Source organism: Lissotriton vulgaris, unplaced genomic scaffold, assembly GCF_964263255.1.
Source record: "Lissotriton vulgaris unplaced genomic scaffold, aLisVul1.2 SCAFFOLD_8810, whole genome shotgun sequence".
NCBI lineage: Eukaryota > Metazoa > Chordata > Amphibia > Caudata > Salamandridae > Lissotriton > Lissotriton vulgaris.
Genome location: NW_028248195.1, coordinates 1 through 66,821, shown reverse-complemented (window position 1 = coordinate 66,821; position 66,821 = coordinate 1). Strand labels below are relative to the sequence as shown.

General features: G+C 41.6%; 1 protein-coding gene across 1 annotated transcript; it reads left to right on the top strand.

Annotated features, from left to right (window-relative positions):
• Window positions 1–9,940: 9,940 nt before the first annotated feature.
• LOC147664890 (RUN domain-containing protein 3B-like) lies at window positions 9,941–46,260 on the top strand (the record flags this gene model as incomplete). Its single annotated transcript, XM_086949917.1, has 4 exons — window positions 9,941–9,963; window positions 10,941–11,030; window positions 22,921–23,001; window positions 46,092–46,260. Coding segments are annotated over exons 1-4 (363 nt in total), but the record flags the coding sequence as incomplete, so codon positions are not given.
• Between the last annotated feature and the right edge of the window lie 20,561 nt (window positions 46,261–66,821).

Genomic DNA, 66,821 nt, shown 5'->3' with positions numbered 1-66,821 from the left:
CAAACAAACGGGATGACTGTGGGAATCTAGCGGCTAAATGGTCGACTAGACTAGGAGTCAACATTAACCCTAAACAGATCTCAGCCTCATTATGTCAAATAAACCGGGTTGTTCAATCCTCAAATTTAAGGCTCCAGCAATATCGAACAGTAACCCAGCTATATTATACTCCACAGAGAATAGCTAGTTGGACATGTGGTAACCAGACTAACGATCGTACTAAATGTCCGAAATGCGATATGGATGCAGCTGGCATCGAACATATGCTGGTTTTATGTCCGAAGCTATCTATATTTTGGAAAGGAATAACTGATGCTCTGCTGAAGAAAAAAATTAATACTCCGCCGATATCGCCACAACTGATCTTACTTGATATTCAAGACAACCATAGTCAATGTAGGGATTTATTAACAATTGTATATGCTTGTGCAAGGCTAGTCATAGCCAGATCTTGGATCTTAAAAGATCCTCCAAGCGTAATGGAATGGTGGAGCTTGATAAACGAAATTAATGTTATGGAACTTTCCTTAGCAAGACTTAGAGGACCGAATGCCTTGAAAAAGAAAGAAAAAATTTGGGGAACCTTCTTTTGCTTTGAACTATAATCATGTTTACAGGCCAGTGTTAAATCTATTGTTCTAACTATGGTTTCCTGAAAAGCATTTTTGAAACTATATTGGTTTATCCCCTGCTTTAGCTGTTAAATGAAAGATTGTATATCATTTTTTTGTTTTGTATGATGATGTTCTTCCTGCAATAATAAAAAAATTAAAATAAAAAAAAAAGTAATTATAGTCCACGGGGAACCTGAATCTGCCATGAGATCAATTTTGAGTCCCAACACAAACATTTCACAAATAGGTTTTTTTATAGAGTCATCCTCCAAAGATCCATTAAGGCTATACACATCTTCAGAAAGATAAACAACAAATCCTTTTTTCTCCTCAGTACAAGAAGATCCATTAGCACAAGTGCAATTACATGCTTTTGTACTATCTTCAGAAACATAAGCTATTTTGTTCCTGGGATTTTGAACAAACTTCCTGACATCTCTACATACAGTAGAAAAATGACCTAATCTTCCACATTTCCTGCACTCCTTGTTAACAGCAGGACACGCAGCATATGAAGCAACATGTCCCTTACTACCACACTTACAACATGTAACCTTTTTGTCAAATCTTTTAAACTGCCCTGAATTGTTAACTTTGGAATAATTCTGCGAAGAGTGTGAATTTTCAGTAACTTGGCCATCTGTTTGCTTAACCAAACAAACTTCATCAAGTGAGTTAGACTTCTGCTCAGTATGTTTTTTAACAGTTAACGTCCATTTTTTTGATTGTTCTAGCGATTTAGCTATAGCAATGGCTTCTGACAATTTTGGATCCCCCAACTCCCACAAGCGTTCCTGGATTTTCTTATTCTTAACATGAACAATAATTTGGTCTCAACATTTCATCGCACATATTACCAAAATTACAATGTATGGATAATGACCTTAAGGCAGTAATAAAATCATCAAATGATTCTAAATCATGTTGTGCACGTGTATAAAACTTATACCTATTTAAGGCAATATTTGATACAGGTTTGAATCTTTTCTCTATTCTAAGTAACGCTTCCTTATACACATTTGAACCATCACCCTCACCCTCTGCAGGTGGAATGGGTGGTAATGCTCTAAAAACCATTTGCCCCTCTGAACCTAAGCAATGTAACAGAATACTCTTCTTCCTCGCCGACCCCATACATTCACCATCAATGGCTTTCATGTAATTGAAGAATTCCTCCTTCCATCGTGTCCAAGGAATGGGAGGATCGCCTTTATTTTGAAAAAAAAATTCTGGTGGATCGAATTGCATATTCGAACGATGAAAAAAAAAATAACAATAAATGAAATGCAAGAGAAAATAAAATAAAGACTCAGCCGTGTTTTTTTTGTAATGTAATAAAACAAAAATAAATAACTAAATAAATAAACAAAACTGTCACAAATGTTAACCAGATTTCCAACAAAAAATTAGATGTGCTGCGATGAATATCAATGTTCCTCAACACTCATGTTGGAAGTTGCATCCAAAAGTATATAATAGTGCCAAAATGAATCACACTGTTTCTCCACAGGATGGACAGCACTTACTTCGCGTTTCCGCGGTTCCAAATTAAGGTTAATGTCACCTCAACCTTAAAATTATTCTTTCCGCCTTTGTAGCCTTTATTTCCGAAGTAAACTCGCGCTCGCGATTGATATTGCAACCATGGAAATGAAATAAGTAAAATAGCTGTCACGTAACGCGATGACGTGATGCGTGTTTGCGTGTAATACGTGATGATGCAATGCGCGTTCCTCCCTTTCCGCCTCCACGTCACTTGGAAGTATCGGTGCGAGGAATGAAGGGTGCTCCCGCTCCGGATGAATGCAAGGTACTCACGCTCCATGTGAAGAATGTCCACGAGTCTTCACAAGTCCCAGCGGCCGGTAATGAAAAATCAAATCTAAACAAAGTCTGAAAACTTTCTAAAATGTTTAAAATAGCTTTACTCAGTGTTGGCTGGAACTAATTTTCCGCGGATTTCAAAGCAAAGGATGAATAAAGGTGGTGATAACTAATTTCAAGTCAGCTTCCGTCCTTTTCCTTATAGTACACATCCAGACGCAGAAAGTAAGTCAAAATAATATTAGTTCCACACCTGTGCCGCTTAATTGGTTCTTCTACCTCGTCGCCAAAATTTGTAGGAAATAATCAAAAAGCATGCTTGAAGTTAGTGATTTATTCGTAAGCAGCACAGCAACAGATGAAGACAGCCAGCACAGAGCAGGAAGGTCAAAGCAACTCACTCTGATGGCTTGCTGCTCACTAAGGTTCCAAATAGAACAGTAAGCATGCAAAACATAACAAGGCAATTTAAAGATACAGAGATAAAAATACAAGGTCATGAAGAATGTAACAAATGCTCTCAGCGGTTTGTGTTCATTGATTCTAAAGGTCTCGGCCTTTGCAGATGTGCTAATCCACACTGCAGATATCCCTCTTAGCATATGCATGAGATACGGCTATTTCTTTATATGTTGACCGACATTCCAGATGTAAATTCAATGTCCATAAAACCTACTTATTGACAAGCCAATACATTCCTGCTCTGTACCATGGACTAGAAAATCTCCATTGAGATAGTTTACTCACCCTATATTTGCTTTAATCTTTTTAATGTGGGTGACCCCTCAGACAGACCTTCTTTTAGTTAAACTGCAATACGCTGTTATCTGCTGTTATTGGATGAAATGTATATATTTTCTTTCTTACTCAGAAAATTGTCTTAATGTAATCAGAAAAAAACAGGGGAATGGACCAATCTCTCTACTTAGAGTTAGAACATTGGCATGTTGGGAGCTCCATTGAAAACAAAGGAGTGCTCCGGGCTTATAATGGCTGGCATAAGCCTAGAGCTCCAACATTCCAATGTTTCTTTGTTCACAGCTCTGGCTGTGAACAAAGGCTTCAGGGAGCCTGAAGGGATTCCAATCCCCTCACACTCCCATAAGGCTTTGTTCTTTTTTGTTAGAACATTCTGCCCTCTAGTGGCAGAATGTTCTAATAGCCTTATAGCCCTTCGTAGTTGGGCTATACTGGCTATTAAAGCCCTCTCCCTTGTTAAAGGCCCTCGCCTTCAGCTTGGGGCCTTGAACGCTGGAGAGGGCCTTTAATAGCCGGTATAGCCCTCTACGGCGGGCTATAAAGCTATATTATATAACTCCCTTGGCGGCACCACCGCACATATTTAGTAATCCCAATTTACCAATTGGAACCACTTTGACTAAATTGCATAAATTAGTATAATGGATGCACTTTTGCCACTGCTAATGACTGGTGGGAGAGGCGAAGAGGGGTGATGTGAGGGAGAGGCACGGTTATGTTTTTTTCCTTCCTCTCAGCATTTTCTTTTTCAGAAACAAACACTAAAGTGGGGTTCTCTTTCTGAAGAAAGTAAAGTTAATGCCTCAGGCGCTTTGAAATTTCCCTTTGTGTGCTGATATTGTGACTTTTCGCCGACCAGAGCCACCAATCAACCCATGGCAGACCCAGACAGGGAAGATTTGCATCAGGAAGGACGGGTCTCCTGATCTATGAAAAGAAGCATCCATGTGGTGGATGTGATTGCCCCTTGTGAACCCTTGCCTCAGGGTTGGAAAAATCGGTGCTAAGAACACGGGTGGCTCGCATTACAGCGCCCGGCTCAAACCTCCTTTTCTGCTAAACTTTATTACATTTATTATTTAATATCATTGTAATAAAAAGTGGAGCAGCGGGATCTGTAACAGCACCTTGTAAAGAAGGTCCAGGCGAGGTTGTAGAAAAGGTACTTTAATTAAGTAATAAGCAAATACAGGTGAGCGCCAGGGAGCATCCACAATCTACGCCACAGCTCTCCAACTGCCCTAGCCATATCACCAAAGATCTACACACATACATTCCAAACATCCTACATTCCAACTAACACACACGAGCCTTAAAGGAAAAGTACAACATAACACATCCCCCTCTCCTCAATGAAAGAAAAGGAAAAAACAAGAAGGCAATAAAAAAAAACAAAAGGAACCACACAAAGAAAACAATAAATAACATTAAAACTCAGTAAGGTAATCCTTTAGCCAAGTGGGAGAAGTACGTGTTCTCTTACCCAATAACTCACCACTGACATTGTTTGAAAGACCACCAGCATTTGAAAGACCACCAGTACAGTGAGTCCCAACACTTCCCCCCCCTCCTCACAAACAGGCTGGTCAGTAATAACAGAGTCAACCAGCAACTCATTGTTGTTCCCAGCCACCCCAGCAAGTTGTGCTTGTAAGAAGCCATCTTCAAAATTATCCTCCATCCAATCATACATGTTCTGACAAGAGGGCGCTTTATCTCTTAATTCTTCATGCTGGTCATGGCTAATAGCTATACTTTTTAAATTCCAAACTTTTCCGTCACTCAGTCTGACCGCATTTCTCAAAACCTCAACCACTTGTTTTTGTGGCTCGAAACGGCTCTCACCTTTAGGTACTTTATAAGGCTTCTTCACATGCACCCATTCACCGACTTTGACTTCCACATCCTTTGTTCCATGGTGACTGTCACAAAACTTTTTACTTTTTGAATGGAGTAATTCTAAATTATTCTTCACCGCAACGGGTGACCATTGCATAACCTTGCCATCCATCAACCAGCCAGGATTGATTTTACTTCTTGGCATCCTCCCCCGCATCATTACAAAAGGGGACAACCCTGAACTAGTTTGTACCGTGGTTCTGTAGGACCAGACTGCCTTCTGCACTTGAACCTTCCAATCCAATTTTTTACTGACAGCTGCTTGGATAACGCCTTTGATTACCCTGTTGAACATTTCCACGGTACCATTGCCGCTAGGGTTGTACAAAGCGGTTGTCTTATGTTTCACGCCACATTTCTCAAAATAGGTGCCGGCTATGTGTGATAAACACTGTACACCATTGTCGGTGAGTATACATACTGGTAAACCTTCCATAATAAAGATTTTGTCAAAAACTTTAAAACATTGGAAGTGTCCGCTTTGTCCACAAATCTCACTATAGGCCATTTAGAGAATAAGTCGATAGCCACCAACCCAAACTCCTTGGACTCCCCAATAGGCCCAATGATGTCCATTGCAATAGTTTCCCACGGAAGCTCAGGAATCAACCCCTCACTCATACTAGGTTTTAGGGTTTTGAGAGTTTTGTCTGCAGAACTGCAAACGCTACAACTCCTTACAAAAACTTCTGTGTCCTTGTCCACACCAGGCCACCAAAACATACCTTTCACCATGATCTTGTTCCTTCCAATACCAAAATGCCCTTCGTGACATAGCTCTAAAATCTTTTTCCTTAAGGAAGTTGGAGGGATAACCCTGTCACCTCTGAATAATAAATCTTTCTCTAGCGATAACTCCATTCTTACCTCCCAAAACGCTCTAAAATTCCCTTCCAAAGAACTTTGTTTTGGCCAACCAGAACAGATGTACTCCTTAATTTTTTTGAGTTCGATATCCTTGTCTTGTTCTTCCATCCATACCTTATTGCTAATGGCAGGGGCACCAGAATCCTGAATTAAGGCAATGCTAACGTTCCCCCATGGGTCATCAGCACACTTCTAACGGAGACGGCAATCTAGATAGGCAATCAGCAATTATGTTATCTCTTCCAGGTAAATAAACCATTTTATAAATGAATTCACACATGCGCATCGACAACCTTGCCATTCTAGCTGAGGCCCCAGAAATGCCCTCCGACGACAAAATCTTAACCAAAGGACGATGATCCGTTCTAATGGTTACAAGTTCCCCCCACACAAAGGCCCTAAAATGCTCAAGAGCCCATGCACAGGCCAACGCCTCTCTTTCAATGATTGGGTATCTAGTTTCAGATGGGGAAAGTGCTCTGGACGCAAACAGGATTATAGTCTCCTTACCTCTTTCATTTACTTGGGATAACACAGCACCAATCCCTTTGTCACTAGCATCTGTAGTTAACAAACACTCAGCGTTGGGGTCAAAACTAGATAAGGCATTGACATTTTGTAACTCAACTTTGATCCTATCAAACTCATCCTGACACTCTTTCGTCCAGACAAACTTGACATTCTTTTTTAAAAGACTACGAATATTAAACACTTTGGATGCAAAATCTTTTACAAATTTGGCACAATACTCCGCCATCCCCAGAAAGGTTCTTTTCTCCTCTTTTGTGCTAGGTGTACATGAATTTACAATGTTCTCTATCAAGGCTGGTTTGGGTTTTACTCCCTCCTCACTAATATGTCCCAAATATGACACACTCCTTTTGCAAAATTTGCACTTTGACAACTCCCCAGTAAGTCCAGCCTCTTCCAATACTTTTAAGACCTGTCTCAACTTACTATCATGCTCTACTTTGTCTTTTGCAGCTACCAAAATATCATCCTGGAAGAAAGCAATCATGTCTAAATCGCCTAGAAGTTTATACATTAACTTCTGAAATACAGCCGCAGCTGATGCCAACCCAAAAGGCATCCGTCTAAATTGATAACACCCAAAAGGTGTGACAAAAGCCGTTAGATACCTTGATTTACTTTCCAACACAATCTGATGATATGCAGCAGATAAATCTATGGTTGAAAACCATGTAGCACCTTTAAAAGAGGCAACCATCTTGTTTATTTTAGGTAAAGGGAATTTCTCAACAATGATGTTATTATTGAGATGGCGCAGGTCGATGCATAAACGGATTTTTCCGTTGGGTTTCCGTGCCACGACGATAGGACTGATCCATTCCGAGGCTTCAACCTCCTCGATTATCCCCTTAGCAAGCAGTCTTTGTAATTCACTTTTTACCTCATCCCTTATCAACATTGGAATAGGTCTAACCTTATGAACCTTTGGCTCAGCATTTGCCTTAAGTAGTATCCTATGTTCAAACCCCTTCAATTTACCTAAAACCGTACCAAAAACTCCTGGAAATTCCTTACTCAATATATCACTCAACTTGCTCTCATCATCTACTACCAACACCTTTTCTTCACTATTTGGGTCTAAAATTATGCTTAAACTCTTCTGGTCCCACCATCCCAAAACTGATGGTCCAGTTTTGGATATGTACAATTTGCCTCTTGTGGTTCTTCCTTTAAACACAAATGTGAGCCATCTGTAACCGAGCATCTCAATTTTTTTTCCGGTGTAACCTACAGGACAAATGTCTGAGCCTTTCAGTTTATCACCAATCTTTCCCACAAAGTATTTCTTCCAAACATCTTCATTTACAATTGTATAAGGTGATCCTGAGTCTGCGTAAACTTCTACCACCACACCCCCTAAGGATACCTTACACAAGGGTTTCCCGTCCAACCCTTCATCAGAAATATTGATGACATAATTACCTCTCACATTCTTTACCCATTCCAAATTTTCATCCTCATCCTCCACCACTGTCTCCTCTTCATCCCAAACATACTACACATTACTGCGTTTGCAGCACATTTTAGAGAAATGGCCTAACATTCCACAAATACCACATTTCTTATTAATGGCCGGGCAAGTTCTGCTAAATGTTCTTTGCTATCACACCGATAACACCTTCTTTCTTCTCCTTTAATGTCTTTTTTCTGAAACCTGGTAGGTTGAGCGTTCCATCTGCCCTGCGAACCCGGCTGAAATCTTGTTTGGGTCTTATTGTGTGGTAAAATCTTACAAACCGCACTAGATGTTTTGTCTTGCTCAGTCTCTTTTACCACAGAAGAACATCTTCCCGACATTTCCGCCTTTCTCATAATAGCCAACACATCTTCCAATGGTGCATCGCCATTTACCCAAAGTCTGTCTTGTAACGTAGAGTTGTTATTATGCATCACCAGTTGATCCCGAATTAGTTCATTTAAAGTTCCGAATTTACAGTCAATTGCTAGCTTCTTCAATTCGTCCACCCATTCATCAACTGTCTGTTTTATTTTGTTTCCTTTGGAAGAATTTGTGTCTCATTACCCCCATACACACTTTGGGTGCGAAATATTTGTCCATGTTTTTTATACAATTCTCAAAAACATCTAGGTTTGCATCCTTAACTTTATTCATGCGAGAATGTGTTTTTAAACCTATAGCTCCTAAAGAATGTAACAAGATTCTTTTCTTCTGTTCAGGTTTCATCTTCTTTTCTTCATCAATTGCCTCAACGTAATTGATAAAGTATTCCTTCCACTCAATCCACTTTATTTCTCGTTTGGTACCAGTGGCCCAAAATGGTTGTGGTGCACTAATTGTAAAATTTTGTTGTGCCATCCTGTGTTCAGTATGTGTGCTGTTTCCACTGTTATCACTAGTGCTGTTCTCCCCTGAATCACCACTCTCCATATATCATGTATCAATATTATTTTGACAGTTCAAACTATTTAATTAACTTATTCCTTATATTGTGTTCCCCGACCTTCTCACCTGTATTTTTCTTTATGCCAGTAAAATGCTCCACGGTGCACACTTTGGTGCTTTTATTCCTCTTTATGCCTGTATTTCTTTTATATCCGTGTGGTTTAATTACCCACTGCGAAGTACTCGATTTCCAACTGCGAAGTACTAGATTTCTACTTAACTAAGATGGCCGCCATGTAGGGTTACGCTGCGTGACCAGCGTGATTACGTCACTTCCTGCACAATTCTCGTGGACTTCCTGACGGTGGCTGCTGCGCGCGTCTTCAACTCGCGCCCTCACCGAACTTCGGGGAAATTTGAAAGATGCACCGCGTCTAACAACGAGTAATGTAACTTTTGACTGCTTTGCGATAATATAAGTTTATCAAACAGCTCTTTGACGAGTCGCTTACCCCAGGGGTCAGAGCTTCATCACGGAGTGCGAAATCCAATGCCAAAGTCCATTAACTGATATTGAATCAGCGTAAAAGTTTTCCAAGGTCCCCCAAGAGTTCGAGATTTTACTTGCACGGGTTCTTTAATAGTCCAATCGTCGCCAATTGTAAAGAAGGTCCAGGCGAGGTTGTAGAAAAGGTACTTTAATTAAGTAATAAGCAAATACAGGTGAGCGCCAGGGAGCATCCACAATCTACGCCACAGCTCTCCAACTGCCCTAGCCATATCACCAAAGATCTACACACATACATTCTAAACATCCTACATTCCAACTAACACACACGAGCCTTAAAGGAAAAGTACAACATAACACACCTTCACTGGCATCTTGGGTAAGTAAAATAAAATGTGTTTTGAGTCTGAGAGCATGTGTGTATGTGAGAACATGTTCGTTAGTATGGGGATAGCGTGTGTGTATGAAAAAGTAAGTTATAACGTATAGGTGAGTAATAGTGAGCAAGAGTTGAGTGAGTGAGTCAGGGGAAAAGTGAGTACAATTGTGATGTCATAAGAGTTAAGGTCATGTGATATCACTTCCTGTGCCGTCATGAAGGTCAAGGGATGTATGATGTTAGTTCCACCAATCCTTGCATATTGATGAATCGACCCTCCCAAGCTCCTCCACAAACAAAAAGATTCAACAGAAAACATTGTAAAGGACTTCTGTATGTTAATTGTTAAGCATATCGTGTCTGGTCTATCACTCTCCAATAATCTCACCTAATTGTCTATGTAGCTGTCTAGGTAAACTGCATCTTTGTGCTGTGTCCCATTGACCGATCGGTGGTAAAGCATTTCCTTTAGAAGTGCTAGCAGAATTTAAATTCATAAATAAATACATAAATATGTTTATACAAAGATGTATCTAAATAAATAAAAATGTGTTAAAACGGGTGTCGTTATCTTTATTTTTGTCAAGTATTTGGTTCGAAGTGTTACAGGATACGACCTCTACGATGTAATCCCATTAAACCACGTGGGAAACTAGCAGTATATTTCTTTTTTTTAAAATCATCCGATTATAGCATTAAAAACACAAACGTTAGTCCAGTAGCTGAAAATCTATTAGCAGCAAATGTCTGGGAATTTAGAAAAATCAAAGACATCGTGTCTTTGATACGATGTTTTTCTTTTTACATTACAGTACGTAGAATCTGACAAAATTAGCAACTCTGTAATAGAGAATTATTTGTTGTCGTATAGATCATTCCTCAGTTCTGCTTGTATGCTTTTCCCCCTGGAGAACTAATAAGGCACAGTTATAGTTATTCCACTCTGGCGGATGGAGTTAATCATTTTTTCGTGTTTTAAAAAAAAATGGCTGCTCAGTGTTCCTCCTGTATCTGTTGGTTATGTTATTTTCAGCCGTCTTGTGCACCAGAAATAAAGTAGTTGGGAGAAGGCTGCGAATTCGCTGCTAAAACATTTTCTGCATGGACACAGTTTTAAGCGCAAAGCAGTCGTAACCTGTCATCTAAATCTCTGCAGAATATCGGACGCACATTCACTGTGTTTCCGTGGGCTGAAATCTCCTTTATTCCCAACAGGAGGTTTTATGAAGATGGTGCAATTGTCCTGGGTGAAGAAGCCAACATGCTCGCTGGTATGCTGCTAGGACTGAACGCAATCGATTTCAGGTATCGACTTTGTCCAAATCGTATTGATAGTAGCCATTTTTAGGTCAGGCTTGACAACACAGACTATATTTATCAAGTTTTCAAAGCAGAGGGATCTGTGGATCCTCGCAAAGAAGTATTTAGCACTCACTTCATGTTATTGCTGTCTGGTGCATCATTACCCTCCTAGGGAGCGCCTGCTTTTATACATCCCAAAAGGAAGCCAAAACATCACTCATTAAATTCTATATGTTGTATATGCACAATATATGCATTGTATAAATCAACCTCTTTTTATTTTTCCCCGCTACAGCTGGATTTTTAAAAATGTTTAAGTGGGGACTCAAATTCAAGGCAGGCCTATAGGCTTTGCCAATGCTTGTTACTTTTTAAAGCTTCGTTTTCAGCTTGCATGTACTTCTTTTAGTATGCAGCCATGAGTCAGTGAACGGCTGTGTTGAATGAGTTTGCTTTCAGAATGATTCGGAGACATGAGTAAAAGATGTTCATATCTAAACCTTTGACTATGTCCATGTTGTTGTTTAATATGTTTGTTAGATATTTGGGCCAGGACTTCTGTGCTATCAATATAGTAATATATATACAAAGGGATCCTTTCTATACTCCAGGCATGGTTCAGGTCTGGCACATCTACCCTAGACCAGATATTTCACCTGCAGGTCCTGTACTGGAAAACAGCAAAGGTAGAGGGTGGCAGCCTCTACCTTGTGTTTGTAGACCTGCGGGCGGCATTTGATCTGGTTCCGCGTGACAAATTGTGGAAGGTGTTGGCAGACTTGGGACTCCCTCCATACCTATTAAATGTACTATCTAGGCTACATATAAACAACTTTGCCCAGGTCAGGTGCGGTAGGCATGGCGAACTCGGAGACCAATTCCCAGTCCAAAAAGGAGTTCGCCGAGGGTGCGTGTTGGCACCCACACTATTCAGCCTTTACATTAATGGCCTTGTGGAACATTTGAATGGTGTGGTTAACAATGATGCCCCTAAACTGGTCACGGGTAGAGTGACCGCTCTGATGTTCGTAGACGACACACTGTTGTCTAGAACATCGGGCATTCAAAAAATAATCGATGAATTTGTTGAGTTCTGTGAGCTTCGGGGACTGGAAATTAATCTGGAAAAAACTAAGTTTATGATTTTTAATCCCCCTAAGCGGGTACGCCCAAATCCGGTTTTACATGGTACCCCCTTGAAAGGGTCAAAACATTTGTCTATCTGGGTGTTACTTTAACTGACAACTTTGATTGGAACACCCAGATTGCTAAGTCCACACTCAAGCTATCCCAGCTTGCTGGGGGTATAAGTAACGTTTTTAGGGAGTCAACATTTAGGCCGGTGTCCCTAGCTCTGGAAATATATTGCCGCCAGGCTAGCATTGCAGCAATCTATGGGGCTGAACTTTGGGGGCACAAGCAGATAATGAGCCTCAAAAAGGTAGAACAGTCCTTTGTGAGAAACTTAGCTGGGTTACCGCCTAGTACGCCTTCGATTCCTCTTAGGCTTGATCTTGGCATGGTCCCAATAGAAGAGATCATCAGTGCAAGGCCAATTATGTACTGGAAGAGGCTGTGGTCAGTCTCCGAACTGGCTGCGTATAGAGCAGAATTTTCTGAGATTTTGTCTATTCTTATACACAAAAAGATCCCTTGGCTTCAGCACATTCGTACGGTTAGTACCCGGTTAGGTCTTTCGGAGCTGTGGGAAAACCCTGAGACTTATTGCCTAGGGATATCCAAGAAGGAACTTCTTTCTCATATACGCACGCAGAGCGCTCAGATGCTATCGAGCTCTACATCACTGAGTAGGTTAACATCTGAATTCCTCCTAGTGAAATCTGAACCCAAAATTGAGGAATTTTTGGATATGATTGAACCCCCACTTGCTCGAAAGCTACATCTTCAGTTGAGGCATGGCACTCTACCTATTGGGTCTTTTACATCTAAATGGGTAAAATCTAATACTGAAGCTTGCCCTGCATGTAATTATAAAAATGAGAATGTAACCCATGTATTGTTTTTTTGCCCTGCCTATTCTGCAATTAGAAAATGTTGGCTGATCCCTATTTGTAAGAACTTGGGATTCTTGAATTTTACACAGGCTTGCAGGATATTGACCTATGATACCCATCCTCCCATTGTGTTTGCGGTTTCACGCTATCTTTTTAGCATGTGGCGCAGGAGACAAACCTTTTTAAATTAATTGTTGTATCTACCGTCTTATCTTTGTATTCTGATAACTTCTAATTTAATTCTGTTTTAACATTTTATGACTATAGTTTTATTGATCGTGCTGATGTATTTTATGTGCACTTTTAAGGTCATCTGACCGAAATAAAGTTATCAATGATGATGATGATGATGATGATGGTAATGACACTTGTGTATGTAAGCATGCATTGGAGCCTACGTTGCATATACTTAGTAGTAATGTAAACTAACCTTTGCAACTTCTTACTTTCTATACAGTTTCATCACTTATTTCAGGGCCCAGAAAAAAATTAATCTGGTATTTCACATTTTCATTGACAATAATTATTAAAAAGTTTATAAAAATGAAGACAAATGGAATATTGTTTTGTAACTGCGCATGTAGACATTACAACAGAAAACTTTGATACAGGCTTCATTCCAGTGATACGATTCCTACAATGACTGCAGAAGATGTCTAACTAATAAACGTACTTCCATTATAATTCATTTATTGATGTTATGAATATAAATAAAACAATGTTTTTATTCAGTGTCTGTACAATAAACTTATTTGAGGAGATGCTCTTTATAGATATACCAACAGTGGCTTATATTCATAATCGTCCTGTGTCATCTAGCTACGCACGTTTCGGTGACTCAGTGCCTGCATCAGGACAGGCATGTCCACTGGAAAATCTGATAGGTTTCCTATTAAAAATTCTCAGGACCGAAAGGAGAATGGCATGGACTATTGGTTGACCGCATACTGGGCACAACTGCAGTAATACTAGATCACACTGGTATGTGTAAGTTCAATGAAGAGGCTTATACAGGTGTGCAAATCACATGGGCTCGGGGCGCCAAAAAGGAATTCCTCTGGGTGCGTCATCTGCCCGGGCACGAAGATTTAAGATCCGCCTCAGAAAATGGTGGCCTCCTTCAATCAGTTGAAAAAGAGGGGGGGGGGGTCTATCATTTACGTAGTGTTATTCATAAACACGTCATCCACAGCTACCTGGCACGCTAGTCTATAGTCGGTCAGAAAATCCGCGACCACCTAATATTAAGTCATAACATCAATTAGTAAATAATAAGGCTGCATGGTAGAAAAATAATCCCTCGTAACTTTTTTGCTGGCACTTCTGGTCTGTGGTCAACATTCCTTGCCTTGCTCGTCCTGCTGCACAGTCCCAGGGGGACTGCATCGATCTATTTTCTGCCATTCCAGTGACGGGTACTACATCTCCCAGCGTCCTGTAGCGGCGCCTACCACCGCGTCAAGGCTAAGCTCCAGGAGGCGCTTTAAAAACACCAGAGTGCTCCTGCAGCGCGGGACTCGCCCGGGGGAAGCCCGGGTCCGTCCATGCCCGTCCTAGCCAGGAGGAGGCAGTGCAGGGCCACCCCCTTTTCATTGGACTACTAGTCTTCCTAAGGACTTGGTTAGTGACATTGCGTTTAATCTTAACAATTGATTGCTCTATATCCCTTTAGTATTTGTTTACACTGGTTGCTGCCAATTATGAGTAAGGGCAATCGTAAGTGGGCTGGGGGTCCAGGGGTTGTGGGAACTCTTGATGCTTTTCTTACAAGGGCAGAATCTGTTCTTAATCATGAAATTGAGCTCACTCAAAGGAGACTCTCTCTGGATCCCCGTCGAGTCTAATCTGAAACTCCCTTAGCTGGCCCCTTACTAATTCCGTATTCACCTGTTGAATATACGTCAACAGGTTTCCATGCCTTTAGTAGCATTACCTGAAGATTCACTCTCTACAGTCAGCGTTCCTTCTCCCACACATTCACCCCCACCCAAGATTTCAACCCAACTGCAATGGCAAACTCAGGCAAGGGAAAGGGAGCGCACTGTCACCGTTACATCGAAAAAAATGAAGGTGGGTGGTTTACCTCTTACTACACACCAAGATAGCAAAGTGGCCAAAACCAGAGGAACGGTTCGTGGCAAGAAAGGCTGTACGCAGGATGTCGCTGTTACAAGCATATCTAGCCCTAGAGATACCAGTTCACAGGCTTGCTGTAAGCAGGTCTTAGGCGATCTGGAAGATCGTATTTTAGTTTAACAGCTGTAAGATCCGACTATAGGGCTTCCACTCAAGTTCAGGGGATATATGAGTACAATGTGCCGACCTACAACTGATTTGAGTCATTCACAAATCTGGAGGATATTGACTGACTGAGCTCTTCACTACTATCTGAGAAGTCTATCTCTCCAATGGTCGACTTAGGTTTGGATGACCAAGTACTAGGTTCCCCACGTAGCCATGGGCTATCACTCTACGCAACATATGGGTCACCGCAGAGTAGAATTTCAGACTCCACGGAAAGCACCAGGGCACTTGAACACGGTTTGGTTCCAAAAGGAAACCACTGTATCAAATGTACTAGTTTACAGGGGTCAGGGTGTGGTTCATGTCCACATCCGAGAACTATTGCCCCTAATGATGATGGAGCAGGCCTTAAATTAGCATCATGGAACATTGCAGGGGTCACAAATAAAACCGCCTCTATGGAATGGTCCGCTTTTATCGAGGAACAAGATATATTTTTCCCAGGTTATATTAACTTTGCTAAAATCGCTGGAAAGGGTGTCCGGGGTAGACCCAAAGGGGGATTGATTATATGGGTCAGGCAGCATCAACAATATAAGCTTGAGGAGATCTATATCGATACCAGGGATATTCTCATTGTTAATGTTATCTCTGGGTAATATCCCAGACCTTCTACTTGTCAATGTTTATTCTAGGGGCTTGCAAGGAGGGAAGGCCTCCAACATAGTAGCTCTTCTTGAAGACTTTTTAATAACCCAAAGAGGCCTGAACAATATATTAATAGCTTGAGATTTTAATTGTACGTATGAACCCCTGGATTTCCAGGATATTAATTTTAGTTCTGAGGAGGACAAGCAGTGGTCTATTCCCCCCCCTCCCCCCCCCAGACCTTCCTCCAATAAAAAAGTGGACTAGCGCAGCATTACAACTAAAAGTATTCTACCTGGCACACGGGTTGAGAGCAGCCAATGGGCGCTCGAGATCCGAGAAGACTCGGAAGCCGACATTTAGTAGTAGGCAACGCTCCTGTCGCATTAACTATTTTATTATCAACAAGGAGTTCTGGCCCAATCTACTAGACATGCTGGTCTATGAGCACCCTGAAAGTGATCACAACCCTTTGCTCCTTTCTCTGCGGCACATGTATTCAAACTCTGCAGACGGGCCCACATCATGGGTAGACTTCGTAGAAGTCCAATTATCGAATGACACAACGTTTAAAATGGGCTAAAGTGGCCACCAATGCAGAGAAGATGAATCAAATGAACTGGTAGACAATGCTCTAGCCACTCTCCAGGGTGATGTTCAGCATGAGGCATATCTAGATAGTGTCGGTCTGGCACATGAGCATCTTTTTAACGGGCTTAAAAGTTTTTTTGTTGCTAGGCACAAAAAAGTGCACACACCCCCATGTCATAAGGCTGCAGTTTGGTACAACTCATGTTGTGCGGCCTATAGAACCCTTGCGGCAGCAATCGGGTCCAAAGATCAGGTTATGATAAGAGAAGAGGGCTGCTTATAAGGCAGCACAATCCCAGGCCAAAAGGGACTGGGATGAAGGCCACTGGACAGATCTACTCAGCACATGCTCTGGGAGAGACATGACTGATTTGTGGCATTTGGTGAAGTGGAGGAGCGGGGATATCAGGGAAGTTCCCATCAACTATGTGGAACCTGAATAGTGGGTTGATCACTATAAAAGTCAGTTCTCCTGCGATCCAGTTGCCCAAGATATCTTTATAATGCAGCCATCCATCCCAGCTTTGTGCATAACCAAGCAAGAAGTGGAAAATGCCCTACTCCAGGTCTCTAAATGCAGGGCTCCCGGACTTGACTGTATCCCTGCAGATCGGTTCCTCCACAAGCTTGATTCCTGGGGCACTGTATATCCAGCTCCTCACCAATGCAATTGCTAATGGAGCAGTGATACCCAATACTTGGGCTGGAGCAGTAATTATTCCCATATTTAAAAAAGTGGATTGTACCAAGCCGGTAAACTACAGGCCAATTAGCCTGATTGACTGCATAAAAAAGGTATCGGCTAGGGTGGTGTTAGGCAGAATGCAAGCATGGATGGAGGAATGTCACATTTTTTCTGACTTACAGGCAGGGTTTCGGCAATATATTAGCTTGGTTGACCAGGTGCTAAGGTTTATCCTCATTTACTGGCGTACTGTAACCCTGGGGAGAGGTACTATTTACGCTGCCTTCGTGGACCTGAAGTCAGCTTTTGACTTGGTCCCGAGACCCAAGTTGTGGCACACTTTCCTAAAGTTGGGTATGCTGCTGGAAATCCTGGCTCTTGTTGTAAAACTGCATTCGACGAATTATGCACAGGTCAGATGGGATATGGAGGGTGGTATCACAGAAAAGTTTGCGGTCAAAAGGGGAGTAAGGCAGGGGTGCATCTTGGCACCCACCCTCTTCTCATTGTATATCAATGGGGGAGTGAAATACTTTTAGGATTTCCATATGGATGCCCTGACCCTAGTAGGGACCAAGATCCCATTACTAATGTTTGCTGATGACACTCTTATTTTATCAAGAACGAGACAGGGCCTCCAGTGTGAGCTCTCTAGATTTGAGGAGTTCTGTGTGGACCACGACCTTACCATCAACGTTGATAAAACTAAGTATATGGTCCTGCAAACTCCAACAACGTCATCAGTGAGGTTAGAATGAAGGACGGGGCTTTGGAACAAACCAGGAATTTCTCCTATCTGGGGGTAACTATAGATAGAAAATTAAGCTGGAAGCCACAATTAGACTGCCTCACTGCTAGACACGCTCAACTCTCAGGTGCTTTGCTTAAGGAGCATAGGTGTTCTTACACTAAACCCATAGCTCCTGTGCTACAAATCTACAATACTAAAATTGGTGCCTCAATCCTGTATGGGGTCACGCCAATTTGGATTCTCTAGTGGTGGGCCAGAATGCATTTTGAAGATCCTTAATTGGCCTTCCCCAATCCACCCCAATGGCGCCCCAGTGTCTGGACCTGGGATGCAACCCCATTAGGGACGTGGCACAATATAGGTCAGTAGCATATTGGAGGAGACTCTAGGTGACTCCTGAATTTGCACACTATGCCTTGGCTCTATTAGAAGTCAGAGACTTAGGTTTTAACAGGCATATTGTTTGGTTTAGACATGTTAAAAATATACTCTACGAGCTGGGAATGAGCCACTTATGGACCTTCCCATCCGGAAGTATATTTCCAAGCAAACTTGAGCTCAAGGCAGCCGATTGGAAAATGATTAACACAAGTCTGCTTGCAGCTTCTTCCAGCTGCACTCTGTCTAGAGTTTTTTTCGATATAAAACATGAACCCAAATATGAGATGTACTGGAATTTAATTACCATAGTACATGACGGGAAATTATTTCACCAGTACAGGGTGGGAACTTTACCGACTAATGTTTTCATCTCTAAGTGGTGTAACTCCAATGCAAATTCGAGTAACTCCACTTTTGTCCAGAAAGGTCCGAAACCCTTGAACATATTTTCTTTGGTTGCCCAGCATACGGTAAACCTAGGCTTTGCTGGTTGAAATCCATTTGTGGTAGTGAGGGTACTAGGTCCAGTAGCAAGGCCTTCAGAATACTTAAAACATCATTGGAAGGCCCCACTGAGATTGCAATAGCAAAGTTCCTGGACTGGGTTTGGGCTATCCGCTGGATCGAAAAGAGGCAGAGGCCACTGTCCCTCTCACCTTGATATTACTATCTTTATAACCAAGTACGATGCACTTTATTGTATAGTTTTGATGCTTTTGTAAAAACTAATATTGTATGTTGGTTGCTAGTCTAGGCCGTATATTCTGGGTATGCTTTAGAGTCCTCATATTGTATTTATTGTTTTAACAAGTTCACATTTTTTTAACTGTGATGATCCATAAGATTTTGTGTCTAAAATTATGAAGTATTCTTATGGCCTCTCATATTTTATGTTTCAACTTTTGTGATTTTCTTAAATCGAAATAAAGTTTATGAACTGAACTGAATATAAATAAGAAATTAAAATAAAGTACCGTTATTGTTGGGTATCTTCTGTCATTGTAAGGCTGATATGAATGTATGATTGTATGACTGGAGTGAAGACTGTACCATTGTTTTCTGTAGTAATGTCTAAATGCACAGTTGCAATACAACGATATTCCATTTGTCTCTGTTTTTATAAACTTTTTAATGTTGATATTCATTACAAAAGTAAACTAATACCAGATTCATGTTTTCTGGGCCCTAAAATGAGTGAAGAAAGTGTATAGAAAGTAAGAAGTTGCCACATTTTTCTGTACATTACTGTTATTTTCGCTGCTCTAGGATCTTGTACACATAGCAGGGGGTCCCCTTCTTTCCACTTCATATACGTAGGATGCCACAGAGCACTGTAGGAAAAGATTCAGTGTGCTGAATCTTGTGTGGAAGAGTTTCCTTATACTTCAATCCCAGTGGTGTAGGGGTCTGGGAGTTTTCAAAACTCCTGTTTATTTCTCATGCACGGCATGGCTGGGTGTGCTAACTCCTTTCTGTCTCCCACTGGATTCACTGTCCAAACAAGATCAGGATAAGAGAACTTGGAACAGAGCAGAATTACTCCTGGTCATAGTGAAACCTTACACAGATATTGTGTCTTTATCAATTACAGGAAAAAATAAGTACTCTTTTCCTAATATCAGTATTGCTTGGGTACTGATACAGAAAGTTTCCTCTTGTATGAGCGAACAGACCTCCGTAGATGCAGAGCGTGAACAGCATCACCCTGAAGAATACGAAGTCCACATGACTCCTCTAATGTGTTCTTACTCCAACTTTGACACCCTGTTTCAACTCATGAAAACCCGAATATGTACTCTGGGGGACATCTTTGACCTTACTTTAACCTAGCTGCGACATGAAGTGCTCGCAGATCTTATCCATTGAGAGGAAACGTCAGTGTCTTCTGATAATGGGGCAATCCTATTTTAACCTCCTCATTCATGTAATATTTCGGTTTGTCTCCTTTCATGCCCATACTTTAAATGGGCTACTTTTTGGATGTACAATACCCTAATTTCCTCCACATTTATTTTGGGAGTTCGTGTCTACTAATTCATTGTTATAGGCAAGGGAGCATACAATAAGGCCTTTCAAAAGATTAGATCACTCTAGCAAAGTTTGAGGAACTGTAACCCAAAGACTGAATATTTACTTCAAGAATGTTTTGGCCTTTTCCTTCACAGATCTCCTACTAATGATAGTAAGAAATTCTGTAGAATATTACTTTATCCAGGTCCCAAAGATACCTGTTGCTTCTTCATGGTGGGTAATTGTGGCATACACAATATGACCCCAACATTTCAGCTCTTTGTAGGAACCTTTTGTGCTGCTCCTAAATTGATAAAGTACACATTCCAAGATGACTTCCTAGATCTGAGGAGTCTTGGTGCTAGGACTTACCCTCCAGCAATGTATGGGATCTTTTGCAACCTAGTGAAAAAGCGGGTTGAACTCTCCCGTCCCTCTCAACCAGTAGACTCCTATGGCAACCTTTCCTTTTAGAAAGCATGCTCCATGGAAGAGTAGGCCATTTGGTCTTTGGATTATGATTGAGCCCTTCGAGAGCACCATCTGAAGTTCATTTACATTAAAATATTGCAGGACTGGTAGTGGGCACCACAAAAGCTCCATAAAGCCCAGCTCTTACCCCTGGACTTGTGCTGGTGGTGCTCCACCGCCCTCTGTGATCTTTTTTCAGGTACTGTGGCCTTGTCCTGCTCTAGCCCCATACTGGTCTCACATCTGGAAGCGCCTCCAACAGTACAGCCCGTCCCAATAATTCCTTTGCCACACAGGACCTTGTCCATGATTTCTCGGACCTCCCCAGCACGGCCTCACAAGACCACCGATGGCTAGACGCATCCCTTGTGACAGCCAAATTCTGTATCTTATACCACTGGAACGCGCTCTCTCTCCCCCTGTTGACTTCATGGCTCCTGGAATTATATTGTATAGCAGGATATGAGAAAATTGCATATACTATGAATGACCAATTTCATATCTTTGAGATAACATGTGTATTTGTAAAGCGCACATTCACCCAGAGGTATCTTGGCGCTGAATAACAGATGTTTATTGTTACCCAACTCAATGGTACTCATTTTATCGACCTCAGATGGATGAACGGCTGAGTGAACCTGCTGGGATTTGAACCTGTGACCATGAGGTCGAACACAGGCCCCTGAAGTGTACGCATTCGTCCACTGAGCCACCAGACCCGGCCTGGTGCCCTTTCATGTCTGGCGTTTTGGGTTCACTTCCCTAAGCCCCACCCCAACCTGGGGCACACTGGCACTGTATGCTGAGCTCCACACCGGGCATCGTACCCCGGATGGCATCTACCGGTTCCTGGACACTCGTTGCATCTCTGCTGTTCTGACACATTTAACCCCTATTCCGCCCTCTTTCTCCCTTCCCACCCTCTGCCATACCCCACACTGTCCCATCACTACTAGTGCCGCCCTATCTGCCCGATAGGGTCTACGCATGGTAATCAGTTTCCACCCCCTGAGGATATGGCCCTGCTTCACCTATGAAGCCTATGCGCCCATTCTACGCTGTGTATTTTCATCATCTTTTCAATGCGACCCTACTCTTGATTACTGCTGGGTTTCCCCTGTTCCCCTCCCTTTTTTCTCCCTCTTTATTCTGCATAATGAAGGGTTGCACTGTGTGCCACATGTGACATCCTCATGCCTATTCTGGTTGCATACTTGTTTTTGTACTTTGCTAGACTTTCGATAAATGAATTGCACAAAAAAAATAAAAAGCTATCTGAAAGTGATAGTTGAAGGGAATGGACTGACACTGCACAAGGGAAAATGAAATATCCAACCAATTCTAAGAATATTTGATATAAAAGTCAACTTTTCATTATGTAATCTACTCCCGTAGTAGTTGCTAGTCGGGGACCAATGTTCCTGTGCATTGCTGAGGCATGTTTGTTAACATGAATACGCCACTTTGTAAGTGGCGAGCATTCTGATTCGAATTAATGATGTGATCACTTGTGACTTCACTTCCATGACAATAATTTAACCCATATTGTTGACATGGGTCGCTTTTGCATTTTGTGGTCTCTAATTGTCAGTTCAATTTCTGGAGTTTTATTTTTTTTGTAGGTCTACTTTTGACTGTTTGTACTTTTTTATTGATTGTCCTTTTTTCCCTCGTGTTCAGCCATTCCTTGATTTTGTTATGTTCCATATCCTATCGCTGCCACTCATTTGCCCTCTCTTCATTCATTGTTTGGCTTTAGTTGGCACATTTACTTATTTGATCTTTCTTTCCCTTTCATATATCATTTCTTTACATATCGCAGTCCTTTCTCATTTTGAGCACCCTTTTGGTCCGAGTATCTCTTTGGCTTTGTTCTTTTTCATTTACATTCTTTCTTTAATGATGCATTTATATTGGACCTCAGACCTTACCTTTTTCCTTCTTCTAAACTTCTCTGCTTCCTCTTTTCCCCATACTCTTCCTCGTACTTGATGGCAGTAAGCAAGCCATGGCTCTACTACGTTCTATTAGTTACTTATTCATACTGCGTTTCACTGTTTCTTCTTTTTCTTTTAATTTATGATTTTTCTATGCTAGTTTCTGCCTGAAAGGAGAAGGTTTGGATGGAAGCCATCCCGCTGTGATAGACTACACGCCTTATTTGAAGTTTACTCAAAGGTAATTTGTTTCAGTGACTCGGAAATTGTGATTTTATGGTAATAGCCTGCTTTATGTGTTACATGTCCTAATATTTTCAAAGAACTTCAATTTTTAAAACCTCAGTGACTGGGAACAATGTTATGTTTTCATCTTTGATTTCATTGTGTGATTCATACATTGAAATTTAAGAATACTTTGAGTTGTGGACAAAGTTGATTGGCATATCAATTTATTCACATTCCAGATAAACCAAAAGGAAACATCATCAAAGTATTGGGCTTAAAATAGCCCCACAACATTATTATACGTAATGTAAATGTTTGATAGTGATACAACAAAGAACTAGTGAAAATGCCCAATCTGAAGATTTCTAAAGGCAAATCTGCGAATTATTTTAATGTGTAAACAAAAAGTGTACCAATGCCAACTTTGCATTTAATGACTATGTTAAGGTGTTCATGCATACATGCATAATGCATCTCACCCTACCTATTCAACTAACATCAGCTCATTCACATGGGCTCTGCAGGTCCCTGAAGATTGTTACAGCTGTGGCACCTATAAGGATTCCAGTGCGTGCCCTGGTCATCTCCAATCCCTACATAAAGCCCCTGGGAAATCTGCTTACTGGCAACACTATCAAAACTCACCAATTCAAGAACACACAGCTCCACTTGAGTTTCCTCCATTCCAAAAAATCTACTCCGGGCTCAGTCACAAGCGCTTCTAAAGGTAGTGGCTATCAAACTGCTACCTACCTTCCCTTATGCCTTAAGTCATTAAAAAGATGAGAAACCTAACGTTATATATAGTCTGATAGAATGAGGTTATGAAACTGCATGGGATCTAAAGTCTTCCCTCCATCCTTTGACTAATCCCAAACCTCATTTTTACTACTATGAAATCCCCTAATAACCCTTTCTATACTCGTCCCTTCTCTATACCTCCTTTGGCACATTCCAATCCACTTTTACTCTTATAATCTTCCAAATAACACTTTCTAGACTCTTCTCTCTACTATCCTGTTAAATCCAACCAACAGACTCGCATGTCCAGTGCTCAAATTAACAACCTATATTGCCCTATACTAATCCACCACTAATCCATTTTGGGGCCGAAGTTGCAGGATACTTTCTGAAAAGCACTTAAACGCCTTGTCTGGGGTAGTAAATACAATCACAAATCTGTTTCTAGGGTGAAAGAAAGCCCAATAGACTCCAAGGATGGACTAATTAAAAAATAAAATAAAAGGAAAGAGGTGGTGGTCCACCAACTCCTGGCTTCAAGCCATCCCACTATTCCCAGGCTCAGGAAATATCTACTTCTCCCCTGGAGGGGGCAGATGGGGGGTTTCCGCATTCTTCCAACACTAGAGTGGCAGAAAGCCAACTAGCCACCAGTGCAAGGCTTTTAGAATAAAGGAATGGGGTGGGGTGTTTTACCACTCCAGCATCAGTCCCACCCCTCCAGCATCAGTCCCACCCTGTATTCTTTATGGCCTAATGCAGATTTTCTGCTCCACATCTCTTGAAACCCAGAGCCTTAAGACAGCTGCTTTCTCCCATGGCAGGAGAGAATGAATTTGGAAATCTTTGGGTGTTTTTACATAAATATAGGCAGAGAGGGGACAGGGGCCTGATTCCAATACTATTAGGCACCTTACACATTCCTTTTTTGGATACCAAACCCTGGTGCCTAGTGGGCTTTCTGCCCCTTGGTGTAGAAATATGTGAGGTGAACCTTCCAGGCAGAAAGGCTATCTGTAGTTGGTGGTGGGGTGGGGGGGTGCTAAGAGTTCTCCTTTTCACAACTGTGTGTTGCTGAGAAGAGTGTCATTAGCACAGCAAAACCATTTGTTGGGATCATGTTTAGAAAACAAACACCAGTTTTCTTGCACTTCCCCTTTTCCAATTTGTTATAAAAAGCAAGATTTTGACAAGTTATGGTTATTTTCTGAGTTCACTCTGAGGAAAAACACAAACCCTACATGCCTTTACATCATTAACGGTGTGCCACATGGATACGTTTGTCAAGAGTGCCCATTGCCTCTCCCAACCTGTATGTAATCACAGCCTGAATCATTTCTGTATTAGTTCTTTGTCGAATAGTGCTCGGTTGCTGTCATGTTTGGAGACAGTCTGCTCTAAACAGAGCCTGGTACCCTCCATTTTGTGCTTGCGTTACACTCTAATGACCACATTCAACCCTTCCCACTCAGTTGCCCTTTGTACCTCCGCACTTCGACTGTTTAGATCATGTATTTTAAGTCTAGAGCCCATAATTTCGTCTTCATATATTCAAAGAATTTATGTAACTTGATAGGTTTGGTTCTGGGGGCCTATATAGAATGAGGGTGCATTTATTTACCTTAGTTTTGTCCCAGATGGGGCTCAGATGCATGAAAGATGCTTGTTGATCTGGTTCACTGCTTGTAGATCTGGTACAAAGTATTTACTATTGATGCATCCCCCTCCCCTCTTTGATCTATTCTGACCATGTTCTTAGCAGTACCATTCTTTTTGTTTGTGAACAGTGTTAATCTCTTCTAGCTTGAGCAGAGCTTTTTTGTATCTCTCAGATGGAAGGTTGTCCAGTTCCTACAGAATTTGTAGGCAGCAAGGTCACTTCCTTTCTCGTTTTTTACATTGGGCTTCACGGTGCCGTTCTCTTGAGCAGTCTTCTCCCATCAGAGGTCCCTGGTGCGTAGGCCACACGCAGCCTTGTTCCCAGTTGTAGGCCCTCTTATTCTGCGCAACAGAATGAAGACCAATCTGAAGCTTCCTCATGCTTCTCCATGCAAGCAGCCTCAGATCTCGGGATCTAGGCAGCACCCTCTTTTTCCACTGACCCAAGGCATAGCTTCTGGTTCCAGTATGATCCTGGAAGCACTGAGTCTGATCTCTCCGATCCACCTCTTTGTTCAGTCCCTGTTTGCTTGGTCCCTGGAGCTCACAGATAATGGTTTCTGCGGACAAGTATCCAGAGTACCCTGTTTAAGCCTTTTTATGATGGGGACATGGCAACCCATTCAGCCTCTACTTCTATGAGCGCCATTGGCCACCATGTTGTTATTTTGGGTCTAGGCCTTTTGATTGGATCCTCAGTGGCCAAGTATGCTTCGCTATTTGCAGTGCTTTCAATTATCAGGCTAAGTCCCTGGTCCATTTCGTATCTATTGGGGGTCCGGTTCCTCTTGTTTGAAGGCCACACTGAGGAAGTCATCGAGGGTCCTGCAGCAGCTGCCTCAAGGTCCCTCTTCCCCACCACGTTGCGAAGTCACTTCCCTCGCTTTGGCAACTTTACTGCAATCATATATTCAATCCAATATTTGCTGCCTTTCATATTATTCACTTCAACTCTGTTTAAAGTAGAAGCGATAATTTATACTTAATAAATGCACAGTTTCTAAGTCAAAAGAATACATTATTAGGAAATGCCTTTTGAAGTACATTAATCAGAAAGGATTGAACTGAACATAATAATTTCTAGTTCCATCTGAAAATTACGCAAACCATACCAGTATGTGCTGACAGTAATTCTTCCACAACACAGAAATAAATGTATGTAAATCCTATAATTCTAATAACTGCCTGTTCCATGTTGGTAATCCGGCTGCTATAGAATTGATTGTTGGCGGGATGCTTCGGTGAGTTGAAACCTTGTTGCTAAGATATACAGTGTTCTGCAGGTTACAAGTCTGAATACCATTAAGGAGGACTCGGTCCCACATCCTTTCAAGCAGCTTTAACTTGAAATGAATGTTCACACATTAGATGCAGAATGACGGCCACTGATGCTTTCCTTTAATCGGCTCTGCGGGGAGACCACAGGAGTCGGCAAGATTCCTCTGACAATATACAGGTTACAGCTATAGGACCCTGTCCTTCGTTAGACTGAAACTGGTCAGGCACTCCTTTTCTTGCTCCTTTCTCTGCTTCGAGTCTCTTAAAGTCAGGCAGATTTTTACCAAATCAGTCATTAGCTTGTCTTAAGTTAGGCGGATTTTACGATTTCGCAAGCTGCAGTCCCCATATCTACCCTGCTCTACGTTTTCACACTTCATTCCACTTGGTCTCCACGTGGTCTCTGCATACCATGCTCATTGGGCCAAGTACTCCACTTTCCCCTTACTGATCTGCCTGTTTTCTTAAATTATCTTTAGGTCTGGGGAAGGCATGTGACTTTAGTTCATTTAATGCCAGAAGAAGGGTCTGTCCCTCCATGACAGTGGGTTTTACCCGGTAATCACGGAGGTCTGCGTCATGCACGTTAATGCTTAAATATTTGGTTCATTGCTAGGAAGAGAGGTTAAATGTATCTTGACAGAAAAGTGAGAAATAATTCATCTTGGCAAGAAAGTTGGTGAGTATAACTATCAAGCTGTCTGGTGTTAGACCCCAGATCCTGTTAAGCACACTTCCTACAAGTCATCAACCATACCCTTGGTGCTGATACTTAATACAAATGTATTAAGATGTCAATCCAAAAAAATGACCATGAAGGCAAGAAGCGAAGTTGCCTTAAGTTTGGCTCTGATGGGCTAACAGGACGTGACATCACTAAAGTTTAAACACAAACTAGAATACGTGTAAGGCTAATAAAAAAAAATAAACATGACACTAGATCAGAGAAACGTATACAGAGACAAAAGCACCACCTTCATCATATGACAGACATCTGCCAAATTGTAGCCTCAAATGTCCAGACACAACCATTCAACAGCCAGGGCACTGTCTCAAATACCTACCTACAGCCTCAAATAAAGATAAAATGCCCAAGCACAGTACCTAATGTCTGGCTCCGACCCCACATTTCCATTCGCCATTTCACATGCCGAGATGCAACCGCAAACGCATACTGGCGCCAAGTACCAAAATCTCCACACAGCCTCAAACGCCGAAGCATACACAAAATGCTGCCCAGACGCATCCTGAAATGCCAAGCCACGTCCATCATATTGTAGTGTAGTTCCTATATTCCCAATAGACTTTGCGCATTGGAATAATATATTCTATAGATTGACGTAGGACTGAGGTCTACTAGGTCTCTATCAAATATACTAAACCTAATTGTGTGTGCCAGCTAACTCAGAGGTCCCTAGAAACTTTCTTGAATACACAAGAAGGGATTAGTTTCTGACAACCGCATAAACATGACAACTTTGTTTCCCAAGAATAAGAAAATATTTCTGAGTGGTGGAAACAATAGATAAGTATTTCACTCAGTCAATTGTGCATGCTTCGTTTCTACAGAGTTCCAGAGAAATAGAGAGAAGGGCGTTTTCAATAAAAAGGTTTATTGAACAGTCTTCTTTCTCATGCAAGAGAAGTGAACTGCTACAATCGTTATGCAGACTGCAAAGTATAATGCGAACAGCGAGAATAGTATTATAAAATAATACTGTAAGAGCAAGCATTGTATGGTTTCTAGGCCATATAAAAATACATACATAAATACATTGACTAAAATACTCAACTGGTGTTTCTAAAATACGCCTACCCCAATGTACCTAACCTATGTCTAGTACGAGGGAAGAAGTAAGTATTGTGTAGCATAGGTTTTAGTTTTCTTTGCTAAGAATCTACCAAAGGTTTCTCTAGGTTCTAATCAGAGAAGTGTGGCTCAATGATTAGAGAGGCAGACCCTGATGCCGAGGTTTAGCCCGGGACCAGGGTTCAATCCCCCGCCTCGGCGGGTCTTGGGCTCAAAATTCCACGGACCTGATAATTCTCGCCTCGGTGCCTATTCCAATCATGGAGTCCCACTCTGCAACTCTTGGCAATAGCTTGCTTAATCTCCACAACGGCCCCCACAACGCTAAGGATGCCTGGCCTCCACCTTGGGGGTGCCCAGGAGTGGACGCCTCACAGGGAAAGCCAGGATGGGTTCCACAGCGGTATTCGTACAAGCACCTTGAGACCCTTGCGGGTGAGTAGTGCGCTATACAAGTAACAATTTACATTTACATTTAATCAGCTCCATACCTTGGTTTAGAATGAAGGAGGTCTGGTATCTCTGTCTCGGGACTCGTTTTCCCAACACCTCGCAAGGGGAGCGTGGAAACACTGGAGCATGATTCTCGGCAGGAGAAGGGCAGCCTCTTGATCAGTGCGTCAGCTGGAGAGTCTGCTGCCTTCGGCACTTGCTGTAGAGAGCTGTGTCCGGCAAGTAGATAGTCAAACTGCTCCGAACCACTGTAGTTTGCTATAGCAAGTGAAGGTAAATTTATACCTTGAAGGTGTTTAGGAATGCCATAGTTTGACGTAAAGTCGGGCATATGAACGGCATAATGAACCCCTTGGGAATAGTTGTTCATTGTAAAACTAACAAAGTTCTTGGAGAAATCAATATTCAAGCAAGGGGCAAGTCCCTGACTGGCTAAGCCGATTTTCCAAGAAATCATTGTGACGTTTGGTACGGGTGGAAGTAGCCATGCCTGTATTTGGGTAGCATGGGCTATGCCTAAATAAAGGCTTGATTTCTATGCTTATATAAGGGCAATGTGAATTGTACCTATATAAGGGCATGAATTGGGAAAATTCACTTGGAGCTTAAAACGCCACACAACAATATGTTTAGACACAGCCTGAAATGCCCAGCGACTTGCTCCTCAATGCATGAGCACAGTCTACTTCTGCTCGGGTACACCCACAAATGTGCATTGCTTTCTCCTACTTCCCCTTTGTTTAGAACCAAATACACAATACAGTTTTACCTTACACAGCTATGATTTCAAACCAGACCAACCTGTGCAGCCTTCCTGTATAGACTTATAGGACCAGATACTCAATGAGGCCCCTTGTGCAATGCAACCTTAAATGCAGGCTTGGTGTTGTAATGTACTTGTCCAGTGCCCCTTGCATTCCTATAGGTATTTCACCAGCTGTCAATATAACCTTCTAAGACCTTCTTTTTCCTGAAGAAACCCATTTGCTGCTTCTCTCATTCGCTACTCGCAAACCTCCATATGAGGAGTATATTCCCCCTATTGTGCAATATATATTACTTCAATCACCAGTTTTTCCCTCCCCGTGTGAAGATGCGAGACATATGCCCAGTGTTGGCCTGCTCAAAGCATAAATATGGCTTTAAATACTCTTTGATAACTTTCAATGCAAGGTTTGGCATCAAACACCCAGTGCAACTCTCCTGACTTCGAATTTCTGCTGCTGGTCCCATGCAGTGTGGTTTCAGGCCCCAACCTAGTTTTCCATTGTAAATGACCAGGCCTGAGTTGGCACAGCATATAGGGCGAGGCCGTGTCAGCGGTGAGCCTCTACTGAGTTTTAAGGAAGAGCCAGAGCCTATTGATTATGAACAAGGACTGATTTAGGGCGGTGTGACTGGTGCAGCCGCACCTGGTGCTGAGCTTGGTTGTTTAGAATTAACTGATGGGTTTAAAAGCAACTGCTGCAAAGTTCCTTGTGTGCCTTGCAGTTTTCAGGCAAGAATAAAAATGTCAATATAACTCAGATTCATTTTCCTGCTGGAGAGAGATTGGAGTTTTGTCTAATGGCAGTTTTGATGAGCTATAAAGCAGCGCAGACGGTTAATATACCTGCTGCAAAGAATAAGCACATCTGAATTTTATGTGGATAGCTCAGTAGGTTACTCTTACTGTTAGTTCTAGTTCATAAGTTGCAATAGTAATATAGCACAGTGACCTATGAGCTGCCATTAAAGAACTTTACACAAACTGTATGGTATAGGTTAGAACATTGTTTTCCCCCCAGTCTTTCATTATCCTAATATTGCTAATAAGGGTTTGTTTTGGTAAAAATAAATTCTTCGTAAAGCCAACCCCAACCACTGTGGTTGGTTTTGAATCCTTGGCTTGTGCTTCTCCAAACCAGACATTCTTGAAATATACTGCTTACCAGTATAGATGACCATGGCCTCCTATACCATGTAATCCTAATCGTTTTATGTAACAGTTCCTATATACTGAAATACACACACGATTCCTTGTTTCTGTATAACGTCCGTGTTACGTAAAGTGCTCTGGCACCATACACTGGTATAAGTAGTGCTATAAAGCAGATTAAATACCTGTGAGATGAGGGGTACTTCTGGAGAGTGAAAGTCAGGGAATGCATGGAGATTGGTCAGTGGGCGGGGTGCAAAAAAAGATTGTTGCACCGGGCTCTCCCAGTGCTAAAGCCGGCCTTAATTATGGGACAAAGGTGAAACAGTACTAATTGACCTGCTAGCCATTTTCTAGAAGCTATTAAAATATGGCGATTGCACTTTATTTTTGTAAAAACATATTTTGAACCTACCATTATAAAGAAGTCAGGTTTGTGATTTTACACCTCTTATGGCATTACATAAGATGTCCCAATTTCTGTCTTCATTCCCCCTTTCTCAAACTATCATTCCACGGTGTCAAAAGAATAGTCTGAGCAATGCATTTGTGGAGAAGTACCAAGATTTAAATTCAGTTTTGTGTTGAATTGTGTGTCAGGTCATCCAAAAGAGCTGCTGTTTGAAGGTGTCAATCCCCTACGAACTTTAGTCGCCTTCATTTCAGTAATACATACCTACCTATATGCAGGCCTAGGGGGGCAGCAGTTGCGTTTTGCTCCTACAGTGTGGGAGCAATTCAAAACACATCCATGCCCAAGGACGTGGGACAGGAAGTGTTTTGTTAACCCACCAGAAAGGAGCAGCTTTGTCCTCCCACGTGATGGGAGAGCATTTTCACTTGCTTGCCCGCAGCTGTGGGTAGGAAATAGACTATATTACAGGGGTTGTGGAGTAAGGCAAACAATCAATGAGCCGGCCCTAATGAATGGGGTCCCCTGGGCCATTGTATGACTCTGGGCAGGGCCGGACTGGGAACAGCAACTAGCCCTGTCAGATTGCTGCTTGACCGGCCCTGGGAGCGTGCTAGCAAGAAGCACCTCTTCCCGCTTTTGTTACACGGGCTGATATTGCAGTAGCACTGCAACCTCGGCCCCCACAAGCACGAATACGGACCCCACCCCTCAGCCCACCGGGGAAATGCCCCGTGCCTGCAACGGGCAGTCTGGCTCTGGATGGGGGCCACAGGCCCCTACCTTTTACTTAAACGATGGCTATTGTGAATGTGGTCCCAGAGGCCCTTTCCTGGTTTCGGGAAGGGAGGCCATAAAACCCCTTCTCATTATTAAATGTATTGGTCCCATGAAAAGGGTCCACCCCAAGGTCCTTTTTAGGTTCCAGTAGATGGGCCGCCACTATGTAAATAATAAAGAAAAGTACCTCACTCTTTGGATGAGGTCATCAATGATGTCATAAATTATGTAATAGAACATATGAGTGATGTAATATGTACGGTCATAAGCAATGCATGGTGCAAAATATAGTTAGCTCTACTTACTAGAATTAGTGATTTATATGGCTTTTTGTGGTAAAATCCTGAATGGTATCAAAGACCTATTCACCTAACAGGTCTTTTTTATTGCACCTAACTAAAACATTACTACGTTACTTTAACCTTATTTTTTTTCTTCGAATTTCAAGTTTTTTGTTAAAATAAAGTAATATTTTATTACCATACATAAAACTAACCTCTGGCGCTCATGGCCTTCGACCATGCAAAGCAGGAGGTTGGCTAAAGGACCTAGCTGTGACCAACCCCTCAGAGGCAACCAACCCCCCCACTGCACACAGCCAGCACCACGCTGCACGCTGCCTTTTGTCATGCATGGTGTGGTGTTAGCTACAGGACCAGCCTTGAGCTTGGCCCTTCTCTCAACTCCCTGCGGGCAACCAATCCCACGCTGCAAACAGCCTTCAGCTGTGCGCAACAGAGTTTGGCCTCAGCTTTCGCTGCTGCATGTCTCTGTGGCTAAACCCCCAGCGCGCTGTCAATACAACACCTTGCATGGTCTTTGGCATGTGCAGGGTTAAGTTAGCCTTTGGGCCTGGGGTGAACTCATCCCCTGGGGCTGAAATTTGTAAAAGCAGGGGCATGCAGCCCTACTTCTTTACCCTTGGTTGCCCCCAAAGACCCATTGTCAGGGCGAGTTCTAATAAAACGGAGGAGGGGCTGCATGGGCCCCCTAGCCAACCCTTAAAAGGTTTCAGGGACTCTATTCCCCTGGGGCCAAGTACGATTAAACATGGAAGGAGAAGGGCATATAGCCACCCTCCCTGAGCCTTCTTAGGCTCCATGGACCCCATCCCCAGTGCCAAAATGTACGGGGAGTTGGGTGTGCAGCCCCCCAATCCGAACCCTAATAGGCCTCAGGGAGCCCACCCACTGAGGCCAACCATAATAGAAAAGGGGGATCCAATCCCTCAGGGCCAAACCCAATACAAATGGGGAAGGGGAAGCATGGACCCCCTTCAATATAGCTGGTCCCGGGTATGGGGGTCCCCGGGCTATTAAAGGGCTGGGAGAGAAGCCCTATTGAGCCCCCTCCCCAGATATATTTATAGCAAAATGGTGGCCACCATTTGTTTTCAGTGTTTGCTGTGATCTTGATGAAAACCACCTATTTTTTATTTTGGCCCTGGGGGTTCTCAGAGTCCCCCGCATGAGGCTTAGGGGCAACACAAGGGGCTAAGTACCAGAGTCCTGTAATGGCTGGCTGCCAGCAAAATTATTCTCATGTTGCTGACATCCAATAAGAATACTCGCTTCTTAGAGAGTCTGACTTATGCAGGGGCGAATTGGCCCAAGGGAAAAAAGCCCCTTGGGCCAATCGGAACACTCTATTTTTAAACTGTGCTAGACTTTCAAGAGTCTCTCACGGACTCAACCTTCCAGATATACATATATGTTTTACCCTTCATGTCTCAATAACTACTGAATGGATTTTCACCAAGTCACAGAAAGCACAATCTGTGGACCAGGATCTAGCTTCCTGCCAAATTTGGTGCAATGCTCTTCCACAGTTTTTGCGGTATCACTTCTTAAAGACGTCTATGGAAAATGCCTCCCCTTTTTTCTCGACCCCTGCTTGATGGATCACCCTGAAACCTTCCATGCACAAACTAGGCAAAGACAGCACTTTTTGGGAAAGTTTTGTGGACATTCCTCAAATGGTGAAAAAGGTACTAGCAACACAGAAAAAAACATTTCCTATAGAATTGCGGACTTAATTAAAACTGTACGCAGCTCTACTCTACTGTTCTACTGTATGCCATTCCATTTTACGCTACTCCATGCAACCCACCACTTTACTACACTCCACTATTGCACTGTATGCCACTCCACACTATTTTACTGTAGGAAACTCCAGTATACACACTCTACACCAATTCACTATACGTTACTCCAGTAAACTCTGTTCCACTGTACACCACTCCACTGTACTCTATTCCAATGTTTACCGCTCACCTCTATGCCGCTCCACTCTACTGTACTTCACTACATGCTATTGCACTGTGTGCCACTCCACTATACACTGTTTGTCTGTCACTCCATTCTATGCTATTCCATTGCATGCCACTCCACTCAACTGTATGCTGTTTTACTGTACCCTACTCCATTGTATGCCACTACACTCTACGCCACTGTAAAATTCTCCACTCTGTAACTCCAGTGTACTCCACTTCAACTGTACGCCACTCCATTCTACACAATTAGATTGGATGTCACTTAACTCTATGCCTCTCCATTGTATTATATTTCACTCTTTCACACTCCTCTGTACACCACTTCAGTCTATTCCACTCCCCTGTATGCCACTCCACTGTACTCCATTCAATCTATGCTATTTTACTGTATGCTACTCCACGCCACTCCAGTGTACCCCACTCCACGACACTTGTCTACTTTACACAACTCCACTCTAAAAAGTCAACTCTGCTACTCTATGCTACTCTACCACACTGTACTCCTCTCCATCCCTGTACACTCTACTGTCCAACCCATACTCTAAATTGCACAACTCTACTGCACTCCGCTAGACTTTCCAAAACCATATGACACAACACTCCAATTTATGACAGTTTACTCAACACTGTGCCACAAAACTTTTCCATTCTAGTATACGCTAAAACACTATTATACTTCACTCCACACAATGTTGATTCTATTCTATGTGAATTTGTAGAGGGCATGGCGATCCGTAGGCATCCCAGCGCTAACAACGCGACAGTTCACCGAAGTGATTGGGGTATATTAGTTCTCAAATAGCCATATTTTTTAAATGCTTCAGGAAATTGAGTTCATTGTCAGTGAGTCTCATAATGAGAGGGAGGGTGTTCCATAATTTGGGTACTGTGTGGCTATAGGACCACTCTCCATTTCTTTCTCTTTTTATAAGAAAGAACGCTGACCAGGTGAGTGTTGGTAGAGCAGAGGGCTCTATTCATATAATGGGATACCAGGGGTCTGAGGATAAAGGGGCCTTTTGTTTGGAGTACCCAGCACACTATAAATACGGTTTTGGATTATACCCTTCGTTTGCCAGGTAGCCAATGCAGGGTGACCAGGGCCTGCTGGGCAGAGTTGTGTTCAGGGATATTCAACAGAACTTGGGCTGATGCATTCTGCACCACTTGAAGATTTTTGATGACCTACTTTGGGGCTGCAAGGTAAAGTGAATTCCTGTAATCAAGGCGTGAGAGGATAAGTGCCTAGACCAGGAGCCTTCTGGAATGGAGGGGGAGTAGAAGTAGTATTTTGTGGAGTATGTAGAGATCTGGGCCTCTGTGTAATGATTTATCCAACCATACACCCAGGCTTTCAGTAACCACCTTGGCAGCAGGGGCTGTGCCTAAGCAATCAGGCCAGCGCAAGTTGTGTTGGTAAGTGAGGTTCTTGTCCAGTATAGTCTGCTCAGTTTTCTCTCCATTTAGTTTAAGGCAGGAATCTGCCATCCAGTTCGCTACTCTCTCTAAACAAGGTGCTAGTGTTTGAGAATGGATGTCACCACCCTGGGATAGAGAGAACACCAACTGGGTGTCATCTGCGTATGAGACCAGGGATATCCCAAATGACCGTATGATGTCTGTTAATGGCTGCATTTACAAGTTAAAAAGTGTTAAGCTCAGGGACTAGCCCTGCTGTAAGACGTCCAATGAAAAGTAACTATCAAAGACTTTGAAGGTCCCATCTTTCAGGAAGGAGGTGATCCAGTTAAGTGTAGGACCCATGACATCTGCACTTTGAATTTGCTTCATAAAGATGGTTCACTGTGTCAACTGCTGCACTGGGATCGAGGAGAATATGGCTGCTGTACCGCCTTGGTCAAGCAGCATTTTTTACTTCTCTGCTACTGCCAGAAGGGCAATCTCTGTTCTGTCCATAGGGTAAATCCCTTCTGAGTGGGTTGCAGGATATAGTTTGTTTCAAGAAAGACCTAGAGATGCCTTCTTACATGTATCTCTACCACTTTGCTCAGACCAGGTACCAAAGGGAAGGATATGTAATTGCTTGTTTTCATGTGGAGGGTGGGGGCAGGAGGGGCACTATTCCTGTTGCTAAAGATTGGTTGGCCATTTTCTACAACACTTGGAAGGTGAGCTCAGCTGCTTTAAAGAGAATGTGCGGAGGTGCAGGGTCTAGTGGGGACCTGGATTTAACTTTATTAAATAGAAGTGTGAAACTATCAGGGTAAAACTGGGAACTTCATTAGGACATTTTTCTCTGCAGTTAAATTGTTTTTGATTGGACTGAGACTAGGGTTCTTGCTAGGCTCGGAAGTGTACGATAGATATCCAGTGTCCTACAGAGGGATCAGGCATGGTGCTGTAAGATTTAGGTTCAATCAGTGTTTTTGACACCTGGAACATTTCACGTGGAGCATTGAAGGCAAAGTTGATCCTTGTCCCTCAGTACACAGTACTGTCCCCTCATTCGCCACACTACGTTAACTCACCACTCTACCATGCACTGTTGTGACCAGTGATTGCATTTGAGATGTCATAAGTGTTCTGAATTCTACAATTACACACAGTATGTGATGTAATATGCAAGGGTATAACCAGTGCACAGAGATTGGTATCCAATCTAATTTTGTGGAATGGAGTAGCGTACACTGGAGTGACTTAGCGTGGAGTACCATGCAGTGGAATGGCATACAGTGGAATAGCATAGTGCAGAACAGTGGAGTGGCGTAGAGTAGTGCACAGTAGCGTGGCATAGACTGGAGTGGCATACAGTAGATTAGGGTAGATGCTGTAGCATACAATTGAGTGTTGTGGAGTAGTGTTCAATAAAATTACGTAGAATGGAGTGCTGTAGAGTACTTGTATGGATTTGTGAATGGGTATGTAAGCGGTTGTGTAGGGGATGTGAATGATTGTATGGGTCAGTGAGTGACTGGGTTGAGAGGCTGTATGGGTGAGTGAGTGGTTATGTGAATGGCTGTGTGGTGAATAAGTAGCTGTATAGGTGAGTGGTTGTGTGAGTGGGTGTATGACCACACTACCCCCTACAAGAGCACCTTGGTATTGCTAGAGCATGCCCTGCCTACTCATAAGGGAACCCATGGACTCTCTGCATGACATACCTCATTTTGGTATAGCATATAAAAAGCCAGCTTCCTAAACTCACTCAGTCACTCATTTACCCATGCAGCCACTCACCGATACAGACACACCCATTCACTCAACAATATACTCACATACCTACAAAGCCACTCACTCAGCCACGCACACACCCATATACACACCCATACAGCCACTTACACACCCATACAGCCACTTGCTAGAACTTGAATCCTCCTAAAGAGAATACAGCAAGACTTCAAAGAGGTGAATCTCCACTAAACACAGATACTGCCTTTTAACTATATGAACCAAGTGCTTCTTTCTTTAGTGGAGATATCTTCATTTTCTACTGTATCAAGAACAAGTCTCAAAAATCGGCAAGAAACCTACTGGGGGCCTTTTGTTATGTTACGTGGTGTTATTTTAATTTATTATGTGCACGAATCACCCCGCGATGGGTATCTGTGCGAGTTCCAGGATAACATGCAAGAAGTAACAGTTGGAATAGGCTAGTCTTAAGCAATTTCCTGAATTAAAGATGATCCTTTCACATTTTCATTTGAAGAGTCAACCTATTTGAGTAAAAAGAGGCTAGGAAAGAAAGACCTACCCCCTGACCGGGACTTTCTGATCCTAGGAACAGAGAACAGAGCTTTGCGCGCAAGATCTTAAGTCTTGTCATGAGGGGGAGTATATATGTGTGTGTGTGTGTATGTATGTGTATATATATATATATATATATATATCAAGAATTCTCCTCCTTTTGGATTCGAATGGGCAGGACGCAGCGGGGCTTCGTATATCAAAAATGTATTAAAACTGGTTCGCATGACCGGTTTCGGCTGAACGCCTTTTTCAAATGCTTTCAGTCCAACTTCTTTTCTCTCACTTTTTATCTTTGTTAGCTCCGCCTTGCCTCGTGGTGAATGACTCCCTGCACCTGTGGTGGTTGGCTCACTGCACTTCCTCATCCTTCGCGAATAACAGGGGACTACCAGTCCCATAATGCCGCAGAGTGATGTTTCTATATATATATATATATATATATATATATATATATATATATATATACATTAGCTACTGGTGGTCACTAGTAGGTAGTTGTAGTTAGGACCTAGTTTCCATAGGTAAAGCACATTTTGTTTTGCCAATAACTTTAGTTCCGTTGACAAATCTTCACAACATTTTCAAAATTAGTAAGACAGTCAGTTCAGCTGCTGTGTTGGTTAAAAGTCTCTGGGTGATTCGTCAAGCAGGGGCCAAGAAAAGGGGGGGATCCCAAGACTTATTTCCCCATGCAATTTCTCAAAGGGATTTTAGGCACGACTACAGCCCAAACTTCAGAACGGAATTGGACCAAATTTTGCAGAAAGGTAGCTCTTGGTCCAGAAAGCATCCTTTTTCTGAAAATGGTGTAAATCCTTTCAGTGGTTTTCGAGATATGATGGGAAAACCAAATTTGTATATCTAGTAACGGGGATCCTCCGAGGATCCACCAGTCCTTGTGCTCCAATCTGATTGGCTGCGTACACTTCAAGCAGGAAGTGTTGGCAGCCATCTTGGTATTTTGCTTCAGCCGAATCCCCCCCAAAAAATATTTAAAAAAAGGAGTGCAGGGTAGCAATACCCTTACCCATGTTGCCCTGGTTCTGGGGTCCCCCTAATACCTTGGCAGGGAAAAAAAAAATCTCACCAAAAATCGCAGCAAATTCGTGACTTTGGTTATAACATAAATGAATAAATACATGGAGGCTCCCTCGGTTGTTTTGGGGTAAAAAAGTTGGGCCAGGTTAGAGGGGCCTTTATTAAAAAAAGGAGGGGGGGTTCAAGTGACCCCCCTCCTAGTGCTCTTTGAGTACCAGGGACCACCACCTTCCTAGGGCATAGCCATTTTTAGAAAGAGAGGGAGGGCACATGGCCCCCCTCCCGGGCCGTTATCGATTTTCAAACTGTGTGCCCTTCTTTTTCCCAGAGTCCAGTACTGTGACTATTTCCCAGAGTGTAAAATTAGGGCCATCCTTCCTAGCACATTAATAACCAATTAATTACAAGAACTGCTATATTCTTGCTGCAGCTTTTACCAATCGAGGATGGTGTCAAAAAAGGCCTAGCAGGAAGTGAGTTCACAAGTGTACTCCTGGGCTGCCTTCTCGCTTGAAGCACCCTGGCTATGGCAAGAAGGAAAGTCTCTTTCTGCACTTAAATTGTTGAGATTAAAAAAAGACTCCGCAGCCAGTCGGAGCGAAGACTTCAAGCTGTGTCGGGTTCAGTCCGGGATAACAAAGGCTGTCATTTTCCCCACCAGGAGAAATTATGTTGTCCAGATAGAAGTCTAATGTGGCTGTGCATTAGATGTGAATTCAGCTGCCCTGGAAGTGTTTGAGGCGCACCTTGTTATTGTGGTGTGCACTTGTGCAGTCATGAGCCAGCTAATTACAAATTAGAGACCAACATGGAACTTCAACATGAGCAATCAAGGCAACCAAAAATAAAGCATGGGTTATTCAGGAAAATCGTCGTCATAATTGCAAATGAACTGGTCTGTATTCAGTCTGTGAAATAAAGATAACGTTGTTTCTATCAAAGCATGTCTTAAACACGCGTAAATCCATAATGTGAAGCATTTTTATAGTGTATGCTCTTTTGCTGTGCGGTTTGCTTTCAAAGATTCTGTGGCACGATAAACTCTGTTAACATCTGAGTTTGCGCAGAGCCATGCATCTGCTTTAACAATACAATGGAGCACTCCTTTCCTGCATCAGTGTTAACACCTTGGTCCGCAGAGACTTTGTCCCCGTCCAAGCGAGAGCACACATGGACTCAACTATGATGTCACCTGTCATTAACAGCAATGCCTACTAGAAGAAGCCCAGAGCATTTAGGAAACCATAAGGAGGGATCTGCGTTTGAAACTTTGTTTGGGACAACATTTTTTGTGGATGCTGTTTGCTTCAAGAATTATGGCTAGGACCGATGCTGTGTGGTAATGTTTGATCGTAATGCTTCTTAACTATTTCCCTATCAAGGACGTGACTTACACCTAATTTCCATACCCTCAAAAACGCAAGGTTTCCTTCACCCTCAACGAACTGATCTTTTTGGAGCATTGTCAGGGAACACATCTGTCAGTGGTAGCATGAAGGTAGGGGTAGCAGGACCCTCTTGGCAACATCATCTGAGCCCATGACAATGACCACTTCCTCTGAGGCTGGACAGTCAGTGGGAGGGGTCTATCAAGAACCCCTTGCAATGATCCTAAGGATGAGGCTGTAGGCCACCACACTAGATGTAACTTCTAAGAAAAAGATACACCCACTCATCCACCCACCCAGAGATCCACTCTGGGACCCACTCACAGATCCACACACGCACACACCCACTCGCAGACCCACACAGACAATCGCACATCCACTCAGTCGAATAATCAGACCCACCCACTCATGTACCCATTCCCGCACCCCCGTACTGACTCACGCACCCACTCGTGTACCCGCACACCCACTCGAGTACCAGTGCACCCACTCGAGTACCGGTGCACCCACTCGAGTACCGGTGCACCCACTCGAGTACCGGCGCACCCACTCGAGTACCGGCGCACCCACTCGTGTACCGGCGCACCCACTCGTGTACCGGCGCACCCACTCGTGTACCGGCGCACCCACTCGTGTACCGGCGCACCCACTCGTGTACCGGCGCACCCACTCGCGTACCGGCGCACCCACTCGCGTACCGGCGCACCCACTCGCGTACCGGCGCACCCACTCGCCTACCGGCGCACCCACTCGCCTACCGGCGCACCCACTCGCCTACCGGCGCACCCACTCGCCTACCGGCGCACCCACTCGCCTACCGGCGCACCCACTCACATACCTACTTACCCGCATACCCCCCTTACAGACACACACACATACTCCCAGACCAACACAGACTCTCTCATGTCTCTTGCTTGCACTGCAAATTCAGCTGACTGCTGCTAGCAGAAATAGAAAAACAAGTATTGGGAAATGTCTTATTAGCTCACCTTCACATCGCACTTTTTATCCTCTTCCTGGTTCCTGGGGTTTTTCCTTGGAGCGGTCATCTTGTTTTGTGACACTCTAGATTTCCGTCCCTGATCAGTTACTTAAGAGGGGGGCTACTGTGGATGCTCAGTGGATGTGCCACCGGCATGCCAAAGGCAAGCCCATATGATCCTGCAACACCCATTTTTTTCTAGGTCAGCCCATACCACTTGATGCATTAAAAACTATGAATGTCCCTCGCATACAGTGTGAGGTTCTATCCTCTCCTTTAAAACTTGAAGGCCCGTTTCCATGCCTTAAATGCAGAACTGTTTGGGGTCTCCTCAATGCCATCCATGGGGAGATTGTTCAAAGCAGTACTTAATGCACCGTCCTTGAGAAAACAAGAGTCATGGCTTAAGAACTGGTGTAACCCGGACATTGTAAATTCACTTCCACAGGGCTTTGCCATTATTAGATGAGATGGAATCGAAACCCGTGGATGAGATCTCGTTATAATTTTTTGAGATACCTTTCAATGTAGACTTTTGACCTAGGCCTCAAGTTTAGCCCTTCAATGTCCTTCACTGTTGTCTTAATTTATCGACCTCCTCATTCAATCACGACTTCCCTAACTCCATTGGGAGAAGTTATTGACCCTCTGGTACTACGCTATGTGAATTTAACAATGTTGGGAGATTTTAATCTCCATCTCGAGTGTAGTAAAGTCTCCGACATTGCCAATTATTTAGACACCTTAAGTTTGATGGGTCTTGGACAGTTAGTTACTTCACCGACTCACATTGCTGGGCACACCCTTGATGAAGTTTGCACTAATTGCACAAGCTAACAGAAGGCCCAATTAGACAGCCCTGCTCTGACCACATGTTGATTCCGCTCAGAATTCAACATGAGCCAGGATACTCTAATTCAATGAATGCACCCTAGCCATCTCAAGTACAACATTGGCAAAACGGAGATAATGCCTTTTGGAAAGTCAAATACCTTAGACCCTGCCCTCTGGTGGCCGAGTGAAAGCTCTTCACCACCTCCTTTGGTCAAGGTAATGAAGAATTTAGGTGATAAATGTGATTCCGTTCTGTTTTTTCGCCCACATGGTATGGCAGTAGCTGGAATGTGTTTGTCTCATAAAAGCTTTGAAAACTATCTATGAATATCTCCTGCTATCAGCCAGAAAAGTTGCAGCATTTTGCCTTCATAACCTCTAGTTGGACTATTGTAATAGTCTATATGACGGTTCTTTAAAACCAACCTTGCAGGAAATTCAGGTGGTGCAACACTCAGCGGCCAGATTGCTCCTCAGCATCAGCTGCCCTGAAAGTACTTCATTGGCTGCCAGTCCAAATAAGGGTCCTTTTTAAAATTATTTTATTTATTTTCAGAGCCTTTAGAGGATCGGGCCATTTTTTTTTCTAGAGTTTCCCATTATAGCACTATGCGTCCTCACAAGTCCTCACAAGTCAACTTAAAACCTGAGGAGGGAAAATCCTTCACAGTTCTGGGCACGAGGGCCTATAACCAGCTTCCCAGGGAGTTAAGATTCATGGTTTCGGAAAAGATTTTTAAACAGCAGCTCAAGACTTGGCACTTTCGCATCTCTGATGCTTTGCACTATTCACTTTTTTGACGCATTGCTCCCCCTAGACTGATCAAGTTTGACTAAGTGTACACAATCACATTCAGTACTGCTCAGAGCCATGATACCCTTTTGGGAGTGGCAGTGGCGCTCTAGAAATATAATACTCATTCATATCCACTCAGACCCATTCACATACCCACACAGGCACTCCGACACCTACTCACAGAACCACACACACACACACTTCCACTCATAAATCTGCTCACAGAATCGCTGACAATCCGGCACACAAACACTCTCAGATCCACAGACCCTCCTACAGATACTCACACAAATGCACACCCCCGCAAAGACATGCACCTACTCGCAAACCCAGTCTCACACCCATTCAGACCCACTCACACACCCTCAAAACCACTCACACACCCTCAAAACCACTCACACACCCTCAAAACCACTCACAGACCCATAAGACCCCTCGCAGACCCACTCACAAACCTATACAGCCACTCACACACCCATACAGCCACTCACACACCCATACTTCCTCTCTCTCACACACACTCCCATGTAGCCACTCACACACCCACTCTCAAACATCCTCTCATAGACCCATACAGCTACTCATGCACCCATTCACAGACCCATACAACCACTCACACAGTCAGTCAAACGCAGTCAGTGGTCCAGAAACTATTCACACAACCACTCACACACGCATTCACACCACCATACAGCCACTCAAACACCCACTCAGACACTGATACAGCCACACACCCATTCACACACTCCTATAGCCAGTCACACACCCAAAAATCATTCACACCTATTCACAGAACCATGGAGCCACTCACACACTCACTGAGAAAGCAACACAGCCACTCACACATCCACTGACCAATTCATACAGTCATTGGAACACCCGTACAGCCACAAAGACATCCACTCACGTACTCATACATTCACACAGATAAAATATGCTAGAAATAGTATCATTCATTAATACTACAGAAAGTTTACTAATTGAACTTGTGTAGTAGCTTAGTATATATATTTAAACTGAACAAATGTTTACGAGATGCTCACACTCACTGGATGACTTAATCAGTGATGTCATTTCAGATGTCATTGGTGATGTCAGTTACCATGTCGTGAGTGATGTAATATGTGAGGTTAAAAGCAGTGTCATGCGGGGGTAAGTAAAGTTATAGTTAGCTCAGGTTAATATAACTGCTGAATTTCTATGGTTTTGTACATGTGATATCTGAGGTTAACTATACAATCCCTGTAACCTTTGTTTTTTTCAAAAATAAATTTGTGTATATATATATGGATGGATGGATATATCTATACATTTTGTTTGTACTTCCCTTAAATATATTTACTGTATGTGGTAGTCATGTGTGGTAAAGGTATCTAAATGGTAAAGGCATCTGTGTGTTAGACATGCATGGTGAAGTCATACAGGCTACTTAACAGGCATAGCAGAGCTTACTTTGAGCCAGTGGTTTACGGTGCTCAGCACCGGCACATGATTCTCTGCACCGGCACCGACATTCCACTACATGGTGGTGCTGTCTGTCTACTTTAGGATGAACACAGAAAACTATGTTATAATTCAATATACATTAGAAATTAATAATTCTCGTCACCCATGCCTTTCTTATAGCTCTGAATGATCTGCAACAGTCTGAATTGTTACACTTGTAGGAGTGTGATGGTTAGTTGTGTTGGTACTGTCATTGAAAGTGCTGCGGGGCAAATGTGTGAAGTAAGAGGCATCAACTTCCTGAGGAGGGCCCCAGGGCCGTACTGGGAACGAAAATCGGCCCTGGCAAAGTGCTCGGCAGTCCCCCCCCCCCCCCCGGGGGATTGGGGGGGGAGGTCCGTTGGGGGTGCGACCAAGCTGTGTTCTTTAACGATTTTGGACATAGATGTGTTGAAGGAACACTCACACGTTCATTTAGTCATTTACGAAGGAACATTGCTACTGGTGAACCACCAAAAGGTCAGCCAATTATGAATTGTAGTTATTAGCAAGATACTGCTCCTATTACTGCTGCCAAGTAGGGTCGATCAAAATCCCAAACCATTAGCGACTGGTTCCAGTGCGAACTGTTGCATGCCTTACACCCTCCAAAGAAGAGGCAAAACATGGCTACATTTATCTGTAAACTTGGTTGGGTGGAGAGGTAAAAAAAAAATGTCTTGCGGCGAGTCGTCTATAAGCACTGTACAATATAAATCCTAAATACATTGTGATTGGGTGATTTGTGGGAATAGTTATTACACGAAAAATCTTTTTTATACCATATCAATACTGTGCATTAGGTTTCATCATTTTAGGAATTAGTAAACAGATCCCTTTAATTAGTTTGCACAAATGTTGGTCCAGGTATACTTTTCAATAAATAAGTAGTGATTAATAGAATAGTTTCAAAGGAAAATCCACAATAAAATGTAGGCTTTAGTGCAAAATTAGCTCTTAACATAATAATTAACTATGCTTGCAAATATTTTCTATCAAAACATGGACATAAGAGGGTGAATCCACGCAACGAGGTGACATTTAATTATACAAACCTGCATTTAGACTCTTTGCTTCCATAATGTATCCTCTTTTAATCATTTATGGCAGCTCGGGGATGTGCCCGTATGTGGCCTTGTGCGACCAGATTCCAGGTACAGTGTGATTATGAAATAATGAGAGCGCACTGGGTGTAATTAGGCAAAGGCCATGCTTGCATTCATGCTCGCCCTCCTCTTTTGATGAGCCGGAGTGCCTTACATTGCAGACTGACTATCAGTTACTGCAGACCGCGCAGTGGTAAGCAATGCATTGATTTGGGCATTAGTGCAGTGGTCTCCACTGCCTACTTGCTGCAGATGTCAATATGAAGTTTGGGGAATCGTGCCTCCAGGTCCGTGGAGGGCCCGTTCCATCATGGAGAAATCCTTCACATGATGGATGGGGCTCCCCCTTGGGCTCCAGTTGTCCTGCAGGGAATGGGATGTCAGACAGGCTGTGCAGTGAAGAGCATGCTGCCTCATGTGGCTTTAAATGCTCCCTCTTGCAGCTCCGACAGCATCAGCAGTGACGAGGAGGAGCTTCGGACGCTGGGGAGCAGCGGGAGCGAAAGCAGCACCCCGGAAAACATTGGCCCCCCTTTAATCATGGATGAGAACAGCTGGTACAACAAATGCCAGAGAGTGGAGCAGAAGTACCGCCTAACTGTGGAGCAAAAGGTAAAGTCTTTACATTAAGGGAAAGAAGAGAAGGGTGAACTGAGTCGAATTCGAACATTTGATATCTTTGAACACTGACAATCATAGGGGCGTTTTATTACTCTGGGCATCTGTTCCATCGCAAAGGTATTCTGCAGCTACCTACATATGTATTTTATATGTGTGTGTGTAAATACGAATGCAAAAGAAAGTTGGCACTCCTGTTGACTTAGACGGTAATGCAATGTTTGCTTTAGTAGTTTCCATCCTGGTGGATGTAGCTTATAGGCCCAGGATAAATAAGGAGAAGAAGGGTCTTGGAAAAAAAAGCAAGATAATATGCAATATGCAACGTGTGAGCATTCAATAGGAAGAACTAATAATCATTGGCAGAGCCAATAGGTTTCACCCATGCAAAATCTATTGACTGTCAATTTTTTTACATCTTGCACAGAAATTAAGCTGCTGTGCAGCATGACAGAGCACTGTGCTAATCCTATGCTTAAAGACTTTGATAGAAAAGCAGACATTTGAGGTGAGCAGATCTAGAGTATCGCTGGTGTTGAGTGCTCTATACAGAAGCTGCTTTCCACCTAAACTTGAGAACTACCCAGAGTTCTTTGCTTCTTTTTTGCATGATTTATTTGTCACTCTATGCCTGAAAGGGTATTTTTTGATATAGATATATATATATATATATATATATTCAATGAAAAAACCATAGGTTATACTCCATATATAGTTAGGAATTAGCATTTACAAAACCTTATTTTACTCGCATAAAACCATTGAAATTCCATATATAGTTAGATGCGCTAACTATATATCGCGCACCCGCAATCCACTGCTGATGATGTCACATATTACATCATTCATGACATGGTCAGTGACATCACTGATGACATCACTGATGACAACATCCAGTGACTGTATGTTTCTGTAAAGTTAAAATATGTCTTACATATTGAAGAATGAGTGGATGTATAAGTGTCTGGATGAAGGATTTAGTAGGTGCATGAGTGACTGTATGAGTGAGTGATTAAATGTGTCTCACTGAGTGCATGGGTTAGTGACTAAACTGTCTTAATTTGTGCATCATTATGTCTGTTGTTCTGTAAACTGTTGCATGTGTTGATAAGTAGCTATATGAGTAACTATATGGGTTATTGATTGGTTGCCCAAGTATTTGTATGGGAGACTGAGTGTGTGTGTGGGTGGCTGGGAGGTGTATGACTCTGTGCATAGATGTGTGAGCAGTTGATTCACTAGATGTATGATTTCAAAAGTGCATGTGGAAACAGCTGTATGGGCGGTTGACTGTGTGCATGAGTGTATTGGTGAGTGAATGGATATCTCAGTGCTACATGTCACAGTAAGTACATATGTAAAACACAGTACATGTGAGAGTTGACATATATAAATAACTGTGCATAAGAGCCAGTGAATGTGTGAGTGGCTGTATGGATCATTGTGAACTTGTATCAGGGATTGTATAAGAGAGTAAATATGTGTTAGTATATGTTTGAATAAGTAAAGTTTGTATAACTGTATAGTTGAGGAAATTGAGGTGTGATTGATTCTTTGCATGACTGACTAGGTGTGTGAGTAACTCCATGGATATGTGACAGTCTGTGACTGTCTGTTTACACTGAGTGTACCTAAGGTTATATTACAGTCTGAAGATGTTCATTGTATTATCACATAAATGATATCATCAGTGATGTGATCAGTAATGTCAAATGAGATGTCAAATGAGATGTCATCAGTGATATCATTTGAGATGTCATCAGTGATGTCATCAGTGATGTCATCAGTGATGTCATTTGAGATGTCATCAGTGATGTCATCAGTGATGTCATTTGAGATGTCATCAGTGATGTCATCAGTGATGTCACTGACCATGTCATGAATGATGTAATATGTGACATCATCAGCAGTGGATTGCGGGTGCGCGATATATAGTTAGCGCATCTAACTATATATGGAATTTCAATGGTTTTATGCGAGTAAAATAAGGTTTTGTAAATGCTAATTCCTAACTATATATGGAGTATAACCTATGGTTTTTTCATTGAATTTCAATGGTTTTTTAAAAGCTAATATCTGTAGCTGTACAATGTATTGTTCTTTAAATTTTGAAATATATTTTTCATGTTCTTTAGACAATTTTTTTAAAACATTTTTTTTTGTTCCGCTCCCAGTCCGCGAACCGGTCTGCTTCCCGTTAGCTCAATTTAAAGCCGCGGCTTAGTACGCGAACCGGTCAACGTTCCTTTAGCGTAACTGTTACGTTTGCATGACGTTTTGCGTTATCGCGTAATACGTCGTTGGACGCGCCAAGTTAGCGGACCCGGAAGTGGACCGGAAAGCGGAGCAAAGCGCGAAACGTAAACACAGCAGGTCATGTGACTCGAAAATAACACTTTTCATTGGTTCATTTCACTTTTGGTTTCCTAATGATGTAATACTTGGTCATGTGATATAAAATTAACACTTTTCATTGGTTTAGAATTTTTCCTTCTCCCAAATGATGAAAACCCCTCCTTCTTTCCTCACTCTGACTTTCATCTTGGTGAGAGAAAGACCTTTTTTGATTCATCAGCAATGGCTTCAATGGTTGCTTCTGCCAGTGTGCCCCCACCACCTCCTCCACCTCCTCATGGGAAGAAAAGACTACCTGCTTCACTAATTATAGAAGAGGAGGAAAATCAAGAAGAGGAAGAACAGCAAGAAAATGACGAGTTTTTGCCAGAGGAGCCCAGAAGATATAATAGGAAAGAAAATTATATCTGGCAATTTTTTAAATTTCCTGCTGACCAAAAGAAAGTAAATGCCAGATACGTCTTTTGTCGCATTTGCGGCGATCGTCTTTCAAGGGGCACAGACAAAAAGTACAGTTTTGGCAATCATACAATGCACAGGCACATGAGTCGATGGCACCCTAACAATTACAGCAATGCACAACTTCGCGACCAACAACAAAATCCGCCAGAAATGGCAAGAAGATCTGTTGTTCAGGAGGTATCGGGACCGGAGGCGAGGGAGGTGATCCCGAACATCCAAATCAACATGGGAGAAGTGAAGCAAGTCTGTGTGTGGTGCAACCAGACACTTTGCTACCGCGAAAGTAGCATTACCCTGATAATGAGAGCCATCACCAATCATGTGTGCCCAAAACGCCCCAAAAAGTAAATTCTTTTTTTTTTTGTTGCTCCTGTTGAGCCGTCTTCGATGAATCATTTTTGTTTCCCCCCTCCCCCCCAAAAATAAAAAAAAATACAAAATGTTCAGAAAAAAACAAAAAAATATAAAAAATGTTCAGAAAACTAATAAAAAAAATTTAAAACAACAAAAACAAAAAAAAACAGTTCTTTTCAGAACTACCTCCCCATTATTAAAAAAATTGGTAGAATTCTTTGAACTCTGCCAAGCTCTATTTCTATTAGTTCGCTACCAGTTCGCACTCCGGTACGCGTACTTTGAGCGTACCAAAAAATTTTTTTTAAAAAAAGGAACAGTAAGTATAAGGAAAGGAAACAGACAGTTATGTTACAAAAAAAGACAGCTATAGGGAGTAAAGAAAAGATACTGTTACCCGCAATTCACTTCTGATCATGTCATATATTACATAATTTTTTACATGGTCAGTGAGATCATCAGCAGTGGATTGCGAGTAACAGTTTTTTCTGTTTACTTCCTATAGTTGTCTTTCTTGTAACATAAATGTCTTTTCCTATCCTTATACTTACTGTTCTTGTTTTTAAAATTTTTGGAGATCATTCAGAAACAGTAACATTAATAGAGACAGAATTAGTGAATAATAATGAAGAAGTATGAGAAGAGAGGGACTGAGAAAAATACTTGAAGGAATAGAAAAATTAAGTAATAGAGAAAGGAAGGAGAGAAGTAGCAAACACAGGAAAGTAAAGATTAAAGAAATGAAGCAGTAGAACTAATAGATGTTAAATGTGATAGATTAAATGATTGAGTGAGGGTGACGATAAGGTGTGTCCTCTCTAAAAGTTTGTTTAAGGTGAACCGTACTCTGGGTTGCATATCAAATTTATGCTTGTTGAAGAATACAGACGAGATAATAGATGTGAAGACCTACCATTGCAGTAAAACATGCCCATTTATTACATCAATCATAACATAGTCAGTAACATCATCAGTAGTGGAATGTAGGTTAAAAAAGTAGAAAACATTTACCTTATAATTCATGTTAACTTTTCAAGCAAATTTTTCATACATTCAATCTGTAAAAGAGAGAACAAACATTTCCAAAAATATTAAAACATGTATTTAAAAATTAGAAAAAAGAAGGGAAAAGGTTCAAGAAGAAACAGTTTTTAAACAACTTTGACATTTACAGAAACCTCTACTTCCCTACGACCCCTACACAATCCTAAAGATATTTATTTTAAAAAAACAGTATCTTCATGCTGATGAAATGAGGCCTATTTTGAAACATGATGCTTCTTTTGCATTGCTTATGTCTCACAATAGTGATGCAATAACAGCGCAAAAAAGATGTAAAGCCATCATAAAATTGTGTCAAACATTTTAAATGATTGTTTTAGGATGCAAATAAGATGTGTGCTTTCAAGAGCTTTCTTTGAGGTGAGGCCTATTTCTTTTTTTTAAAAAAAAACAATACCTAGAAGTACAGCACTGTAAGCATTAAAATTGACACTTACAGAAGACTCTGCTTCTCCATATCTACCTCACATTTCTAAATATATATCATAATTTCAAAAATCATAACATTAATTATACATGTTAAATGGTTTATTTTTGCTGTTCTCAGAATGTATCAAATTTCACTTAAATCAGTGACTTGAAGGTATTCATCATGTAACAGCGGGAAAAAAAAAACACAATCAAAATGATTGTGTTTAAAAAACCCATACAACCTTCGAAATCTGATTTCAAAACTCCTTAAAATTAACTTACTTTCAATGACGTCGAACGATCTCCTATGAACAGCATCCACTCTGTTGTGCTACAAATATTTTCAGCCCGCCACTTTCTGAAAGAAAACCTCCATCGATACGTGAAATATGTTACATAGAAAAAAAGACTTCTCTCATTATATCACATGTTTCCACTAGGCCAAATCATGTTGCCGCGATTCGCAAGTCTTGTTATTCTTCCAATCAAATCCCGACATTTTCTATTTTCGCAACTTTCAAAAATAAAATATTTGAGATTATTTTCACAATCCTGGACTACTAATAACTTACTCTTCTTTGTCACTCATGTTCTCCTTTTCCTATGACACTGATACTGCTTACTATGAAGCAGACTTACTTGCATTAGGTTTATATAGTTGGATTTTTAATCTAGACAGCATTGCAGACTTACATTCCCTCTACTTAAAATTTTGGTTTTAAAAACACCAGGTAAGAATTTTTAAGGTCAAACGGCAATTTTTTTTTGAACGTTACAACGGAATCATTACAGAATGACCAGCCGTTTCCAGACTTTAAGTAAGCTGTATAATGTCCTGATGTTGTTGATGGACCATCGTGATAGATAATTGCTACAGTAACAAAAGTCCTCCCTGATATTGACAGCTGAGAAGCCACAAATTTTTTTATTAAAGTTGACAATTTTGATCCATCAGGCCTACAACGTTGGATCATTAAAATGACATACTGGCCATATCTACGTATAAATAATGTTGACATCATATCACATTTACATTGGCTACACTCCATGTTGTGATCCGCTGCATTTACTAGCTTATTAAAGGAGACTGATTTACTGTCTGGCAAAGTTAAATATATAAATCTTTCTGAGTCTACACTAGTAGTACTTGATACCATACAGTTCTCGCAGTCATGCTGCCATTGATAAGAAAGCCCAAACAGGTGATCTACATCTACACCCTCAACTTGCAATATATCAAGCATATACATTAAAAACTCCTGACAATCTTGCTGATTATTTTCAGAGAAGTCTGTTTGACCTGAACATTCATCTAACAGATAACGAACTTCAGACACACTTTCTACTTTTGTTCGATCAGTGCTACATTTCTCGAAAACAGAATTCAACAAACAGCATAAAATTTGTTCAGAATTCAACAGAATCTGTTCTTTTAAACTCTCTAGTGAAAAGAGAACATTAACCACTACATTTGCATAGCAGTTGACACCAGAACTGTTTTCAAATTGAAAACCGACAACATCTTCAACAGAATCCACTTTCTTTCTGCTAACAATTTTCGGTTCATTGACTTTTGGTCTTTTTGCAACAACCTCCCTACTATTACTGCTATTTCTACGTTTGCGGCCTACCACACGTTTCTCAAACAAAGGATATTGAGGCAAATGTGGCGCATACTCTCTTCTTAACCTATTGTATTCCTTAACACAATCTAGATCCGCACAAATGTTTGTGACATCACAGTCAATCAAGTACAATCCCGATAAAGTTCTAACTCGTGACAATGCCACATATGCCATACCCTCCTTGAACACAGAACTGCCAATATTCACCAATGCACAGTCTACACTTAAACCTTGCGATTTATGGATTGTCACCGCATATGCCAAGCAAACAGGAAACTGTTTACGGCGAACATATAAGTCTTTAACAAGCAAAAACCTAGCAGAACAACGACCAATTTGCTGTACTTCCTCAATGCCATCAAATTTAATTTTTAAAAATTCTATTCCATCTCTATTTCTGTATTTCTCAAAATCAACAACATTACCCATTGATCCATTTACCAGACCTCTTTCTACATGTAAATTCCTTCTCAAAATAATTCGGCAATTTAAACACACATTCAAAGTCTTTTCAAAACCCGCTGTTTTAGATATAGTCTTCTCTAATGAATCCAATTTTGATTTCAAATTGTCTGACAAAATAATTGTTGATCCCATATGCTCTAATTTGTCGATAGCTTCAAGTTTCACAATCTCTTGCTTTTCTAAATTCAACATTTTGTTGTTAAAGATGGCACATTCTGCAAGAGTTGGCATGAGACATATCCCGGATTTCTTCTCAGTAATTTTCCGAAAAATATTCTCAGGCACAATCTCTTGTTTGGGATATAATTTTGACAGTAATCGTGCATTTAAAGCTTCTTTCCCATGCTCGGTCACTTTTCCAATTCTAATATCTTGTAGAATATTCTTGTAATCTTCATCCTTTGCCTGACGCATATTTTGATGCAGTTCTGCATAATTGAAGTTTAACCATATATTGACGTTGCCAATGCTCCCTAGGCACTTCCTGGTATCTTCATGCGTGAGTATTTTGAACACAGGTTGACCTTTTACTGGTGTCAGCTGCAGAAGATCTCCGAAAACAATGATGTGTTTCCCACCAAATAACACATCATATTCAGTTTTAAGTACTTCTTGCATTCTCAAATGCACAAAGGCAAGCATGACATTGGAAACCATGCTTACTTCGTCAATGATAAGTAGTTTCATTTTCCTCAAGACTCTTGAAACTTCACAGCAAGCATCTCCAGATAACTTGTTGTATTGTAATTTGTTGTCATGCTCCACCGGCAGCATCAATAGACGATGCAAAGTAATACCTTTAATATTATGTGCTGCCAGTCCAGTAGGAGCGGTGACAACACAAGACAGCGATGACTCAGTCCTTTCCTGCAAATAACAAGAGATTGCTTTAATGAGGAAACTTTTTCCAGTTCCCGCTTCTCCACTCACGTACAGTCGGACAGGCTTCAACGACGTACACGAGCACTCTTTCTTCTCATGACTTAATCCGTGCTCAATTTCCTTGGTAACTTCATCATATATTTTCCTCTGCTCAACGTTGAGTTGTTTTTCCAAGTCTTGTAAGTTAACTGAATCCTCCTGAGCATGTGCCATGGCTCTTTCTACTTCATTCATAGCAGTGGCAGCTTCATTTTCGATAATAGGTCCTCCAAGTGGATCTTGACTCAATGAAACAGAACTCTGACTGTCCTGAGAACTGTCTCTGGCAATCTCGGCTGCAATCGTTGCTTCCTGCTCAATTTCCAAAGTTAGCATTTCTTGATATTTAGAAAAAGCAGGACATTCTATGGACTCCTTGGCTGCATTGAAAGAGTCTTCGTAACAGAGGAAATCTCCAAGCAGTTCCTCTTCTGCACGCCAAGGCTTGAAAAGTTGCAAAAGTGCTAAATAGAAAAACTCCTTTTTTTCTGGAGATTCGCCACTTAATTTTCGATGGTTTACTAATTGGCATTTTCTTTGCTTGACCAGGCATCCCTCACTTCCAATTACAGCATACACTCCTTTCTCAATATCTTCTTTGATGTTCCTCTTGAATATATAATTTTGGAGAACCTCATATAGACAAACATTCTCAAGGTGACTGCTTCGATTTGGATAATATGTATCCAACATGTTGGTCTTCAAAATGTCGGTACTGTTTGGTTCCTTTTCTGCCAAATACTCAATTTCCCGAACAGGTTTTAGAACTCGATTTCGCGTTGCAGCAAGACCAAGACTCGCCCAAACGAGACTCCTGGATTTGGCATAGAGACTTGCTGAAGACAATCGATCAGAACATTCGTAAGCTCCGATTTCTCGATGCGACAACATCTTCAGACTGAAACTGTACAACTTCTTGCTGAGGCTCTTTTCATGGGAAATGTCCTCCCACATATCCTTCAGTTCGGTCTTTTCTTTTTTGGTGATGTAAGATGTCACATACCGAGCCACAGCCATACAGTTGTCAGCCACAAACTGTATATCCATGTTGGCATTCCACATGGACAAAATCACTGGGTTGTAGTCATTGATGTACTTGGACTCTTCGTTCCTTTTCAAATTGTATGTATTCTTGGGTGATTTCCTCATCACATTATGTCGCAGCGAAGACATCAAACTGTTCACTCTTCCTTTAGAAATCACCGGTCGTGGAAAGTTGAAACGACATTTGGTGTAGAACTTGTCCTTGTTTCTGAATTTACGACGACAGTACTTTCCACAACGATGGCTTTGGAAACGTAGAACTTGTTCTCTTAGACTTTTCTTCTCCGTTGCGTTTGGAACAGCACACGTAGAATACTGTTCGATGAAATTCATCACTAAGTCATCCGGATCTGTTCCAAATTTAGGTGCATCCTTGATCCACAGCAACATATGTATATGAGGGGCACCTCTTGCTTGGTACTCCTTTCTCCAGAAGAAATCCAACACCTCTCCAAGAGGTGGATTCTTTTTATTTGTGATGAAAGACATCATAGCTTCAAATCTATGATTGAAGTACCTGCATACATTCACAGGATCCAAAGAACACAGTTCTCCAGGTGTCTTGAATTCAATGTTTTCAATATTTCCATTTGCCTCTCGTAGAAATTCAAGTAAGTCATCCCAGCCATACTCGGCACAGCTCAGAGTGAGGAACCATGTCGGAGTTCCTAAGTTCCTCAGCATACATTTTAAGTCACCATGACGACGGTACCAGTACTCATTAGTACCACGCTGACACGCCATGAGATTAATTAAGTGAGAATCCAAAATACTGTCTTGGACATTGACTTTATGCATAAAGTCACTTGCCGAGATGTTTCGCATCTGTATACCACTTTTTAAGATGTGGTTCACTGCATATGACAGTCCAGACAGATCGCTTTCAAACAGGAGATGAAACAAATAGGGAATGCATTGCCGAAACCTAGGATCTTCTGCATACAATCGTAAAGTCCGGTATTCAGATGCAGGAATTTCACGAGGTCGCTCATCATATCTTCCTCCTTGACCTGTGGGAAATAGCTGTGGGAAACACCGAGCTTCCAAACTTTCCTCCCAAACACTAATGGGACTCCCTTTGGCTTGTTTCATTTGAAACAACTCAATAGCATTCCCCATCACTTCCTTCGAATGCAAAGGATGAACACTATAATGTTCATATATTTCTTCACTTTTAGAGGCCTCTACTTTCTCAATTTGGCCAGCACACAAATCGCTATCCTCTTCATCACTTACTTCCTCTTCTGCAACATATACATTCTTATAGTACTTATTATTTTTCTTCAAATACACTGTTGCCTTTTTGACTTTCCTAACATCCACTAAATCTTGCCATATTTTCTTATTCTTTGTCGGAACCCCATTAACCAAGATAACCAGAGGTTCCTCTTCCACTTTTTCTATTCCAATTGTGTTAATGTTTTTGTTCAAATCTAGAGGCAAATAAACAACTCTTCCCTTTAATCCTCTCTGTAAATCTGCTGGAGGCAATTTCCCTGTCTTTGGCTCCATTCTTACAATAGCCTGAAAGGGATGGATACTTTGAATCAAAATAGATTCATAAGTATTTAAATCCTTCAATTCAGAAGGAATCTCAACCAATTCCAGATTATTATGAACTGCCCTAGCAGGCATCTGGTTTTGGTTTAATTTATTACAACAATAAGTACACACACGTTGATCCGATCCCAAATCAAAATAATTTTCTACCATCAAGTATGTGGCTAAATCCTTCCATTCACTATTATTTTCCCTTTCACTTTTTGCATATAAATCCACTACCTTAGTCTGATTCTTATAATAAGTGCGTCGACAACATACACAAGTGAAATTAGGCCTCTCACTTGATTTCATCTGAAACGTGGCAATTTCCTTCTGAAAATTATCTGTACTGGAAACCTGTACATTATCTTCCACATTACCCTCTACTTCAGGGTCAATTTGAACATTCTCATCTTTACTACCAAAGTAACAAAACTCAATTTCTTCACAAAGATTCTTCACATCTATTTCAGAACCATGCAAAAGAGCAGCACATAACTGTTTAAGCATAATTGCTGGACTCTTAGCATAATACAACATTCTCACTAATTTTCTCACTTTATTATGATGCACTGCTAGCATCCTGAAATGATGAAAAACACTCTGGCATACTCTCCTGGAAAGACAAGCCAGTGAATGACCACGCAAACCTGTCATTTGTCTCACTCTGCAAGGATCTAAATCTTGCAACAACTTCATTTTCTGCTTCAAACTTTTCTTATTAAATGTCCGTATAAAATCACATAGCAAATTGATGGAAACCTGTCGCACACTGCAAATAGAACTACACTTCCAAATGTACACAGGACCCTTAGGACGTCTTCCTAAAACCTCATCACTTAGCGCCTCTTCTGTCTCTGTTGTCACAAGTTGTTCTTTTTCAACTGGACAACCATCCTTCACTTCATAAGCTCGACCACTGATGTCAACTGCATGCACCAAATCATTATCCTGAAAATAAGTCTCCTCATTAAAAAATGCCTCAGAACTTGAACTATGCATCCATTCTCCAGAAAAAACTTCACAAAAGTTAGTACGATTTACTACTCTCTTCCATCTACTTTTTGTTTTGAAATCAGAAATTACCTTGCTTAGTTTCCTAATTCTATTGATTACCAAAATAAACAACTTTCGCTTGATTTCAAAAGCATGATCAATAATTTTCTCTACATTTTTCTTCCTCCTATAAAATGCCGCTTTCTGTTGGCCTTTCTTTTTAATATTTTTCAATAAATTAACTAATATCCTATTACGGAACATTCGTTGTCGAATGTCCCTAAACTGTTGTTTCCTTCTACTATCATGCACAGAGTTATCTCTTCCTCTACCAGTAACATTTGTGATGGGTCTCTCCTTTCCATTTAAATTACTTCTCTTTTTGTTAAGAGACACATTTTTTTGAGCAAAATTTTTTTTACTACAAATATTTCTTAAGAATGATTTCATGCTCTTACCCGGACCTTTCTTGGTGTTTTGACAAGTATTTGGGGAAGAGGACTGCTGCAATAAAACATCATCCTGCTGTCTTTGACGTTTTCTAGCCTTTCGTATTCGACTTCTGGAAGGCATTTTCCAAACTATGAAAGAATCTGCAGTTGAATCTGTGAAAAAATATAATATAAAATGTTATTAACCACTATTACCAAACAGTAAATAAATAACAGTCATCTAAAACTTAATGCCGTACTAATTATTTAACATAGCAAATATTTTCCACCAGCACTGCATCACAAAAATGACACTCAATGGTACAAAACAGGCATACAACACTCATAAATCACTCCCTAATATTTTAAATCATTAATTCAGGATGACGATAAGATGTAGCCTATCTAAAGGTTTGTTTAGGCCCAGATCTTTGGACTGGGGTGAATGTGTGTCATTGATCCACATTCAGTCCATCACCTGTTTTGTTTATTTGAGGTGAGGCCAACACATGGTTGCAGATAAGATTTTCACTGAAAAAAAACCAAGGTAAAAAAACATGTGAAGGCCTACCAATGAAGTAAATCATTAAATGAAAACCAATACATTTCTGGAAATATGCACTACTAGTGCTTCATAAGATGTTTTGGATCATATTTATAAGTTATTTGAGTATCTAGTATGCTATTTTACATTCTTCATGGTGCAAATTTATTGTAAATACGCTCCCACCTGCGGTTGGCAAATTTAGATTTTGATTATGGGAGTTAGATAGGCATGTTAATAATTTCCCAAAAATGGTATATAACCCCAAACAACCTTTGAAGCAAATTCTCTTAGCCATGTTATCCACCTCCCATTGGATAACATGGCTAAGAAGTGCTTGCAAATGTGATAAAAAAAGGCCTGCAATGCATGAATAACGCAGAAAAATCAGCGATATTCATGCATTTTCCAACAAATGCTCTTAGCCATGTTATCCACTTCCTATTAAATAACATGGCTAAGAACTGCTCAGGGCACCATGAGGAACGCTTTCCATTTAAAAAGGGAAAAATAACATCAAAGACACTAAAATGCCTTCTAAATATGAACCCAAACAACCTATGAAGCAATGTGAAAAAAAACTGCCGCAATGCATGAATATAGCAGAAAAATCAGCGATATTCATGCATTTCCCAGCAAATGCTCTTAGCCATGTTATCCACTTCCAATTAAATAACATGGCTAAGAACTGCTCAGGGCCCCATGAGGAACGCTTTCCATTTAAAAAGGGAAAAATAACATCAAAGACACTAAAATGCCTTCTAAATATGAACCCAAACAACCTATGAAGCAATGTGAAAAAAACGGCCACAATGCATGAATATAGCAAAAAAATCAGCGATATTCATGCATTTTCCAGCAAATGCTCTTAGCCATGTGATCCACTTCCTATTAAATAACATGGCTAAGAACTGCTCAGGGCCCCATGAGGAACGCTTTCCATTTAAAAAGGGAAAAATAACATCAAAGACACTAAAATGCCTTCTAAATATGAACCCAAACAACCTATGAAGCAATGTGAAAAAAAACGGCCACAATGCATGAATATAGCAAAAAAATCAGCGATATTCATGCATTTCCCAGCAAATGCTCTTAGCCATGTTATCCACTTCCTATTAAATAACATGGCTAAGAACTGCTCAGGGCCCCATGATGAACGCTTTCCATTTAAAAAGGGAAAAATAACATCAAAGACACTAAAATGCCTTCTAAATATGAACCCAAACAACCTATGAAGCAATGTGAAAAAAAACGGCCACAATGCATGAATATAGCAGAAAAATCAACGATATTCATGCATTTCCCAGCAAATGCTCTTAGCCATGTTATCCACTTCCTATTAAATAACATGGCTAAGAACTGCTCAGGGCCCCATGAGGAACGCTTTCCATTTAAAAAGGGAAAAATAACTTCAAAGACACTAAAATGCCTTCTAAATATGACCCCAAACAACCTATGAAGCTCTAACAGTACATATCCTGAAATTTAATTCATTTCAAAATTCGTTTTTAAACACAGCATATAAATCAATTGTATACCTGCATTCATGAAGAAATGACTAAAAATGTCCTTGAGACACATGAAAGTGTTTTCTGGAATGCCCTAGCACCATTTTTGGGACACTATTAACATGGCTAGGTAACTCCCATAATCAAAATCTAAATTTGCCAAGCACAAGTGGGAGCGTATTTACAAGACACTTGTCCCATGAGGAACACTTTACATTTTAAAAGGCGAACACAACATCTTAGACACTCAAATACCTTATAAATATGGCCCAAAACAACCTATGAAGCTCTAGCAGTACATATCTAGAAATGTAATTGATTTCTTAAATCGTTTTTAAAAGCAACATATCTGTTTCAGCTTACATAACAGACCATGAAATGGCCTCCATGTATTACAATATCTTGTGTAACTGCATGCCAGAATGTTACACCAAATATGCAATTATAATTTCTCTTTGAAACTAATTCTATTAGTATATCACTAGAGACAAAACCACATTTTAAAAACACAGCTTTCTTCATCATTTTCTCCTTAAATCATACTATTCTCTATCTAAATTAAATAAATCTTTTCTCACCTTAGCAAATATTTTTTGAGTTTTGAAAACAGTCTCAGAAATACACCAAATTGTCTTCAGCAGAAGAAAAAGGATGCACTCCAAAGGCTGCAGCTATTGAAAGCACAGAAATACAGATATTCTTTTCACATATCTCTCATATTAGCCAATCATACCTCTTCCCTCACTTTTTTCAAATCAAAATCCTTCCCCCCTCTGCCCTGTCTGCCTTGTATCCATAGCAACCACCTCCTGGAAGACCTCTCATGTTTGCAAATTCACACAACAATGTTTCAATTGAACTCTGAACTCTCAGTGCACCTGCGTATCCAGTGCAATCTTTCATTAAATGTTTCTTACTTGACCATTCAAATTACATCTTTCAAAGAACACATCCATGCACCCTAACTTTCTGTTTTCAGAAATGGAAATGCACCAATCACTGCTAATGAATCATTAGCATTGTAAATCCACAGTTTTTTTTCTTTAGAAACTCCTACTGTTTCAACTGCCCTTTCATTACCACACTTCATCTGACTGCAGAACAACCTTCAGCCACCATGTTTAACGTCTGGATTGTTGGACATAGTTACATCCACTGGGCTCAAAGGTATGCTGAGAGCAGAAATTTACCTAACCTCAATTTACAAGATGTGGAAATTAAGTGGTTGGGCCAAAGAGGATTAAAATGTCACCAATTGATACCATTGGTGAAAACCTTTATGCATTTGCCAAAACCTGACCTGTTAATAGTGCACTGTGGAGGTAATGATTTGGGCACTTTGACAGGGGTAGGTCTGGAAATGCTTTTAAAGGACACCTTTGAGCAATTAATGGCACTTTTTCCTCAAACTGCCTTGGTATATTCCAATATATGCCAAAGACAGAAATGGAGGTGGTCCAACCAATTTTGTCCACAAATTGAGAAAGCGAGGAAGCATGTAAACAAATCTGTGTCAGCTTTCATGAGAGACCATGGAATGGGCTCTCTGTACAACAATAACTTGCGTTACTACATGCAAGATATCTACAGAGGAGATGGAGTTCACTTCTCAGATGAGGGCAACAGAATTTTCATTCTGAATTTAAGACTGTGCATTGGTACCTACTTATAAGTACCTAAATGTACCATAAACCCAAAAGCTCTTCTCAGAGCTACCCTTCATCTGATCACACACTTTTATTATTTTTTTTCTAACTTTTTTCTGTAATTTTCAACAAACTACGCTTAAAGAGCGCTATCCGGTACGCGAACTGGAAGCTAACCGCGCAAAATTTCAAAAAAAAGTTTTTTCTTCGCAAATATAGTCCTCCTCAGCCACCCTCAGAAAACGTAGGGGGGCAAAATACTTGTACCATGCCCCCTTCTACCCATTCAGAACATTATTTACCCTCCATTTTATACCTTGATTCGACCGTAACACAAAATGGTGGACTCCCGTTACGCTCCAAGTACGCGGACCGGACCGCTATCCGGGAAGCGGTCCAAAAAAAAGGCGGGAAAGTAATTTACAGAAAAACGACTAGAGACACTCTCACCAAATATAAATTAGCTCATACTACATAACAATCCCTTTCATTCTCACAAATTTGATTGAAATTTCATTTAGCCATTTAGCCTTTAGACCTCTCCAAATACCGTGAGGTAAATTACTTCACAAAACACATCTGAACTGTTGGAATTGACAACCAATGAAAATGTTACTTTCATTTTCTACTTTTATTACCTGACATTTGATTGGTTATATACTTGAATATATATAAAGGAAGAGAAGAAAACACAGCCATTTTGACTACTACTTCTTGTTGTACAACACCTTTTAATAGCTTCCAAAAACTTCAACTTCTTTGTGAAGGTAAGATATAATTTTTAAAAACGAAATATATTGTGCACTATAACTTAATATAATAGAATTTTTCTGCTACGTATACACTATCCCTCTGTAGTAGTAATGTATTTAGATAGACTTCTCTGTTATAGTTATGAATGGAGTTAGGCTTGTCTTGGTTAAATCACATACACTTTTTTATAGTCCTATTTCCACTCTGATACTATACACTGCCAAAAGATAAATTCACTGATAAAAAATGACTATCTAAAATTAATCCCAACAGTGCCCTATCTCTACTAATATATATTTTCTTATTCAAAATTTCAGGCAAAATGGAAGGCGAACAACAAATTTCATTTTCGATTGAACTGAAGGAGAGCAGCCAAGACAAACTTGATGACTTTATGGATGACAGTAGAGACCACGAACTTCTACAATGTGTTGAAGCAGTAGACAACTTGCTTGAAAATGAAAAACAATTACACCCTATAATAAATTATGACATTTCTGACAATGAAATGTTAGAAAATTTAATAAAGTATGAAAAACAATGAAAATAACAAAAATAACTTTAAAAATAAAGACAACAAAAAAAAAAAAGAAAAAAAACCAAACAATTAACATACAGTCTTTGAAAAGTGTATCATTCTATTATCCTTATAGTACGCTGCCCAGAACGCTTTCCGGTTCGCGTACTAGACGCTCATCGCGAAAAAAAAAAATATATATATTTTTTTGGACCCTGCTGGGCCCTTTTAAAAACACCACATAAAACCTAGGGGGTCAGGGAGGATCTACTATGCCCCCTTATGGAAATTTCCCTCTTTGTTTTGGCCTCCTCTTGTCTCTCGATCCTACCGAGAGAGAAGATGGCGGCTGCACCGGACTGTTTAGAATGTTGACAAACACCGAAGAGCCAATCAGCTTTCCGTGCGCAAAGTTCCGATAAGCGAAAAGTACGCGAACCGGATCGCTGCCCGGACCGCTGTTACAGATATATATCTTGATTTAAACGTTAATTTCTCAAAATCCACTGGAGCACATATATTGAGACCTAGCAAAGGCACATCGGCCTAACAGTCCCTACAATTTTGCCAAGTTTCGTGCAAATCCATTCAGCCGTTCGGGCTAAAAGTGAGTCCAACCGCCCTATGGAAATTAACATGGGAAAAACGCGTTTTGGGACCCCCCTTTTTTCTCGGGCCCCCCTTGATGAAACCCCCCCAAATTTTCAAGGGCTGCTCAGAAACAAAATGTGCCATTTTCCTGAAAATTTCAGCCAATTCCGTCCACAAACGCCAAAGTTATTAGACATAGAATTTTCAGAAATCCCATAGGGAAAAAATCCTAACTATATATACCTACTGGCGACCGCCAGTAGGTAATATATATATATATATATATATATATATATATATATATATTACCTACTGGCGTTCGCCAGTAGGTATATATAGTTAGGATTATTTGTCTATGGAACTTTTGAAAATTCTATGTCTAATAACTTTGGCGTTTGTGGACGGAATCGGCTGAAATTTTCAGGAAAATGGCACATTTTGTTTCTGAGCAGCCCCTGAAAATTTGGGGGGGTTTCGTCAAGGGGGGCCGAGAAAAAAGGGGGGTCCCAAAACGCGTTTTTCCCATGTTAATTTCCATAGGGCCTTTGGCCTCACTTTTAGCTCGAACGGCTGAATGGATTTGCACGAAACTTGGCAAAATTGTAGGGACTGTTAGCCCGATGTGCCTTTGCTAGGTCTCAATATATGTGCTCCAGTGGATTTTGAGAAATTAACGTTCAAAACAAGATATATATCTGTAACAGCGCTCCGGGCTGCGCTCCGGTCCGCTTACTTTTCGCGAAACGGAACTTTGCGATGCGAAGCTGATTGGCTCCCCGGTGTCTGTCAACATTCTAAACAGTCCGGAGCGGCCGCCATCTTATCTCTCGGTAGGATCGAGAGAGAAGAAGAGGTGAAAAACGAAGGGGGAATTTAATGAAAGGGGGCAAGGTATACCCCTCTTGACCCCCTAGGAATGTTGTTGGGGTTATTAAAGGGTCCCGTGGGGAAAATAAAAAAAAAAATTATTTTTCACGGTAGAAGCGCTTCATGGGCCGCGAACCGGGTCGCAAACTGGTAGCGAAACGGGAATTCGCCATTTTGTGTTTCGTTTTAATTAAATTACTAGGTATAAGGGGGTGCGGGAGACGTATCCTAATCCCTTATGTTTTTTTTTTTTGCTGCGTGACGTCCGTTAACGTTCGATTCGATGGAAATCAGGAAGTGTTGACCGCCAATTTGTCAGTGCGATAAAATATTTTGTTATAAATGAATCCTTATTGATAAACATTGTCTGCGCCATCTTGCCTTTTTTCCAATGCCACAATTTTGTCGTGCACGGCAGCCATTTTAGATGCCAGGCCGGTCCCAGGCTATCACCTAGCCCTGCGGATGTAGTTTATGGCCCCAGCTGTAGAGAATCCAGACATGCCAACCCTCCCGATTCAGGCGTGAGACTACTGATTTCAGTGCTAGTCTCCCGCCTCCCGATTTCTGCAAGCAAAAACCCGGGGGCATATTACCAACAACTAGCGATAATGTTTGTCTCTAACTTGTTTATCGCAGATAAACCTTGCTATTAGCAAGGTTTATCGCAAATGCGATAAAAAACGGCCGCAATGCATGAATATCGCTGAAAAGTCAGCGATATTCATGCATTATCGAGCAAATGCTCTTAGCCATGTTATCCACCTCCCATTGGATAACATGGCTAAGAACTGCTCAGGGCAGGTGTTAGCTTTTTGAGATATTCGCGCTTAGCGCGAATATCTCCAAAAGTTGGTAATAGGAGATAGCGATGTTAGGGACTGTTTCCAGTCGCTAACATCTTGGCACGCCCACTTTGCATGTCATTAGTGATAAATATCACTGACATGCAAAGCGGGGCCCAAGATGGTCGCTATCTCCTTTTAGCTGTCACTAACTGGTGTTAGCGACAGCTTGGTAATAGGGAGATAATTTTATCTCCGCTTTCTTGGCTTTTAAAGCCAAAAAAGCGGAGATAAACCCCCTTGATAATATGCCCCACGATTCCTCGGGGGTTTCAGCTGACAAGGCTTGGTATTGTGTTACGTGGTAATTCTTCCAGGAACGTCAGAGGGTCGATGCAGGGGTTCTAGAAGGGGTGATAAACCATTTAAGCCTCATGAACAAGCGCATGGTCTTTTAAAGATCTGTGAAGTACTCGGGCGGCGGTGTGTCCTCTTTCAGGAGCGGGCGGGCGGGGGGGGGGCACTGCCAGCAACTTGCCAGGCCAGGCAGTGTTCAACACTTGCATCACCCTTTCTCTGCCTGCTATTGCGCTCCATGCTTCGGAAAGGTAAGAAAAAGAACGTGCATTTGAGTTTGAAATGTCCGATCCTGTAGCAGTACACTTGCAAAGCCCACACATGACAATAACCCGATTCAAGGCCCCATTCACCCGATTTTTTCAAAATATATAGCACTCCAACAAAGTGGGATTATAAAACTTTATTAACTTTTAAATATAACGAACGGAACAAAAACTGTAACAAACATTTAAACATTTTTGACAAAAAAAAGCAACAATGGTCAGAAGCTGTCTTTTGTGCGAATAGTCCCAAGGCAGCACAACGTGCTGAGTTCTGGACGGCACCCAGGTGATGTCACCTGGGTGCCGCACTGGTTTTTGGGATCCTACAATGCAGCTCAGAAAAACAGCGTGGGGCGTCCCGGGTGGTGCGGGGGGAGGCCTCGTCAGTAGCGGTCTGTTGTGCGAATAGTCCCAAGGCAGCAGAACGCGCTGAGATGTGGATGGCACCCAGGTGATGTCCAGTAAACTGCCGCACTGGTTTTGGTATCCTACAATGCTGCTCCGAAAATTGGCGTGGGGCGGCCCGGGGGGGGGCGTGGGGGAGGCGGCGTGAACGGGCCTCCCCAGGTGGCGGCCATCCAGCTGAGTTGCGCCCGCTCTTGCGGCTACAGCGTCTCGCTCACCATGTAGTTGAGTTGCTCCCACTCTTGCAGTGCAGCGATAGGCGGCTGCCACAGGACTCTTAAAATGGCGGTCGGCTCTTCGGTTTTGGGTCTGGTCCACTAAAATGGCCCTGGGACACCTTGGAACTCGGACGCTTGCCTGCTAGGGCTTGGGCTCCATTCTCGAAAGCGTCCCCTCAGCCGTGAAGATTCTACAAAAGTCTTGGGGGCCCTCGACTCCTGCAGGCTTCCGGTGGGGAGTGGCTGCCATGATTGCTCGCGGAATGACCACGACGGAGCCACGAGATGGTGGTGCTCTCATGGTGACGCCAGCTTCAGTCTGAATCATCCAGAAACAAGGTGGGGCTTTCATCGTTTGGGAAAAAAAAATGTTCTAAACCAATGAAAAGTGTTATTTTTAGGTCATATGACCAAGCCTTCCATCTTTAGG